Below are 72,089 nucleotides of genomic sequence, written 5' to 3'. Positions count from 1 at the left end.
AGAGGGGTGAATCAGTTAATCAAGGTCCAAATGTCCAATTCAAACTTTTCATCAAGTAAAGTGTGCCCATCACACTGTTCATGCATCCAAGGTTAAACATTTCTATTCAGCAAGTTATTGTAAATCAATATGCAAGCATAACACATGAAAAGATCAACACATAACACAATGATTTACGTGGAAACTCAATTTGAGAAAAACCACCAGTAACATGCTACTCAATTTTCACTCTTCTGAAGTGATGCCCTGTAAAAGGCCTACCCTATTAAAGGCTACAACACACTATTAAATATGACCTGGTTAAAGGATTTAACCACCCTGTTAGAAGTGGGTCTAGTTAGAAGACTTTTGAACATTCACTTGGAATATCACCCTATTAAAGGATTTACAAATAGCTATCAAACCAACCTAAGTCTATAAGATTATCTTATACTCTAACTGATACAATTGCTAGAGAGTAACAATAAGGGATTTTGACCTGATTACAATATACAACTTATCTTGTAGATTTCAAATCACTCTTAAACTCTTCACATTGTCTAGCTTTCAGTCTCTACAATTCTGACAGCTTTCCCTCCTTTCAAGCTTTGTCTCCTTGAGTCTCCATGCTCAATGTGCCAGTGCAATCATCTCTCTCTGACCACTTATCAAATTAGAGTCTCAGTGCTTTGTTCTTCCTTCTCCTAGATGTTTTCTCCTTGACAACCTTTCAATCACTTCACAATTTTGCACTCTAGCAACTCTTGCTTCTTGGTATGTGACTCAAATAAAAGTCTAGAATTTATTTTCCCACTTGATTCTTCCCTCCTTTAATTTCAATTCATATGGATTACATAGGATTCATCGAACCTAACCCACATTTTGTTTCTTCTAGAAACATCTTGAAGAATCCTCTTGAATGGGATAAAAAATGGTTTACATAGAATTCTATGCCACTAGCTCATCATCCTTATCCTCCAAATGGTTCAAAAAATTTAAGGTAACAACTTTGTTAGCTCAGATTTGGTGAATCTTTGACATTTTTAATAATGCAATAGCTCAGCACTATTGAAATTCTAGTGCTTGGCACACACACTATATTACTCAGCATTAACTATGTTTTACTGATGCTCGGCACCTACTATGGATTCACTTAGCTCCCACTAAGTTTTCTATTTTCTTAGCTCCTTCTATATCACTTGGCACTTGAACTTCACTCGATACATGAAGTTTACTTGACACCTACTAGATTTTTCTTCTACTCAGCTCCAATTAAAATTTTTCTCAAGTTAAACTAGCTTGCTTGGCACCCACTAATGAACTTAGTTCAAGCTTTGAAGTCAACCTTGTTACAAATTATACTTCTAATATTTTTAAGTGTGACCAACCTCTATATTTTCAAGTATGTTATCAATACATCATTTAACCATTGTCTTAGTTGATCCTTGCACTTCATTACAATACCATAACTCAACCCTTCCCTTAGGTGCTATTGTTACATTTTGTTGATTAAATCCTCTTCATCAATCAACTAGGTGAAAATACTTGGATCTTATAAGCAATTGTCATTTCTAAAAATAGTAGGTTTGACATCAATGAAAAAAAAATATTGAAAAAATTTTGTTAACAAAAATCTCCCTCTTTCATCTTCAACAATGATCTTTTCAATCAGATTTCCAACAATCTCCATCTTTGGCTTTGATGGCAAACCAAATTGATTAACCATTAGAACAAACTATTTAACCATGTTATCAAAATGCTTAACTAGGTTAGAACAGTAAGTCAAATGCCAAAAAGAAAATTGGATCACACAATTTCTTCCTCTCTTGATCTACTATCCTAATTGCTTTACTTCTACTTATCCCTCTTAGCTGTTGTATCATTTTTTTTTTGTCCTTCTTACATTCTCTCCCTCTGTATGCTTTGCTTATCTATTTCTATTCTCTTTTTTTATTAGCTTCTTCATCTTCTCCCTCAATTGTTGATCAGTTTCTACATTTTCTCCCTCAATATTCATTCTTTTTCATTCTTTATCTTCTCCCTTTATCCAATTGAATATTGTTAATCAGTTTCTTGCTACTTCTCCCTCTTTGACAACAATACCAAAGACATATTATCTCAGCATCTTAACATGCAAGGGTAGAATTTGTAGGCTCTTTCAATTTCTCCCACTATTACCTTGCTTGTGATTGATTTTGTAGCTTTTGCACTTTGATTACTTCAGGCATCAATCCTAAAGTAAGTATCCTCTACATCAATGTGTAATATTTCAACAATCAATTCCTTTGATGTAGTGCATTCTTTCTTTTTCTTCAAGTAGCCTTGGCTAGGGGTATCACCCCTAACATACCTCCGAGATACTCAAAAGAATCTTTAGGTAAAGCTTTTGTAAAGATGTTAACAATCTGTTCTTTTGAGCTAACATATTCCATCTTCACTTGTTTTTATTCCACCAATTCTCTTACACAGTGATACTTGATTGCAACATGCTTAGTTTTGGCATGCATTATAGGGTTATTTGATATGTTGATAGCACTTGTATTATCACAATGAAATATCATAGGCTTATTCACTTCTTCCTTCATACCTTGCAATAGATGCTTGATCCATACAATATTGGTGCAATTGATAGTAGTTGCAACATATTCAACTTTTTTTGTTGATTGTGAGGTACAATTTTTCTTTTTTTTGTTCTAGGTAACCAATCCTTTCCCTAAGAAAACTGCTCCTCCACTAGTGCTTTTTCTATTATCAACATTACCTCCCCAATTTGCATTAGTGTAGGCTCTTAGCTCAAACTTTTTACTCCTCTTGTAGTACAAACCAAAGTTATCAGTTCCTTTTAAGTACCTCATTATTCTCTTTATTGCAATTAGATGATTTTCTCTTGGATTTGGAAAAAATATTGCTACTATTCCAACAACTAATACAATGGTTCATCTACTATGTACAACATATTGCAACTTTCCAATCATTGATCTATACAATGTCTAATTCACTTCAGCTGATTTATCATTCTTTGATAGCTTATGTCCTATAACCATTGGTGTGTTGACTAGTTTTGAGTCTTCTAATCAAAAAAATTTTGAGTATCTCCTTGACATATTTTTATTGGGTCACAAATATGCCATGCTTTAGTTTATGTACTTGTAATCCAACAAATAATTTGATTTCTCCAAACATTGACATTTCAAACTCATGTTTCATTTGATTAGCAAAATCTTTGCATAGATTATCCTTTCCTCCAAATATTATATCACCAACAAAGATTTTAGATATCAAAATGTCTTTACCTTTTTCTACCTTGATATATGAGTTGTTGTTGTCATATGTTCTCATCCAATCTTCACAAGATATTTTTGTAGTCTCTCATACCATGCTCTAGGTATTTGCTTCAAACCATAGAGTGCTTTATGCAATTTACAAACCATATCCATGTTATTGTCATCAACAAACCCCTCAAGTTGTTCTATGTAGACTTCTTCTTCCAGTATACCATTTAGAAAAACAAACTTTACATCCATTTGGTAGAGTTTGGAACCTTTGTAAAAAGCATATGGAAATAATGTTCTTACTCCTTCCATTCTCCCTACAAGGAAAAATGTTTCCCCATAGTCTAGTCCTTCTTCTTGTGCATAGCTTTTGCAAACTAGTCTAGCCTTGTTTCTTGTTATCTCACCATTCTCATCAAGTTTATTCCTAACAACCCATTTGGTACCAACTACATTCTTATCAACTGGTTTAGGAACTAGGGTCCATGTTTTGTTTTTCTCAATCTGGTCTATCTCTTCTTCCATAGCTTTATACCAATCATCATCTTGTAGTGCATCTTTCACTATTTTGGGCTCAACCTTGCTTAGAAAACATGATTAATTCCTTTTCATTGGTTTGGCATCCTTGTCACCAATGATTTGATCTGTATGGTGATGTCTCCTTATATGCCTGGCTAGTCTTGGTTTCATCCTTCTTTGCATGTTATATCCTTCAGCTTCAGAGTCATTTTGTTCTTCTCCATCTGGCACTTCATCATTTCTTTCATGTATACTATATTTAAAGTTAGAATGTGCATTTTCTTCATTCTACAACTTGGCTTCTGAATGCAGCTTAGCATTCACTAGTTGTGACTCGGCTGATACTAAAATTTGTTGTTGATTCCCAACTTTATTGGGAACATTATCTTCAACATTCATTCCTTCATAGAAGTATACAAAAGATCTATAATCCTTCGATTTTCTAGATTCATCAACTTGGACTTTTGCATGCACATCAAAATTTACATTTGCACTTTCCACTATCTTGTTAGTGTTAGTGTTCAAACACTTATATGCTTTGCTTCTAATAGAGTATCCAAGGAATATTCCTTCCTCACTCTTTATATCAAACTTACCATTTCTATTATCTTTAAGAATATATCATTTTCAACCAAATATTTTGAAATGTTTTACATTAGGTGAGTGACCATACCATAGTTCAAAAGGTGTTTCACTTGTTTCTTTCTTGACTTTGACTCTATTCAGGGTGTAAACAACAATACTTATAACTTCTCTCTAGTACTTTAGAGCAATATTTTTCTCCATCATCAAGGTTCTAGCAAAGTCTATCACTAATCTATTTCTTCTTTCAAAAATGCCATTTTTTGGGGGAGTTCTTGCTGTTGATGTTTTCCTTTAGTTACCTTTTTCATTGTAGAATATCTCAAATTCTTTTGATGTAAACTCTCCTCCTTTGTCTAATCTTAGGCACTTCAAACTCTTTCCTATTTCCTTCTCAACTCTATCCAAATACCACTTAAATATTTGAAATACATTAGATTTTTTCTTTAAAAATATGGCATTCATCATCCTAGAATAGTCATCCACAAATAACATTATGTATCTATCTCCTAGGTAGCTTTGTACTTCTATTGGACCACATAAGTCTGTATGGACTAGTTCTGGTGCTTCTTTGGAAGTGTATGTTTTTCTTTTGAAACTAGATTTAGTCATCTTCTAGTTGACATTGTTTGCACATTGTGTTTTTAGGTTTCTTCAGTTTTGGAAACCCTCTTACTTTCTTCTTTTTATTGATGTTAATCAGATTGTCAAAGTTAACATGACACAACCTTTTATGCCATAACCACACATCATCAAATCTAACAACAAGATAGGCTACATGTTCTATATCTAGGTAAAAAAAAATTCTCCTACTTTGTTTACCTTTTCCTATCAGATTTCCAGCAGTGTCATAGATTTTAGCAATTTTGTTTCCAAATTCTACTTTGCAATCTACATTACCTAATTGTGATACACTCAACAAATTATAGTTCAATCCTTCAACATAGTATGCATTGTCACATGAAATTCTCTCTGCAGGTTTAATGGAACCTTTCCCTTTGATTTGACATGGATCATCATTACCAAATGTAACACTATTTCTATCATACTAAGTAAAGGTAATAAACTTACTTTTATCTCTTGTAATGTGATGTGAGAACTCATTGTCTATGATCTACTTGTCATTCTTGTTCACACAAGTTACCAATGTTGTTGCTTCATCTTCATTTGATTCATCCTTCATGGCCACATAGACTACTTTATCATCTTTCTCATCAAAATTGTCTTTAACAATGTAGCATCTTTTGCATTTGTCCTTATAATCTTTGCTAGATCATCTTGTCTCTTGTTCTTGTACTTGTTATCTTTGTAGTTCTTCTTATATGTACACCTTGCAACAATATGACCTACTTCATTACAATTAAAGCAAATGATAGGCAATTTACCTTTGAATTTTCCTTTGCCTCTATGGAATCATCTAGCTAGTAGTGCTTCCAACTATTCCACATCTTCTTCATCTATGCTACTATCACTAGATGCATGTTTTTCTTTTCTACTCTTCTTCTTTGATTTCACCTCCTCATTGTCTTTTAATGTTAGCTTGGCCTTGAAAGTAGATTCAAGGTTTTTAGGTTTGTAGTTATCAAGATTGGACAACTCAAATGTACTAAGTCTTCCCATTATATCTTCAAAGGTTAGTGTGTTTCCTTGTACACACCTTAGCTCTTGGATGGCTGAAGTTTTAATAGCATAGATAGGGAGCAGGGTTCTCAAGTATTTGCTATTGAAAATATCTTCTTCCAGTTGACCACCTAGACTTCTTATTGTACTTACCACTTTTTTCATTCTAGAACCATATTGAGCAGCATTTTCACTTTCCTCCATTTTCATGTCATCAAACTTTCCTCTAAGGGTTTCTCTTTTTACTCTCTAAAATTTTTGATCTCCTCCATAGATATCTTTCAAGACTTTCCACATCTTGAATGTAGTGTTATATCCTTTTATGTCATCAAATTCAGCATAACTGAGTGCAAAGGAAATCTCTAGCATTGTCTGATTGTTCTCCTTCCTTTTGCTCAAATCTTTTATAGTAAGGGTTCTAGCTAGGTCTACATGTTCTGGTTCAATTGAGATTTTTGTATAATCACCTATTGATCCAAAGTGTAATTTCATCAAACTCTACCATGCAACAAAGTTATCTTTGTTGAGCCTAGGAACCTCTATCTTGGACATTTTGATCTTATTTCTTCTAGTACTTTAAAAATAAATCAATAGATGGCTCTAACACCAATTGTTAGAAATGCTTTAGAATAACTAAGAGGTGGGTGAATCAGTTATTCAAGGTCCAAATGTCCAATTCAAACTTTTCATCAAGTAAAGTGTGCCCATCACACTATTCATTTATCCAAGGTTAAACATTCCTATTCAACGAGTTATTGTAAATCAACATGCAAGCATAACACATGAAAAGATCAACACATAACACATTGATTTACATGAAAATCCAGTTTGGAAAAAACCACTAGTAACATGCTACTCAATTCTCACTCTTCTAAAGTGGTTCCCTGTGAAAGGCCTACCTTGTTAAAGGCTACAACATGCTATTAAATGTGACCTAGTTAAAGGATCTAACCACCCTATTAGAAGTGGGCCTAGTTAGAGGACTTTAGAACATTCACTTGGAATGTCACCCTGTTAAAGTATTTACAAATGGCTATCAAACCAACCTAAGTCCACAGGATTTTCTTTTACCCTAACTGATGCAATTGCTAGAGAGTAACAATAAGGGATTTTGACCTAATTATAGTATACTGTATGTATGAAATGTGGGCCTCTGAACCTCACAAACACTTCAGCATGGTCAAGTATGTAGATTCATCTTCGAATGAACATCAGATTATTCGCCCAAGATTAGTCCTACAAGGTGACCTGTAGCCTCCTATCTAAAGGGATTTTCCTATTTAATATCCTTATATTAGAGGTATAGGCAACTAGACCCTCTAAGAATGAAGGATTTGAGAATGCAATTAAGCTATATGAAGATGAAAATTAATCTAGAATGAAATGTGCATTTAGTCTAAAAGAATATAAAAGAAACTATACTAGATGTATGCATTTTAAGAACTAAATGAAGTCAATCTAAGAATGTGAATGCATGAAATACATGAGCAAGTTGAGTATGAATTTTAACAGCACTTCGATATCAACTTGATTCAACCCATGTTCTTTTTGAAATGAGAAATGTAGAGCTTCTTAAATAGAATCCAAGAATTGATCAATGGTCAAGATTGATTTGGATGGATGGTCAAGATTAGAAATGAGATTCAATTAGAATAGAAAGTTTCCTTATCAAAAGGAAGTTAACTAATTTCTTTTGAGTGGAATAAGGAGTTAATTGATTTAATTCTTTTTATGATTTTAGTCAACTGAGAGTTTCTATTTCTAAACTAAAGAGACAATATAGGAGAAGATATTTGATTTAAGAAAATTAAATATGACCTCGTAATTGAGTATTCTAAATTGAATAATTAAATTCAACAATTAGAATGGGGATATTTAATTAAATCAAATATATTTAATTCCTTTGTACATTAGCTAAAGAAGTAATTTAATTTAATTAAAGTATAAATACTTATAACTAAATTTAATTTAATCAATAGGTTTAATGTAGCTAATTTGAGCCAATACTTAGGAATTAAATAATAAGTATGATGAACATAGATTAGGTTTTTCTGCATTTGACAATTAAGTCAAGTAGCAAATATTAGAACAAGAATTTGCCTAATGAAATAGGACTTTAGCAATTATCAAGATAGACCAGAATTGGTATCATGACAATGAGCCAATTTTGGGGTATTACATTTTGCCCCTCTTTGAATGAATGTGCTAGAAGCACATTCAATTCAAAGAAAATCAGAAAGAATGATGCAAGGATCAAGAAATGAGATTGGTTCTAAAATTGATGATATGACGAGTGATTGATAAGATTTTAAGGACTATCTCTAGAATAGAGCTTAATCCCAAGGAATCCAAGTAGAATACCTAGATACCTAAAATTGATAAGCATTTAAAAGGTTTCTTCAGAACAAAGTTTGACCTTTAAGGATCTAGATAGAACACCTAGATACTCGAGATTGAAAGAATTTAAAAGGTCATCTCCAGAATGAAGCTTAACCTTTAAGGATCCAAATAGAACACCTAGATACTTGAGAGTGATAAGCATTTAAAAGATTATCTCCTAAATGGAGCTTAACCTTTAAGGATCCAAATAGGACGTTTGGATACCTAAGATCAATAGCATTTAAAAGATTGTCTCTAGAATGGAGCTAAATCTTTAAGGATCCAAACAGAACATCTACATACCTGAGAGCAATAGCATTTAAAAGATTGTCTCCAGAACAGAGCTTAATCTTTAAGGATCTAGATAGAACACCTAGATACCTAAAATTGATAAGCATTTTAAAGGTTTCCTTCAGAACAAAGTTTAACCTTTAAAGATCCAAACAAAATGTCTAGATACCTGAGATTGATAGCATTTAAAAGATCATCTCTAGAACAGAGCTTAACCTTTAAGGATCCAGATAGAACACCTAGATACTTGAAATTGAAAGCATTTAAAGGATCATCTCTAGAATGAAGCTTAATCTTTAAGGATCCAGATAGAACACCTAGATACTTGAGATTGAAAGCATTTAAAAAATCATCTCCAGAATGGAGCTTAACCTTTAAGGATCTAGATAGAACACCTAGATACTTGAGATTGAAAGCAGATAGAGAGATAGAATTATAAGTCATAGAACCATCCCCAAAACAAGGCTTGATCCTTAGGAATCGGGGTTTAGATTGTCCTGATACCTATAATCAAATGATGAAAAGATGAAAAAGATGACAAAGATGCCAGAAAGGGGGGAACAAGATGCCCCTAGTGGTAAGATGCCCTGAATGATGAGGACATAAGATGGGAACAAGATGCGCCAAGATTGATTTGAATTTCAAGTTCAATGATGTAATCATCTTGCCCCCTTGGGAGCGAAATCGAAAGATGACACACCAGAAATATGATGTAAGGAAAATGATGAAAGGTACAGAAGAAATCCAAGGTTTAGCAGAATATAGAAGAGATTAGAATGATCTTAAGAAAATTAGAATTCAATCCAAAGTGATTTCAAGGTCCAAAAGACCAAGTTTGACCAAGGATTTGACCAAAATTGAGCATAGTTGACTTGAGTTGACTATATCCAAAATGAGTTTTGAAAACTTGAAGAATATAGAGTTGAAAGGATTCCAAGAATCACAAAATATCAAAAAGATTTGGGCTACACAAGCGTTCAATTGCGTCGGTCTCCAAAATTTTAAAATGCATTTTTGAGGCACTTAGGTGTGTCAGATTTTGAATTCGATCCCAAAAATAGATTCAAAATGATCAAATTAGCCAGGGGGTATTTTTACACAAATCGGAGCACTTTAGAAAACTAGGTCAATAGCTATATAAGGGCCCAAGGGGTTATTTTCAATTCATTTTTTCTTTTTGTCCTTTAGTGAATTGAGCTCTAAGAGAGACATGGTAGTGAACATGAGATATCATCATTTTGAGCACTCCAAACGACATAGTTGACTAGCAGACTATGGACCATCAGTGAGTCATTGATTTCCCACCTTTGTACTTCCATTTTAAAATAGTTTGAGCTCATTTATTGCATGTTTTAGCACATTTTAAGAGTTGGTCAATCAGTCTTCGCATGAGAATATCCTTTCTCATAGGTGGATTTTCTCTCCTCGCACGAAGAAATAGGGTGCATTGTTTCTTCGCGCATGTTGGTGAGGTTCCTCACGCGAGAGATACCCACCTCTTGCATGAAGAAAGAGATTCTTTGCATGCACTTTGTTTCTAGCACGAGCACTTCATTTCTCGTGCGAGAAGGAGATTCTTCATGCGGAAGAGGGAAAGTTTGTATGAGATCTAGAGATCTTCGCATGAGATTTGGAGATCTTCGTGCGAGAACCCGTGATAGTAGAGGTTAAAATTTTTGATTTTGTACATAAAATTTGCATTTTTATTAGCTTTGTTTTGTCATTTCGTTCTGGTACTGATCATTTGCTTGTCGTTGTTTTTTGTGTGTGTGCAGGAGGTCTTGAACGATGTTGCATTCAGATCACATTATCCACCATATGGAGAGTTGCTACAGAGTCTTGATGATGTAGATCAGGTACATATTGCTCAATTGGGCTTGTCCTTGCTATGCTAGATCCCAGTTGTGATGGTGAATTATGGTTTACTCACAGCTTTGGTTGAGCATTTCCATTCGGAGATGAACACCTTCCATCTACTGATGGGGGAGATGACGACCACCCTAGAGGACATCTCGAGGATATTGTGGATCCCTTTCCATAGAGCCTGAGTGGTTTATGATATAGTGCCCCAAGCAGGTACAGAGGCACTTTCTATTGTGTTTGAGAGGGAGCTACAGAGAGGTCAAGCCATTAGTTGGGATGAGCTGATGCACACATAAGGATAGATGCACAGATTTGCATCTATGCTAGCAATCTTCCTAAGTTTCTTTCTGATGCCTGATAGAGGACAACATGGGCTAGAGTGTGGAGGGGGAGTTATGCTATGCCAGATGGTAGAGGTGCCTAAGATTTTTTGGTGGGGTCAGTGTATGCTAGCCCACTTATTCCATGAGATGCATGAGATAGTCTTCCATGAGAAGAAGACTATGGCCGTTAGTGTTTATGTGTTATAGATCTAGGCATGGGAGAATCTTCCCATATGTGGGCCCATTCATGAGGATGTCCGAGAGCCGATGGAGCCATATATCTATAGATATCAGTGGCACATTACCTAGGTTTTCCTAGGTAAGACAGAGCACTGGAAGACACGTCTTGATGACTTGGTCTCAATTGTATGGTGGCCCTAGTGAGAGATGGAGGATTGGGATGATGCTTAAAGAGAGCTACCCTAGATGTTCAACTTGTGGCCACTATTGGGCAGGACTATGTAGATCATAGAACAGTTTGCAATTTCATGGTTGTGGCAGCAGTATGATCGACCACAGGATATTTCTCAGGAGTATTGTTCCTATGCTAGACTAGTGAGGGATGTAGGGTGGGGGTGGCCTCTACGTATGGATCTAGCCCAATACATGATAGATGTGTGTAGCCTAGCTATAGTTCAGTGGGACTACCTTTTGAAGGTAGCAGATGTAGGGATGACGCCTGCCTATCAAGCTCATTTGATTAGCTAACCATTCTTGAGATTCACAGATCCATTGGGGATGGCAGGTCAGGCACAAAGATAGGTGCCTCAGTAGTAGCAGGCACAACCATAGCCACAGGTGCAACCACAGGAGAAACCATAGGTCTAGCACTAGGTACAGTAGATAAAAATTCCTCCACATCAAATGGGATCAGACACAGGTGTTGGGGGTAGTGGGACAGGACATGGTCGACACTAGAGGCAGAGGACAGAGCACCAAGCCCTATAGAAGGAGGCTCCACAATAGCAAGCATCACCACAATAGTAGGCACCACCACAGTGGCAGGCACCTGAGATGCTTGATGAGGATATGCCAGATCAGCCTACAGCTAGGGTGCAGGACACAGTACGATGCTATTAAGAGCAGATTCATTAGGCCTCTCGGGAGTTGGGAGATCTGTAGATACAGGTAGCTGTCCAAGACTCACAGCTGGTTGAGTGGCAGTAGGAGATAGATCGATGGAGGGATTTGAGTGGTAGTACAGTCAACTCGGGTAGCTTACTACTTTTCTGCGTATTTGATAGTGATACCTTTTTGGGACATTAGGGTTCTAATTCTAACTACGCATGGATTTTCCCTTTTTCTTTCTAGATGGACTTATTAATCCTCCAATCTAATAATAATTCCTATGATATCATCTTTAATGTTTGAAATTCTATATATATATATTCAATATTACATAGAGACATGTCTATTCATAATATAATAATTATATTAAGAATTATAATTATATCAATTATATAATAATATTATATATTAGTTATATAAGTTTAATAACATATATTATATTGATCATTATTAATAGTATTACTTGTTATAAATATTATTTATTCATTTAATATTATATATCATAGTACATATATAGGTATATATTATATGTGTATGATTATATATATATATATATGTAATAATTTATATATTTAATTAATATTAATCATTTTAATTATTTATGATTACTTAATATAGATATAATTTTCATATAATTAATTATTTATAGAATGACAATTAAATATATAATTATACATATAGTTAATAATATTCATATATATAATTAATATTTATAATTATATTATATAATGATTTATATTTGTAACTTCAAATAATTATAATTTATTCTATTAAATTATCAATTACTAATATTATACTTTTTTATGTATAACTAATTTATATACTAAAATGGGGATATCACAGCCATCCTCTCTCAAATTTTCTTGTCCTCAAGCAAATCATTCATATGCAAGCTTTTTCATGGACATAAAACATTCTTGCATTTAAAATACCAAAAAGATTTATGAAATATACATTGAATGAAAACATGAAGCATACATGATGTAGACAGATCATGAAAACATGAAGTAGACACGATGCAGACAGATGAAGACACGAAGCAAACACGATGCAAACACATAAGACACACATTATGCATTTCCTTAATTGTGAACCTACAACCAAAAGAAATCATTAGTACACATTATATATAAATCAATCCCTTGATAGGGTGTTTATAGTCTCAATCCATTTATTAACTCATCATTTTCTAAATATGGGAGGAGGAACCATAGTAGGGTGCCCTATTACCCAACTAGTGGGCCTCACCATTCTCCCTCATTATCGTTACCTTCCTCCAATCATCATTTCCAAGAAGGCACCTTTGTATGATGTACCCTGAGATGTCCCACCATCGAGGCCTTACCCGATACCCGTAGGCTTTATCCGGTACCTCATGTGATGTCCCCCAGTCCATTCCACCATAGGCCTTATCTTGACTTGGAGAATCATGATCTTAAGGTGATTCTATCAACTATTTTCCAATAAGAAGTATTTTAAAGCATAATCTTTGAAATATCAGATACTTATCATTCAATTATAGGAGGAGAAACCATAATGGGGTGCCCTATTACCCAATCAGTGGGCCTCACAATTCTCCCTCATTATTGTTATCTCTCTTCGACCATCATCTCCAAGATAGTGTCATTGTATTATGTACCCTGAGATATCCCATCACTGATGCCTTACCCGGTACCTGTAGGCTTTATTCAGTACCTCGCGTGATGTCACCCAACCCATTCCACCGTAGGCCTTACCTTATCTTGGAAGATGATGACCTTTTAACAACATTCTTTGGTTATTGTCAACCTAAAAATCAATGTCATTTCCTTGTAATTATTTGATTAGAACCATTGATAGTAAGTATTTAAACTATCACAATAAAAAAATGTGTCAATAATAACAATTATTTCATAATATATGAAGAAAATATATAATTTACCTCATCACCTTTATGTGTTGAGTGGCCATTTAAAAGCATAGAGTAACCTTTATATCCATTTTCCATATTAAAGTCTCTTAACTTAGTTGAGCCAATGGAACTCCCCTTCTAACATTGTTGTTAAAAATTCAATCTCTATTAATTGTATTAACTTCATAACCTCTTATAGTCAACAAATCCTTTTATGAAATATTGGACTCCGACTTGATTTACACCCAAGTATTCACAAAGCTTCCACAGGGACTTATACAAAGCTTTTTCAATATATGAAACATATAATAAAATTATATATTTATAACCTCCTTTAATTAATAAGAAAATTAGCATCTAGAATATTTACATGTTCATATATATGAATAAAAACTATAAAAAACTCTTGAACATTTTATAAGAGCGAAAAAGAAAATTCATACCTTTATCAAGGCCTTATTATAGGTCTTTCTCATCAATACTACCTTTGACCTATATTATTCATGTATGGACAAGAAATCTATTTATCCTTTAATTAACCCTTTCAAAACTAAATCTCTCTTTTATATATTTTTAAAACATATTATTTTCTATTCATTATGAAAATATAATAATCAATTTTCATAATCCATATTACTTTAGAAAACATAATCATAATAAAATAGATAAGTAATTCTTACCTCCTCATTACTTTTAATTAACATACATTACCTTTATAGCAATCAATGCCTTTTGATCATTCTCAATTTGAATGGATCTCCTTCCTTCTTTTTATATGCTTGCAACAATTCACACACCTTGTCTCAGCTTACATTCATTCGTGTGGGTAATGGCACGGATCAATAGCTCATATGGAGTGGTCAAATCGTTGGTGAAATTATACCAACTTCCTTGTACCTCTCTACGTTTAACTTTAGATCAGGAAGAACTTGTTTTAGATTTTCAAATACTTCTTCCAAGCTTCACAATTTTTGTCGCATCTGTATTGAACATTTTCTTACGCCCGAATGAGATGTCTTCTTCTATGAGACGTAAATGTGGAATGTCTAAGTATTGTCAAAGATACCACTTGCTAATTGAAATCATAGATATGCTTTTTACATTTCTTATTTCTATCTTTTGAAGCTTCATCTCTAGAATCCCAAGAGTATCTGACAACCTCAATTCTCCAAGAACCTCAAATTCCACAATAACAAGCTCCTAAGTTTAATGAGTTGCCTGATTGACTTAGAGAAGGAATCCTTGTCAAACATAATAGAACTACCATGTGTTGTTCCTGAAATGACTAGATTTTCCAATTGCCTTAACATTTCCAATGAACATAGAAAGACTCTCAATTTTATTTCATCCAACACAAGCTCTTTAAGCTAGAAAGGGGCATGTCGATCACTCCACCATAAGCTTTGAAAATTCCTACCAAAAATGTTTAAACACATCAAACTTTGGAGTTGAACCCTAGGATAACTCGTCAATGGTGAGGATACACTAGTCATGACTTCTCGTACAATGCATTCAAGACTATCAAATTAGGGGCATGACAAATTTAGTTTTTTTTGACTTGGATGTTGGTACCGGTTAAGTACCTATCTCATCCCAGGTGGAAGAATAGAAAAATCATACCAAATGTTCAAAAGAGCAGTGTGAGATAATGCCAGGTGTCATGATTGTGTAAGTGGTGTTTGGATTCCCAAATGATCTCCAACATTCTGTGATTGTAGTGAAGTTGAGCAGGATGGGTAGTCGAATTGGATCATATGCAAACTCTTGATTTATTGCATCCACCTAGTTTCCTGCCCCATTACCATCCAAAGTTTACTGATATAATTTATGGGACCATTTACATTGGGTTCAGGGAGAATGAACAAGGAAATATATGTTCTCATCTCTGAAAATAGGAATCATGGGACATTCACTTCAAGCCCCGGAAACCATATTAAGAGAAAAGTTGATTCATGCAAACATTCACAATGATCATCCAACAGCTTCTATTTTCACAGGATCTATCACGAAGCACCCACAACATTCATAGATAAATTCTATAATACCAATTTTATATAGTGAATGCCACACAAGATACAATGTGTTTTATAATCTTCTATCTGATATGTTTCCTTTCATGAATGATGATTTTATCATTGCTATTGTTCCACAGGCTGGCAGGATTTCTGCTCTAATACCACTTGTAATGTCCGCTTTTTGGGACATTAGGGTTCTAATTCCGACTACACATGGATTTTCCCTTTTTCTTTCTAGATGGACTTATTAATCCTCCAATCTGATAATAATTCCTATGATATCATCTTTAATGTTTGAAATTCTATATATATATTCGGTATTACATAGAGACATGTCTATTCATAATATAATAATTATATTAAGAATTATAATTATATCAATTATATAATAATATTATATATTAGTTATATAAGTTTAATAACATATATTATATTGATCATTATTAATAGTATTACTTGTTATAAATATTATTTATTCATTAATATTATATATCATAGTACATATATAGGTATATATTATTTATATTCAATAGTATATTATTTAAATATCTAAAATATATGTACATATATTATATGTGTATGATAATATATATATGTAATTTATATTAATCATTTTAATTATTTATGATTACTTAATATAGATATAATTTCCATATACTATAGTACATAAAATAACTAATATATGTATATATATTAATTATTTATAGAATGACAATTAAATATCTAATTATACATATAGTTAATAATATTCATATATATAATTAATATTTATAATTATAATATATAATGATTTATATTTGTAACTTCAAATAATTATAATTTATTCTATATAAATTATCGATTACTAATATTATACTTTTTTATGTATAACTAATTTATATACTAAAATGGGGATATCACACATTAGGCCTCCCAGGAGTTGGGAGATATGCAGATACAGGTAGCTGTCCAAGACTCACAGCTGGTTGAGTGGTAGCGGGAGATAGATCGATGGAGGGAGCACACTGAGACTACTGAGTAGAGGTCAGTGATGCTGCAGGATGAGGTGTGATTATAGTCAGCTCGGGTAGCTTACTACTTTTCTACGTATTTGACAGTGATACCTGACGAGGCTTTCCAAGTTCCACGCTTTTCAAAGTATGCACAAGAGTCAGGAGGTGCACGACCTCCTGCTAGACCTGATATGCCACCACCTCCTCCTCCATCTGTGGCTCCTACTCTTGCTCCTCTTGGAGATGAGAGCACAAGGAAAAGTTAGATTTTGTGCATCTGGCTCTTGATTTTTATCTCTGGCTATGTATTGATTAGTGTGCCAACACCATTTTGTATCATCTTGATCAATAGCACTTGAGTAGTGCCCATTTTTGTACTGGCCCATTTTTTGATAGATATATGTATGAGATCTTTGAGCCAAGTATTGGTGTGCACATGTCATTGTCTATGTCTGTTTCACTTTGATATACATGAGATGTCAATATGATGATTATGAGATGTATGTTATACTTTGAAATGAATGCGAATGTATTTTGATGTGATGTGATGTGATTATGAGCATGTAGAGTACATATTATGAGTATATGGATGAAATGCATATGGAAATAGACTGACAGCTCATGTAGTATTGCATGTTCTTGCCTAAGAGTGATAGGTAGTCCATTGAGGAGCACAAATCGATAAATCAAATGCTTGTGCATGTGTGGAGAAACTTGATATGTTTGAAGATGCCCCCAATCCTTCATCACACAGGGAAGAAATGGAATCACAACTGAATTATGTGCTTATGATGTGAAGTATGTATTGCAATACTATATTAAATGCAACCCTAGGTCTGGTTACCAAGCCTCAAAAATTTATCATCACTGGATATATAACAAAGCTCGTATGTTATACAATTCTCACTGACATTGCAATCATGGGAATATGAATAGAACATACTTTATAGGTTTTTTAGGATTAAATGTAAGCATTCAAGGCACAAGAAGCTAGAATGACCAAAACATTTGTGCCTTTTAATATAGCAAGTTAACATAAGCATCAAAGCATAAATGCTAGGATGACTAGAATGTTGCTTGTATGACAGACACACCAAACACATGAGAGATCCATCTTATGCTAAGTATTTAGTATTTATTCTGTTTGCAAGGACCCTTGCATTTGTAACCTGAGACAGAAGTGTGCTAGGTATACTCGCAGTGACCCATACATTCACTTAGCAGGATGAGTATCAGTATTTACTGTAGCATGAAGAGTTCACTCCAACAAACAAGGAGAAGAACCAATGTTATTGATGTATCTGTATAAAAGGAGTCGAGTTACACACGACCATCCAATATGAGATGGAGGCTCTTATAGTGGACACCCCTTTTATAGGAATAGATCAACTTATTGGAACTAAACCATAGACAGAAAGCAAAGAAAAGATCATGCCCCTAGTCATTACTTCTCTGGTGAAAGACGACATCATCGAGTTGCTCGAGGAGATATGATACAGCAAAAAAAAGAAAACTAAGAAAATACTCAACATATCCAAACAAGTATATCATTTTTTGAGTTCAATATTTTTGGGATTGATGTCAAGTATCAGTGTCCAGAACATGTTTGAAAGAAATCTCTTCAATAGGGTGACAAAACTAGGCAGATGCAGTCAGAATGACTGGTGACTGAGGTCAAAGAGGAAATCTTCATGATGAAGAACCTAAAGAGGACTAAGCAATAGTAGATAGACACAGCTAGAATGACTAGTGACTGACGCAAGAGAGATCTTCCATAAAGGAATCTAGAGACGTGACCCAAGCAATAGTAGGTAGACACAACTGAAACAAGTAGTGACTATTGTGAAAGAGATTCTATGAGGAGAATCCTAAAAATGAGGTATAGTGGTGACAGTAGGCAGACATAGTGAGGACCATTGGTGACTATCATAAAGGAGATTCTATGAAGAGAATCTTGAAAAGAGTGACACTGATAACAATAGGCAAATGTAGTGAGGACCACTGGTGACTGTTGCGAAGGAGATTCTATGAGGAGAATCTCAAAAGTAGTGACACTAAAGGGGAATGCCCTCAAGCTGTGATAAGACTAAATCCATGGATACATGAGCGGAAAGTAGGAAAAGTAGGAAAGTGAAAGCATGAAAGCGATTGTACAGAATAGCCAAAAAATGCACTGCAAGATGAAGCATTAGGAACAAGAGGTGCTTGTTTACCAAGTTTTCACCTTCTTGGCAGGATTTTAATTTTTTTGCTACCATGATGCCTATTTTTAGGTTTTCACCAATGGTACTTTTCTTGTTTTTCAATTGTTTTAGTATTTATATTCTTTTTGATTTATTTTTTTCATTTTTTGGAATTTCATTTTGTATTTTTTTAATTTTTAACTTTTTTTGGTGTTATCAAGGCGCCTATTGCTAGGTTTTCACTAGGGTAACAATTTTTTTCATGACTTTTTGCAATTTTTAGATTTTTTTTAAAGATTACTAGCTCTTAAGAAGGATTACCTTGATTTTGTTCCAGTGTCTAGCAAGGTGTAGGATGAGATGTAGTAGCAAGTTGGTGGATAAGTGGAGATGGATAGGCAAGGAGTATGAAGCGGTGAATGTTACCCTCAAGGAAAGTCTTTACAAGATTACCCAAGCTAGGGAAAAGGATATGACAATATAAGCTCATCGTGTAATGAAGGGTATCATGTAAGTAATCCAAGAAAATGACCATGTTGAGAGATTTCTAAGAACTAAGTTTTCTTCTTTCTTTCATTGATCAAGACCAAAGGGTTAACTGAATAGGATAGAAAATTTTGTTATGGAGGTTATGAGTGAATGACTTCAGGAATGAGGACATTTGAAGGATAAGCAAGATCATGATAGGATGTCATGGATGGAAGAATTACGCATGACACCTATTTACCAAGTTTTCATCATGGTACTTGTCTAAGGTGCCACAAGAAGTGGTTTTCACCATAGGATGGATGTATTTTTCTTTACTTTTGCTACCAAGGTGCCACAAGAAGTTATTTTCAGCAAGGTACTTTTTCATTTTTCATTTTTTTCCTTTTTTTAAATTTTTTCTTGGATTTTTAGAGTTTTTGGAAAGAATTCAAGCCTTTCTCAAGTTATATAGCATGCCTATAAGAAAGATAAGTTATGATAAGCCAAGGCCATAGCAAGGTACACTCAAAGATGCTAATAAGGTAATGGAAGGGAAATGATAAGAAAATGAGAGGTAGATGGAGGATAAGGTTGTTGGTTTTGGAAGACTGAAACAAGCAAGGATGGCAAGCAAGCATAAGATTTAGAGGATCTCATGAGGGTAGATGAGATATTAGGAAAGATCAACATTGACACACACCTTGAAGGGTAGTGGAATGATGGAGGAAATATGGATGAAATAGATTGAGGCTTAGATATATGAGGAGGTAGCAAAGCCATTTTGGAGAGGGGTGGAGTAGAAGGTTTTGAGACCTTTTTAGGAAGATGTTTGGAAGGAGATGGAGTGGAAACCTTTGGAAGCTTGAATGTCAACTTTGATTTGTTTTCAATATTCAAGTCCTTCAAAAGAGAATTGGGAATCCATATAGCTTTTGATTTTTCATTAGATACTTTGGAACAAATATCTTCAATAATAGATTTAAGAACCCACACTTTCCTCAGTTGAGCTCTTTGAATAGTGGACCTTTGCAGTCTCTTTTGCATATTTTCCCTCTTAACATTCACATGTCGATTAGAGGAGACATAGTGAACTTTTGAGGATGGATTCATGCACTTGATTTTGATTTGATCATCCAAATTACTTCCAAAGGACTTGGGATTTATGGATGAATGAGGCCAATATGACTAGTTTAGATGGAAAGTTGGATGTGAAGAGTTCAATTATGTGCATCTTTGTTGATCTTGGGGTAGGGTAGGAGGAACGTGTAATCAGAGAAGAGTAGAAGAAGGAGATAGAAGAACATAAGGTCTCAATATGGATGGAAAACTTGAAGGTTTTAGCTTAGATGGGTAGGGACCAAGGATAGATTAAGAATATGTGAACGGACCATGAGTATGGATATCAACATCTTTAGAGTGAGCAATATGACCAAAGCCATCAATAGATTTATGAGTAACTGTTATAGGAGAAATACCTTTGACAAGAGTATTTAAAGCTTGAGAATAGTTTTGAAGTGAATGTAGTGACATAGAACAAGAGAGTGATAGAACACTTTCTTCAAAAGGAAACTTAAGTAGAAGAGGAAAAGTATCCTTCTCTTGGTCTTTAATAGTCTCCTTAGGGATGGTGGAAGGAATATCATGATCTTTCCTAGTAGAGGGGTATGATATGGGAGATGGAGAACTACATGGTTCTTGAGATGGAGGGATGACATCTTGAGGAATATGCGAGGGTTCTTGATCTTGATCTTTAGAATTTTTTAAATCCTCTAGACATGGATCCACTTCTAAGGACAAGGTAGGATGCAAAGTTTGCATGATAGGCTCTTGAAGAGATAGTGAAGTGCTAGTTGGAGTGGGAATAATGGGAGTAACAATGAATGAAGGTTTTGGATCTTTAGTTTGAGTATTATGGGAGAGGCTTGTAGTCAAGTCAAGATTAGCTTGGGTTTCTTTTAGAGGCAACCCTTGAGGGTACACATAGTCAATAGAAAAAGAATTAGGTGCTTTGTTTGGTGGAGGTATGCTGGAAAGCTTAGACACTTTAGAAGGTGATGACATGTTGGCAAAAGTAGAAGTTGCATTTGAACCATTGCTAGACATGGTTTCATGATGTAGATCCTTCTTGAGAGTAGAATCTATAGTAGATGAGAGCTTATACTTTCAAATTCTTCCATTATCAAAGAGATCTTGGATCTTGTTTTCTAGCTCCTTACAATGTGAAGTTTTATGTAAATTATGTCTATGATAGGCACAATAGTTACTCATAAAGGAAACTCTCACCAAAGTGACCTTAGGTAATACAATGAGTTTCTTTTGAAGAAGTTCTTCCAATTTTGATTCATAAGTTCTTCCCAACGAGGTGAATTCATGCTTTGGTTTAGGTTCTTGAGGTTTTTCTTCAAAAATATTTCTAGATTTCTTCGGTGTTTGCAAATTTTTTTGAGATGGCTTGGACTCAACATTATAGGAAGGTAAATAATGTCACAAGGAGAATTTTTTTGATGATGTGTCATCTTCCTACTTCAGTCTTTGAAGTTGAGTGCTCATTGATTGGATTTGTTGCTTCATGTTTGCAATAAGTATCTCTTCTTCCTCACTAGGCATATTGGATTTAAAGCATTTGTTGTTAGCCATTGTGATGTCCTAGGTTTAAGTGAACAACCACACATAAAAGGTTTGATAGGTTTAGACTAAGACCATACCTAAAATGTCATTTCTATGTAGATTTTTGATTTTGAGTACTCAAGCACACCAAACACATCAACAATCCTATCGGAGCTTTCAACTAGGATATACAAAGATCAACTATAAGGTGTCCTCAATATACACAAGGTATGTGAGGCCCATATCTATAGATGAAAGAAAATAATGCCACACAACCGAGATGAGATGGTAACCCAAATCTCTACCTTCACTTCCCAAAGGTATAAAGTTCTTTGGGGCTTAGCCAAGAGTGACAAGATTATACTTCCAAGAGAGGTGTCTTTCGATTCACCTCCTAATATTTATACTCCGCCAGAACATGGGAGTTGAGGTTGTCCCAAGGGGTAATGAAATCCCCAAGAAGGCCTACTAAAAAAATAAAAAAAGTCCACTTATTTCTTGTGCACTCAAGATCACCCAAAGCACAAGAGGAGTGAATATATAAGTGGCCTTGGGGTTTAAAAGACACTTTTTCTCTCCCAATGAATCTTTAATTTTTGTATTCTACTCTTGAAAACATTTATGTTTAGCATGCAAGGTTCTTTCCAACTTATAGCATCGTCAACATAATAAATTGAGAGTTCATCAACAAAAGTAAATCAAGTGTCATCAACAGAAGAAATTGATAGGGAAAAGATTCAATTCCTTTATGCATTCAAGATTGGATGTATTCATTTTAAGCGCCAAAATCCAAATATTTCATTGCAATGGTTCTTTGATCCTTAAGCACTCAAGATTGTGTTGATTAACATACATTCCATGAATGAAAGACATGTAAATTTTAATCCATGACATTGAAGATTGAGTTTTTAGCATATTCATTCAAATGAAAGATTTGTCAATTTATTAAGACATTCAAGATTGAATTTGATTTTTTTAGATTTGAAGGCATTCAAGAGTGTGTTTCGATTTTAAATTTAATTGCAACATTCATTCAAAGAAAAATAATTAATCATTCAAGTTCATTCCTTTCTAATTTAAAATCCTCCCATGTCCTTCATTGTCACTTTCCACATACCTGCAATAAAAAAAGTTTGATTAAAACTTAAGGATTTGCATCATGAATTAATGTTTTGATGAAAAAGCTTTTAAAAAAATATTTAAAATAAATTTATAATCAAAAAAATCTTAAATTTTTACTATGATCTCTTGAAATTGTCCCAAATTGGAAATAAAAATTTCAGATCAAAATGTTGAGATTTATCTCATAAATTAATTCTTTTATGGAAAACCATAAAAGACATTATTTTTATTTTATTTTGAATCTGAAAAATCTAAAATTTTTATTGGGGTATTTTGATATCAATATAAAGTTACAATAAAAAATTTAGATTTTAATTCGATGATTTGCAAGATAAATTTTTTTTTAATGAAAAATAATTAAAGAATTACTAAAACTTCAATTTTAATCGAAAAATTGTAGAATTTTTACTGTGCATGCTAGCCGTTAACCCAAAATTGTGGAAAAAAATGCAGATCAAAAAGTATTGGTTTAATAGCTCAAATAATTCACGGATGACAAAATCATTAAATATATATATAAAATAGAGTTATAATCAAAAAAATATGAAATTTTGCATGTGATTTTTCCTTATTGTCTAGAACTTTTAGTAAAAAATTCAGACAAAAATTCATTAATTTGGTTTACTTTTTATGATTTTTATGAAAAATCATAAAAAGGATTAAAAAAAGAATTTTGATCAATTTTTTATTTTTAAAATTTAGAACATGAGAAATAAAAGAAGATTAAGATGGAGAAGAGTATGAGGTTTCTCAAATGCTCATTTTCTCATGATTATGGGATGTGTTCTCAAAGTGTCTCAAAACCTACAACAATTCAAACCTGTAAGACAAGATATAAACAAAAAAAATTAAAATTAAAAAAATGCAAAATAAGAAGAATGAGGCCAAAAAGTTAATTTCTTGGCCCCATGGTTGGCACCAAAAATGTATGTATGAAATGTGGGCCTCTGAACCTCTCACACACTTCAACATGGTCAAGTATGTGGATTCATCTTGGAATGAACATTAGATTGTTCACCCAAGATTAGTCCTGCAAGGTGACCTGTTGCCTCCTATCTAAAGGGATTTGCCTATTTAATATCCTCAGATTAGAGGTATAGGCAACTAGACCCTCTAAGAATGAAGGATTTGAGAATGCAATTAAGCTATATGAGGATGCAAAGTAATCTAGAATGAAATATGCATTTAGTCTAAGAGCATATAAAAGAAACTATACTAGATATATACATTTTAATAACTAAATGAAGTTGATCTAAGAATGTGAATGCATGAAATACATGAGCAAGGTAAGTATGAATTTTAACAGCACTTTAATATCAACTTGATTCAACCCCTCTTCTTTTTGAAATCAGAAATTTAGACCTTCTTAAATAGAATCCAAGAATTGATCAATGGTCATGATTGATTTGGATGGATGGTCGAGATTAGAAATGAGATTTAGTTAGAATGGAAAGCTTCCTTATCAAAAGGAAGTTAACTAATTTCTTTTGAGTGGAATAAGGAGTTAGCTGATTTAATTCCTTTTATGATTTTAGTCAACTAAGAGTTTCCATTTCTGAAATGAAGAGAGAATATTGGAGAAGACATTTGATTTAAGGAAATTAAATATGACCTCATAATTGAGTATTCTAAATTGAATAATTAAGTTCAACAATTAGAATGAGGATATTTAATTAAATCAAATATATTTAATTCCTTTATACATTAGCTAAAGAAGTAATTTAATTTAATTAAAATATAAATACTTATAACTAAATTAAATTTAATCAATAGGTTTAATGTAGCTAATTTGAGTCAATACTTAGGAATTAAATAATAAGTATGATGAACATAGATTAGGGTTTTCTGCATTTGACAATTAAGTCAAGTAGTAAATATCAAAACAAAAATTTGCCTAATGAAATAGGACTTTAGCAATTATCAGGATAGACCAGAATTGGTATCATGGCAATGAGCCAATTTTGGGGTATTACATATACAACTTATCTTGCAAATTTTAGATCACTCTTTAGCTCTTCACATTGTCTAGCTTTCAATCCCTACAAATCTGACAACTTACCCTCCTTTCAAGCTTTGTCTCCTTGAGTCTCCATGCTCAATGTATCAATGCACTCATCTCTCTTTGACCACTTATTGAAGTAGAGTCTCATTTCTCTTTTCTTCCTTCTCCTAGATGTCTTCTCCTTAACACCCTTTCAAGCACTTCACAATTTGGCACTCCAGCAACTCTTGCTTCTTAGTTTGTGACTTCTTAAATAGAAATCTAGAATTGCTTTTCCCACTTGATTCTTCCCTCCTTTAATTTCAATTCATATGGATTAGGTAGGATTCATTGAATCTAAACCACATTTTTTTTCTTCTAGAAACATCTTGAAGAATCCTCTTAAATTTGCTCAAAAATGGTTTACATAGAATTCTATGCCACTAGCTCATCATCCTTATCCTCCAAATTGTTCAAAAAATTCAAGGTAACAACTCTGCCGACTCAAATTTGGTGAATCTTTGACATTTCTAATAATGTAGTAGTGCGACACTATTGAAATTCTTGTGCTCGACACACACACTATGTTACTCAGTATCAACTACATTTTACTAATGCTTAGCAACTACTATGGATTCACTTGGTTCCCACTAAGTTTTATGTTTGCTTAGCTCCTTCTATATCACTTGGCACTTGAACTGCACTCGGCACCTAAAGTTTACTCAGCACCTACTAGATTTTTTTTTTGGTCAGCTCCAACTAAAAATTTTCTCACCTTAAACTAGCTTGCTTGGCACCCACTAATAAACTTAGTTCAAGCTTTTCTGTCAACTTTGTTACAACTTATACTTCTAACATTTCTAAGTGTGACCAACATCTATATCTTCAAGTATGTTATCAATACATCATTTAACCATTGTCTTACCCAATCCTTGTACTTCATTACAAAATCATAACTCAACCTTTCCCTTAGGTGTTATTGTTACATCTTATTGATTAAATCCTCTTCATCAATCAACTAAGTGATAGTACTTGGATCTTATAAGAAATTGTCATTCCTACAAATAGCAGGTTTGACATTAATGAAAAAATAATGATTGAAAACATTCTATTAACAACAATCTCCCTCTTTGACCTTCACCAATGATCTATTCAATCAGATTTCTAACAATACATTAAAAAATAAATATAACTTAGTTCACCTTTCACTTTTCAAAAGTAATGGTTATTGTATTTAATATCTTGAGTAGAAAAATGAACTTTGTACCATTCAAAAAATTTATTTGCACTCTCTATCCTATTCCCTATATGTACATACAATGGGCATATATATAAAATATAAAATTATATATGCTACTAGTATTAAACATGCACATTAAATGCATATACTTACCTACAAGTTCATGTTGTCGAAGCAAATAGTTTATACATGCCCCCACTCCATCATGCTCCCCTTTTCTATGTCTACTTTCAAAGAAATTTCATAAAAACCTAACATTGGTTCAAGCATGTTGCATTGCTAACCAATTAAATGATTTTGTAGATTCAAATTGTCCTATGAACATTAAACATGATAAGTATCTACAATTATCTCTGTACATGTATTAAATCAAAATAGGCATGTACAAATAAATATAAGTTAAAATAAAGTTAAATAAATGTGTAAGTTTGTTTATACTCACCTGCACATCCATCAGACCAAATCTATTGCTCTGAAACATTTATTCCACAATTTCTGAGATCTTTAGAGAACATTGCAAAACAATGAGCCACATAACTCCTATCATGAACTCTATCATCACTAATATAGAAATGAACCTCTTTGATGATAATGCATTCATTTTCATCCAACCTTTCTATCTGATAAACCTCAAATTGTGCATGTTATAGGTCACTTGCACAAATATTGCAACTTGTTCAGAATGATAGTATTTCCCTTGAAGCTTTGTTTGAGGTGCAAATGTATAATTTTTAGAAAAATCTGCAACTAAAAAATATACAACCAGGTGGAAAACAATTTTTGGAATCACAAAACTATTTAGCTTGCCATTGTGCACCATGACAATGTTGGATATGTGGATATATCAATGGATAGAATTTGGTCATAAACTCATCATAATTAAATTCACTCTCCTTCAATACAATTTTTTTTTATTCATCTCCTATCTTATTTTGGTATGTCTCATATTCATATCTCATCCATGAAACTAGTGTGGATTCATTAATATTCTCAATTTGTATTTTAGAAAATTCGCATAAATCTCCACAATCTTCATGTTGATTTTTGATGCATTGCACTTTGAACTCATCTAAATCTTCTAATTTATCACATAAGTGTATGTGCAGATCATGGTGTGCTGAAAAGTGATGATTTGAAAAATATGTAGTTCTAAAATGCCTGAAAGCATTTCAAAATATATTCTAACTTTTTTTCCCACCCACCCTAATACTAAATGAAAACAATTAATATCTTTATAAGTTCTACTATATCTTTGATACCAACCCTACATGGTCAACTTTAAAAACATCCTAAAAATGTGTTTTTGGCTTGTTTTTATATGATTTTTACTTCAAACATGTAGCTAATGACTTTTTTTTTCACCAAAATTTGATGAAATGAAAAGGGTTTCTTAAGAATGTTCTTATCTTTCTATAATTTAAGGTTTGTCAAATTATGAGTTTAGTAAGTAATTATTACTTATTTTCTAATGAAATTATGTATAAAGTGTTGACTAGCACAGTACTTGAAAAACAACTATAATTTTCAAATTGTACAACATTTTTGAAATCCAAAAGATGCATCACATTCTATGTTTCTTCCACTATAAAGAAAAAAAGGAAAAATTAAATTTTGTAGAATTTTGAATTAGTTAAAGTGGTTAGACATGAGAGTTTTTTTATTCCAAAAATAATAAAGTCAAACATTAATTATTAATTATTTACTTAGAATAAAAATACCTAAAAATGTGTGACATCTAGGCATGAGTCTACTGCTTAATATCTAGAATATTATAAAAAAATATTATCATTTGATTTTGATTAAGGTGGTCAGACATATGTCAACTTTTTATTTTTGTTTAATATTGCATTAAAAATCAAAATTTTGACCAATCAATTTTATTTTTTTTATAGATAAGTCCTAGTAGTTTAGAAACTAGATTCAACTTTCTAGAGATTATTTTCTCTTGACTTTTTGATATAAAGTTAATAACAAGTAGAGAATTGCACATCAAGTCGACATAACTCTGATTTTGTAATTTTTTATTATCACTTAAGAGCATAGTTTGGTTGACCATGATCTTGTACATACCCATAATATGGACTTCACAAATTGTGTTGTACTACTAGGGATGACCAAATTAGGATCAAGTACTACCATAAATTTTTTTACATGATTGCAAGTGTAGACCAAATTCGACATGATTTCAACAAGAAGTTTCACGCATCTTATTTATGCTTACAAAGGAAGGATGCAAACTCTCAAAAATTCTCTAGCATATTTAGATATTTGAAAATTCTTGCTTGAATTCTTGAAATAATTCACTTTGACTTATATCTATGAAATGTTATGAATGTTCAATTTTGTCCCCTATCTCTTGATCTTTAATTTGTATAGTATCATGTCTATTGGAAGAAACATGAGAATGTGTGGTCCAAAATTCAATAACTTGTCTTTTCACATCTTCAGACATTTTGTCTCTTCGAGGAACTCTACAAATATTCACCTAGTTATTCTCAATGTTATCATCTAGCATATTTCTCCTCTTGATGTATCTCTAAATAGTTCTTCTAGATATATGTAGTACATTAGAAATTGCACATACCTATTTTCTATGTGTCAATTTTACACTAGATATAGTAGTCATCAATGCTCTACGTGCATTACTCAAATCACCTTCTTGAGTTGTGTTGTCAATTCTATTATAAGCATTTTGCAAGTTTTCAACTATTGTTTTATTAATATTATGCACATAGTTTTTCTTACTATCAACACCCAACAACTCTAAAACAGGTCTGATATCTTTTCTCCTAAATAACTTGACAAATAATTGTGCCTATCCAAATATACTTTTATCTTCAGAATATTCATTCCACATGTTCTGAAAATGCTTTCTAATAGTGTTATCATTTATCATATGTTTGGATGGAATTTGGTTAAAAAGTAGTTCCTCATCCAAATCCATCAAATTTGTTATGCCTTCTAATTTGTTTCTATCAGTAGAACTTCCAATTTCTTCCTCTTCATTACTTTCATTCTCTTCATGAATCTCATCCTGATCAAGAATTTTAGTAGGTTAGTTTTGGTTACGTTTTGTATGACCTTTCATTTTGTCATCTCTTTTCCTATCATATTTCCTTGATCTTTTCCTTTTACTGCCCATTGAATACTTTAATCTATAGAAACAAAAATTAAATTTAGATTTTAAACACTAAATACTAGCTAATGCTTCAATTTAGAATACATAAAAATAAAAATAAGTAGACAAGAAATAACACCTTAAAAATATTTGATCCTTTGCGATTCTAAGGGTTTTCACGAAATAGTTGTTGAAAATGGCTTCAAAAATCATTGTCTTCCGAAAATGCTCTTCTACTTTTCATTGTTTTCTATATTTATTAAAATAAAGAAAACACAAATCTTATTTTTTACACGAAATAGTTTGAAAACTAACTTATTTTATACATGAAACTATCAAACTAACTGCTTGCAGTTTGTTAGGCCGATAGCAATTTTGGCTAGAAACCTTTCGGTCAGAATGGTTATGGCCAAAATAGTTTCGGCCATAACCACCTATGTGGCATCCTAGGTGGTAGCCACATAAGAAAAAATAAGAACTTCTACAAACATCTCACTTTGAAGATCAATTTCACCTACTAAATTGAAGTATTTTTTTAAACTAAAAATATACTTTTGTAGGTCTCGAAGTCAAGATTATGATCATATAATTTTTTTTTATATTTTGATTATGGATAATATTTTATAATTTGAAAATATTACAAGTAGGTATTTTAGGATTCAGGAAGATGTCTATTCAAAAATAGGAAAAAAATAGTAAATCATGTTCAAAAGTTATTATTTTTTAATGTTGCAGTAGAGGAGAAAGTCTTTTTCAAGAATATTAATTTGTTTTAAAAAATATGTAGATTTGATTTTTTTAAAAATGATGGGAAAAAAAAAAACTATCAATTTCTGATAACTTTGACTTTGACCAGTTATAACTTGAAAAATATGAGCCAAATTTCATTTTTTATTTGTTGGTGCACTAGGTATTCATGTCATGAACTCTAACATATTCCAAAATTAGACCAAAATATGAACATTTGCATATATTTGTTTGATGGGAAAAAAAAACTCTATATTTTCAACATTTAAAAAAATAAAAAATAGACTTTATAAATTCAAAAATAAATAAAATTTTCACTAATATTTTTATTTTTTAAATTATAGACATAATTTTACACATTTCATTAGTTTACATCATCTTCAAATTCTAAGCACAAATGCTACTTTTATGTTATTAAAGTTGAAGACTTTAAATTTTGATATCATTTCTCTATAAAAGGTGACACAGGTTTGTGCCTTTACCCATTTGTAATGCTTTGTAGTATTACGTTGTAGATAGATCTTATTAATATTATCTGAGATTGAGGTTGTGGGATCTTTCTACCTAGATCAGCCCATTATGAATGCATCGTATTAGATTTTTGAGCATTTCCAACATGGTATAATGTTGTTATTTGGTTGTTTGTTCCATATCTCAATGCACATGATCTATTAAGAGCAGCAAGGTAGTTTCCGACATGTTTGGTTGGTGCAACAACTAGTTCATTTTGATATTGTTGTGATTAGTAATCATACTATAGGAAAGTAAATGAAGTTCCTAAATTAGGGATATAAAATGGCCATGCAAATGAAGGTAGAGTATGTTGGTGAATACCATTGGATCGAATTGAGGATGACTAAGCCATTGAAACATTGGCAACTCAAGCATCAAGTAGTTGCATTCAAGATATTGAAGGAATGTAAATTTTTTTAAAAAAAACTAAAGCCGAGATTATTCATTTAGGTTTAGCTTATTTGATATTTTACTATTCATTCAAGTTAAGTTTATTTGATATTTGACTATTCATTTAGGTTTAGTTGACCATGGTGTGATTTGGAGCCGATTTATTGATAGTGCTTACTTTTTCCTATTAGATTTTTGGAGAGATGCAAAATTATTTTTTGTGGAATTTCATCTTTTATAATACCACCCAAAATTATAGTTGATCATCTAAAGTATGCCAAAGGCCAACATAGTGGTAACCTATTCCTCATTCAAAATCTAGTTTTTATTTTGGATCATCTATAAGTATAAGATTTTGTTTGTTGGGGTCTAGTATAAAGGTGGCAAGATTTCAATGACATTGTATCCAATTTAATAAAAAAAAAAAAAATTGTATTCACATAGGATGTCTAAATGTCTTTCTATGAATTATTTTGTTTATTTCACTAGCCTTAAATAAAACAAGTATATTTCAAATTGTCACAATGGTTAGAAGTTAACTGCACATCTTACTTATTGATTAACAAAATAAAGGCATATTACAATTTTTGTTTAGGTATTTGCACCAAACAAGACATAATGTTAGAGAAGAGATGAACTATAAAATTAATGTAAATTTAACATAAAATTTGTTCCAATGCTTCCTCTATGACTTGTGAGTATTGACATTTTCTAGAAATTTGTCTGTACCATATATCTATATTATGATTGAAATATTTTAAGATCAAATTAATCTATATAATCATATCACAAAGATATTATTTATTTTTTAGTCTAATATTTATATCACCAAGAAAAGCATTACATCTAAAGAAGGAGCATACTATCCAATACAAAACCACTTCAAAAAAAAAAACCCATCCTACTAGCTTAATGAAATAGATAACCTATCCCATTGCCAATAGAGATAAGCCTTTTGAAAACTTCTAATGGGAACAAGTTCTCATTCAAGATATAAAATGCCTCAAACTTTCTCATGTCGAACTCCTCCACCACACATTTCTGAAACACCTTCCAAGATTTTTTATCAACTTTTTCTTACCTTCATCTTCCATACAAAATAAACTTAGAATCCCACCACCCGATAATCTTGTATCAATCAGTTCCACTACAATAGATATAGTCTCATAAATATATCCTACCAACATTCTACAAATCATGCCATTAATAGGCACTAGGTGAACAAACACTTGGACAATAGGACAAAAAAGATCAAAAGTTAGTTTCCTTGATGCACATGCCTAGCTGACCAATAATCCACCCCTAACAGATCAATAATGGTAAATTTCTCTTGTTCATTAGCCTACTTAAAAAGTCTCACAATTTTCTCCTCTAGATCCTGTGCCAAGTATACATCATGTATACATTTGTACCTTATTCCTAAAATTTCCATTAGATAAGTGCAAAAGAAAGAGCACAATTCATTTAAAAAGGAATCAAACCAACTATCACTGGCTCTTAAGCCAAAATGAAGAGTGCAATTCCTTTAAAAATGAAGCAAATCAACTGTCATTGGCTCTCAAGCCAAGATTCAACAAGGTATTTGATCAAACTTTTAATCAAGACTTTGAAACCTTCTAGAAAAGTAGTGGACTAAAACTGCAAAAGGACTAATTTCATGAGAAACACTCCTTTCAGCATATGATGTGACTTCTTCTACATTAACCTATACGTTTTCTTGAAAAGGCCTGCATATCTTCTACAATAATATCGAGAAAGGATATTAGCAAGAGATCTATACACAATATAAAAAAAATCAACTCCCTAATTTGCCAGTTTATCAGTTGCTTTATTCCCTTCTCGATCTCATGTCTACAACCATGTGAGATCTATACATAATCAATAATTTTATATAATTCTACTTGTTGTTGCATTAATTTTTTAAAAACTCTGACTATCATCACTATTTTGACATTCGCTGTCATTGATGGTCTAAGAAATCTATCAAAAAATATATATAGGTAGTCAATAGTTTGACAAATGCTATCGTCAAGAGTATGACAAATCCATCATAATATATCTCCAAGTAATCAATCTTTTGATGCCTCCTACCATTGATTTTGTCAACTACTCATCAAACCATCTATCATAATTGTAAATAGTTCAATATTTTGAACTAGTTGTCTAACACCACCATGGGACAATGATTGCAATAATTTGTACAACTTTTTCGTTGATATATTGACATTCATCTTGGTCATCAAACTCTCTCATAAGAGTCAATAGTTTAACATTCTAAACTAGCTGTCTAATGTCACCATGGGATAATGATGACAATAATTTTTTATGGTTTTTTCATCAATATATTTACACTCATCTTGGCCATTGAAAATTTGATTGAAGTTTAGTGATGGTTGTTTTCAACATTTTGTAGTCACATTTTTAATGGAAAAGCATCGAAAAATAGGTCCAAATTTACTAGTGCCTTCTACCTTATCCACCAGGGCCTAGTGAGTAAAATTTTCATCTAGCACCTAGTTAAGAGTCTACCTCTCCTACTCAACCCCTAGCCTCTATCACCCCTCAGACCTCCCTAGACCCTAGCCCTAGCTCTACTCTTAAGAGGCCTAAGAAAGGTCATGCCACTGAGCTCAAAATTAACCCTAAGGTTAAAGTTAGCATTATTGAGTCAGACTCAGATTTCAAGAAGGGCAAGTAATGTCCTAAGAGAACTAGTAAGTGTCTCCAAATAGAGGAATTCAAGACCCCCCTAAAGTACAAACCTAGCTTTGACTCCTCTAATAGTGAGGAGAAACCTACTAAAAAGAAAAGACACCACTAGGACATCAAACCTAGCCTCAGCTCTATCAGCCCTTACCATGTCTCCGATACCCTAGAAGCTACCTCATCTCATAGTGGGGGGGAAGACATCACTTCTCCTAGGAATCCTAACCCTAACATTAGTGGAAAGAAAGGAAAACATAGTCACACCAAGATGCTATTAGAGAGGGTTGAGATGGCTATGTGGGACCTGGCAGATAACCATACCACTATATGCCATAGATTCAAAACCCTGGTGGAGTTCTCCACCAAGGTTATGCACTCCAAAGCCACAACCCTCTACATCCTAGAAGCTAACAAATAGGAATAGGACCTAGGAAAGACTACTTTGAAAACCTGATCCATTTATGGGTTCTTGGTGGAGGATTGGCTAAAAACCATCTTGGACAAACCAATGGAAGTGGAGGAGGAGAATACGGTGGGAAAACCCTCTAAGGAGAAGAAGAATGGTAACCAAGAGAAGGAAGAGGGCATCTACCCTGGCTTCTATTGTGTTCTATTTATGTTTTTATGATTATTTCTTTGAACTTTACACCCCACAAGATTTTTTGGACTATGTCAAGATTAAGTGGACCAATACCAACGATGTTTTTAAATGTTGGTAGTTTATTATTCAGTTTCTTATGCATAGTAGTTTAAGGACTATTTTTAATGAAAATATGGCTCTTAAATTTTCATGGTTTTGATGTTTAAATTTGGTATAGGATAGTTTTGGGAGGTAACCTCTAGCTAGTTCTCAACCTTATTTGTACTCTGAGGTCAAACCCCACAACCCTACACCCCCCCCCCCCCCCCCCCCCCCACCCCCTCGTCCTTTTGGCTGCTATCAACTACTTCAAAAACTTTTGTAGACTATTTTAATTTGATTCGATATTAATTTTTTTAATAAGTATCAACATTCTTTAGTTTTTATTTTCTACCATTCCCTTCGTTTATTGTGATTATCGATAAATTATATTTTATTTTATAATATTTTTTGATGAATGTTCCTTTTTTATTGATTGAAAATATTAAAGTACAAATTAATAAAAATAGGCTATGGAATACAAGATCACTTCTTGGGAGTCACACATACATTGGTGAGAGTATTAAACATAATTATTAATCATAAAATATAACATGGGTACACCCAAGAGAAAATTTCTTGAGGTCAAGGGGGAATGATCCTTATCATATCTGATACCCCATAAATAAACAAGGCCAGGGGTTAGGTCTAGAAGGGACCTCCCATCTTCATTCTTTTATTTTTCATTTTCTTCTCCTTCCCCCCTCTTAAGAGGAAAAATCACCAACTCTACCAAAGGAATACACTTAGAGGAATATGTAGTAAGTCAAGTAGAATATTTGTGACTGGTATGCTAGTTAGAACCACTAAGACAAGGAGAGGCAATAGATCAACCCAAGATAGAGTCACAATGTGGTGATGAATCTAAGTACTGATATTACAAATTATGTCCCTCATTAGAAGAGTAGTTAGGGTACCATTTTTGTAGGAGATCTCTCACTAATGAGTAGAGGGATATGACTACATCAATGACCACATGGTAGAGTGCATTTGGTAGAAGAAGAATTCAATGTCACTTGATGAATTATGTATAAGGGTTATTTCCACAACACTTTAATAACTCTAGCATGATGTACTTTGAGGTCAACGCCCCTTTTGGATTCTTTTTATTACATCAAAAATAATTTAATAACTCCTTCAAGTGGTCCACCTGAAGAGATATGTGAAAATGAACATTATCAAAATATGAGCTTTAAGCCATATCTAATAGAAACATTGATATAAATAAAATTATGAGAAAAAAATGACAATATTTGTATACAACCAAAGTGTCAATAAGATTTATGTTCTTAAAGTATGTCATGTATGGGAAGATGTAAAGGGTATTCTATGTGAATCAATCAAGATGGTTGTAGGCCAAGAGAAACAATTATTCATGAAAGGACAAAAATATAGTTAATCCAAAGCCAATATTGTTGGGCCTTCTAAAATATGACAAAATATGTACGAGTATTTTTAGTTTTCCACAAAAAGGAATATGTTGTTAGGAACCTCCAAGTTCTTTATTTTGGAACTTAAAGGAAACTCGAAGAACTTGACACATCCATCTCATACATTCACTAAGTAAATTGAAAATACCATGTAAAACATGTATATCTAAAACATTTAAACAAGTAAACATTCACACATGTATGACACTAGATATGATTACCCAAAAAAACCCCTAATGAGAAGGTAAAACTGGGGTGGGAATGACACCCATAAATCTTCACTACTATAGTAATAAAGTATATCCAATGAAGGTTACAATGTTTGATCATGAGATATGATCTACCCTATGAAAGGTCTGCCTTGTTAAAGGCTTACAAAGACTATTAGGTCTCACCCTACTAAAGGATTTCAACACCTTGTTAGAAGTGTGCCTTGTTAAAGGAATTTAACTCATAATTAAGTAAACACCTTGTTATAGGATTTCAATATAGCCTATTAGGACTACTCTATTAAGATATTTAACTAATTCACCTATTAGAATGTCTCAATATTGATCCTACGATTAGTGCTTGGTTTCTTGATGATAGATCACCTCCAAACTCATGTATTGTTAATCCTTCTTGATCAAATGTTTCTTTGTTGTATGTTATACCCTTTCTTTGTTCTCTTTTAACTAATTCTACAATGCAATTTCACTTTACAATTCCTTAGCCACCATGAATACTCTATTTGCGCATGCAAACTTCTCTTTTTGATCCTTCCATATACATATGAAGTTTAGGGTTTTTCCTCCTTAAGAAGATCTAAGTGACTTAGGGTTAGGTAATAATCAACGGCTATGATTCATCCATTTTTCCACTTAAACCTTCCCTTTACCTAATTGGTTATATTTAATTCATAGGGATTCCAACTTAATATTTATCCTCATCTTCAAAATATCGTAATTCAATCTTAAAGTAAACTAAAAATGGTTTACATAGTAGCTTGTGCCATTATAAACAACTATGACAAAATTATCTTACTCAGCATCTAAAGTCTCTAATCCTTAGCATATATTGATTTCTATATTGTGACTAGGCATTTGAATGAATTAGTATGCACAAATTACTTGGCTCTTGTATAACTTAGCATACACTATCTACTTGGCACATGAGTGGCTCAACACTCACTATGAACTCAAGATGTTCTATCTTATACATGTTGTGCTCGGCATGTACTACTTTTTTGGCATGAACTAAGTAAATGACTTAAGTGTATAGACACTCACTTGTCAAAACCAATTTGAGATCACCAGCTAGAAGTAGCTACAATCTCATCATAAATACAATAAAATCCCTAACCCTAGTATTTTTTATACAATATTTTTTTGCTTAAAAAATTAGGGCTAGAATAAGTCAAAAAATAGAAAAAAATATAACACCTGATAATTTTTACAATATTGAATTCATTTTTGGCTTTTGGGATGCTACCCCCTGACCCCACCTAGGGCACTACCCTGGGAATATTGGGCTCCTCCTCACACTCTTATTAGGCTCCTCATCACAACATCATTTGGGTTTAACATTGGTATCCCTTCATCCTAATTGGGTTTACCTCACTTGAGTTATATTAAGAGTTATGATTGGAAGCCCCTATTTCTCTTGTACTATGTGGCTTATGGTGAATATTTTTAACTAATGAATTGATCTCATATAGTTTACACTATCAATTTTTTTCCCTCCATTTTCCCCCTAAATAGGTACTTTATCATGAATTTACTTATAATTCCACTCTCTACATTGTCATTTCATTTAGAAATCCTATCTCCATGTAATCATATATTTTTTAATCTACAAGGATAATTTATTAACCACAATTATTTTCAAGTTTATCATTTCTATGCATTGAGTATTCAACATCCTTACTTCCTAATATGAGGACCCAATCCTTCTTTAGGTATCCAAATATTATGCTTTAAGTATTTTCCTCAACCCACTCCCCATATCCTTTCCTCCTTATAGAGAACATACATGCAACATTACTCACACTATCAAACCCAAAAGTTATAAGGTAAATGGTGAAACCAATCTATAAATGTTGAAAATCTTTCACCTTACTACCCTTTCTATATTTTCATCTAGCATTAGGCATGCCACTTTAATAATTCCTTTCCCATTTTCATTCACCTATTGTATGAATGTGTAAACTATAAAGAAAATATCAAAGATAAAAAATACTAAGGATATGCTAGTAAAATATTAGGAGAAAAATTAGTACATATCTTTAGAAAGATAGGAGAAACCTTGATATAAAATAAATGAATTGAGTATTCTATTTTAGGGTTATCCTCTCACATTATACTATAATTAGATGCAAATATTCACTCTTTTCATAATGATACAATATAACTGATCACTATAATATAATGCTAGTTAAAGATAAGAATGAATTTGATTTAGTATGAAAGGGTAAAATGTATAGTTCTAATTAGGATAGACAAGCCTAATGTTAAAGTAATAAATTTTAATGAAAGGTGAGAAACTTGAGACTTGTTCCTCACCTAGAGGAAGCACTTTTTGGTTCACAATTTAAAATAGGGAAGAACATATGAGGAGTGAATATTTGATAATCCAAGGCATGGAAATGACTACCACACTAAGAGGAGGACTTGATGAGTTCCTCAGAAAAATGTTTTGTACATTGTAAAGTATAAAGGCAAATGTCTTCACTACTACTAAATATGTTCAATTTCGTGGGCTGTGACTATCCATGTTTTTTTATTAGGCTTCATAACTTGAGATCATTTGTAGTACGATAGCTAACATTGATATAGGGAACATAGATGTTAATGATTTGTTACGAATCATAGTAGGATAACTAACATTGATATAGGCCCATAATGCTTCCTCAACGGTTTTTTCTAGGCTAGTATATGCAAAATGTTTCTTGCTGGCAATTTAGTCACCTAATCTTATCATGGCCATAACAAAGCATTACAATGTAGTGGAGAGTTGAAAAAAAGATAAAAATAATGGGATGCATTATTAGACATTATACCTAACATCAAAGAGGAATTTTTCCATATTATACAAGTCAATGAATATGCAAATCTTTCCATCAAGAGGGTTATATGTTGGTAATATTTAAACTTGGGATTGAGCATAAGATTAATTAGATATGCTTAGTAGAGTATTTTGGATACCCTATGTGAAATAGTTGGAAACTTAGATTCTATAGCACATAAAAAAAATTAGGAGGACATGAACTAGAATATATTGCCCAATCATATTGTTATTATCAACCTTGATAAATAGTTAAAAGGGTCAAGACCAACCCCAAATTGTATATGAGATCGTACATAGTTTACCTATTGGATGACCATGTAGACTATTTGGCCCTAACAAAGATATGAACACTTCAAGATCTTATAAAATATGTATAAAAAGTGTGCCCATGGTTAGCTAGGAAAGAGGACTTTACATAATTTAGCCATGATTTTATGATTTTTAATGACACCTTTGTCTTTTCCACCATTCTCTTTATAGAGGTATATTACTCCAAATAATTTGGGAGGGAGGTAATAACTAAAATAAATAAATTTTGACATTACTCCATCTAGTTCTAAACTTTGACCAACATCAAGGTAGTTAATTGTACCTTCCAACCTAAGAAAGTTCCTAGGTACATCTTAGATATGCTCATAGTAATAGAACTATACAAGATAATTGCAAATGTTGAAAAATTGATTGTGAATTAACAAAAGCCATATTTTTTATTTCCATTGGGATGGGAATCCACTTGGCCCATGATGTTAAGGAAAACAATTAGTATCCCTAGAGTGAGATGAGTATCTATTAAATAACTTACCAATTATTCTAGAAAAAATTGATTTAATTATAATATTCAATAAGGCAACAAGTGCTCATTTTGAAGACAAATCCAATATTTAGGATCACTAAGAGAATTGTATTTATTATATAAAGTTTTTTATAAGAGACTAATACAAAACGAGACTATATCTAACACTATATGTATATCTAACACTATATGCCCTAGGACTCAATGTTTCAAAAAGACTTAGGGAGAAGGATTTTAAAGATTCTTTTTTATCCTTGTAAAAAATAGACATGGTTTTTGATATTCAAATTTTGAACGTAGAGATAACAACACACATATTAGATGGCATTGAGCATGGGGCTAGGAAACTCATTCATTTTACAAAACACTAGGTACATAAGCCCTTTTCTTGGAGTTTGTCCCTATGTAGCCCAAGTAGGAATAATCTATATGAAAGTAGATACTAAAAAGTGGAAAGAAGTTCATGTTCTTATTTTCAAGAAAACTTATTTTATTCCTATGCCTATGGAGGTTACAAGCCATGTGATGGGTGTGAAAAATCAATATCCCCCTTACATTTTGAAATAATAAAAAGATAACAATAAGAGAAAAATGGAAGTTGTTTTCACTACCACACTACTCACTACTCTAACACCACCTACACAACCTTATATTGTATATTTCCTTTAATTGAAGGCCTATGTGTTGTTTCCTTCAATGTAACTAATTCAACCATAGATGTTCCCTCCTCCTTTGGATAAATGGTAAAACCTTTCAATATCAAGTCAAAGAATCATAAGGTACAACCTCCTCTTAGCCCCTCATGCAAATTACTTTCCTTTATGACTGTATTTATGGAAGCATTAGAAGAGGAGGAGAAAGAGCTATATTCCAATGTTGGCCCTTAGATAGTAATAATGAATAGGACTACAATGGCTACAACTCAAAGAATAAATCTTGGTTATCCTTCTTTGGAGGACATTTTTGAGCCCCCACAAACAAGAGTGAGTTAAACTAAGATGAAAATAGAGAGAAAATGTAGTATACCAACAATGTCATTATGAAACTTCAAGGAAAACCTTTTGGTACAAATATAAAAGAAGAAAATGAATGAATATACACAACCAAAGTGAGCATAATGGAAATTAATGAAGAAATCTAGAGAAATTGGAAAAATTAGGGAAAATATTAATGTTTATTTGAAAAAAATAGTAGACCTAACTAGAATTCATGAAGCTTTCCTCTTCTACCGAGGTGAATGTTGTAGTTGATAATTTTTTCCAATCCTTCTTAGGTATCTTACCACACATAGAATCAATTATTTTATAATTAGGGGTACCTGTGTAATTTTAGGCTAAGGAATATTGAGCAATACAAAAAAGAAAAGAGATTGTCTACAAGAGACATGTGGAGATAAGAACTATACTATATTCCTACAAGTTACATTTTCTTAAAAATTTCTAAAGTCTTTGAACAATATATCCCCTTTGCACATATATCGTACATGCATAGAACTCCACTAGACCACATTGGAACCCTATCTAATAGTTTAGATACATGTCTATGCATCCACAATTTTCATACATTTCTACCGAAGAATTTCCAAGTGAAATATCTATATAATTTCCATTCCATGTTATGATTTAATGGTTACTCATTGCCTATTCCAAAGATCTAATTTTTGCATAGGTCAAGGGTGCACTAATATTCTTTTCAAAAAAAAATCAACTCAGAAAATTATTTAAACTTTTATATTATGAAAGAATGTGATGATGTGGGAACAATTTGAATGTGAATGATGGATAGAAATAATGAACAATAAGTAAGACAATATAAGTGGGCTTCACAAAGTAAATACATTAGATGGAGATAATATGATAATTTTTTTTCTAAGATCTTGAAATATTGTAGATAATCATGTATATAGATGGAAGGTGAAACTATATTCTTTTCTTTATATTTGATTGTGTTCATAGTTCTAAATTGATTTTTATTTTCTAGGATCTTGAAATGTTCTAGATAATCATGTATATAGATCAAAATTGAAACTTTATTCTTTTCTATATTGGGATTGTGTTCATATTTATACATCTAGAGCACAACTATAACCTCACTGTACACCCAAAAACTTAATATTTTATGATCTTTATGTTTTAGTTACTATTTTTTTAGAAAGTATTGACTACTAAATAATTATATCATTGATTAAAGTAGTAGGTATTTTCTATCAAGATAACATTTAAAATTACCTCAAAATAGATATAAAACCTTAGGCATACACATAAAACTTAGGATGGTTTCTAGACCATTCACATTCAGTAGGACATGTGTGATTAAATGTGAATTTTTCCTCTCTTACCATTAGAATTTTAGTAAAATTTCAAATTATCTTCCTTCTAATTAATAATATTAATTTTTATGTAATTTAATGTCCACAAGCTAGTATTATAGAGGAAAGTTGTGTGAAATTCAAAGATTATGTATAATGCACTTTGGACCAAAGTATAAAGTGGAGTGGATGGAAAAAAAAGTTTGATTCTAATTTTACATTTTAATAATGAAGATCATAGTAATAATATGATCTCCTAACCAAGTACAAAATTGAATTAAAGAACTAGACATTACTCATTTTGATTAGACTAATAAATAATAATACATAAATAAGCATAGGAAAGTTAAATATTTAAATATTAAGTCACAAATTAATAGTACATTAAATCAATATTTAATATAAAACTATTCAAATAATAATGATAAAAGATGCATACTATTTAAGATTACAAAGATAACACATGTAAAATAATAGCATCAATATAGTGCAACAAATGAGAAATTAAAAAGTTTATTTATAACTGAATGAGGTAGCTTCAAGAATAATATGGAATGTTGAGGATCATTTATGGCATGACATGGAGATAAAAGAAAATAAATTGAAATATGGATCATTTGGATCACAGATTTGAGCGAGAATTGGAATTCAAAATCCTAAAAAATTCCTAATCCACTATTGGGGTCTACAAAATAGGAATTGGAATTCCCATATAAAATCCCATTTTTTGAAAATGAGGATTACAACTAAATCAAAATTTAATTGGGGTTGACATCTAAATACCCATTTGGGAGCACCTAATTTTGCACATACTTTTAAAATTTAATTGAGTTGTAACCGAGAGAGTGAGGCATTTCAAGAAATGATACCCTTTACATCTACTTCGAGCACCCTTTGAATGTATTTTGTAAAAATTAGTAGGTGCCACTTGAAGAAATTAGAAAGATTATTGTAGAAATTTGTACGAATATATATTTTAAAAATTGGGGGAAATTTTTTTACTATTGTTGCACCTACTCATATGTTTGGATTAAACAAAATAACTAGTACCACATATCTAATTTATTTCATTTTTCTTTTAACATTTTCTTGTATTTTTTATTTTGCAATGAGCATCGACATTTTTGGCATGTGTAGGATTTTAGTTTACTATCACAATTGCAATAGATTTGTGATAGTCATGCTACAAAAGTGATAGCTATACATCATAAAAGGCCCTCACTAGGGTGACTAGTATGTGAGAATTGTGTTGTGGTCAAGATGGATATCCATCAAAACAAGTCATCACAATTGCAACAGGAAGCTAAAATACATTAACAAAAATTTTAGTTGTGCAATGTGGTTTATCAATTCTTTTTTGGAGTAGCAAAGAGTAGTACCATCAATAAAATTCCCCATTAACATTCTATTAATAAATTCATTCATTCATTCCCCATTAAAATTACTCGTTAAAAATAAAATTCATTTATTCCATTAATAAATTTCTCATTATCATCATACCATTGATTTGATAAACTTGTGAACACCACTCTGAATCGAGAATGCACATGAACATGCATTCTATATGCATGGACAATAGGTGGAGATTAAAAATACTCAATGTTTACATTTATTTAAAAATGCAAACCTGTTGAGTTTTTTTCAGCTCCACCTGATATCGTATGGATACAAATTGAGATTGCATATTGAACTATGTTGGCTTTTTGCATTTCTTGAAACCAAGATATTTACATAGTTAGTTGTCATCCAATAATAGGTTAATGTTGAGCTTCACTTGGTTTTGAGAATAGTTTTTAATATTTTCTACTAATTAGTGCCAACCACATGAAGGTGGAAACTCATTTTCCCCTCAGCATCTAAATTCCCCATTAACATATGAAATTCATTCATTCATTAATAAAATTCATTCATTCCATTAATAAATTCCTTGTTAAAATCATATCATTGATTTGAGAAACTTGTGAATACCACTCTAATTTGAGAATGCATGTGCAATTTCATTCTATATGCGTGGACAGTAGGCAGAGTTGAAAAAACCCACCATGTTTACATTTATTTAATAGGTCTATGCAAACCTCTAAAACAAAATGCAAACAAGTTGGATATTTTTAGCTCCACCTGATGTCATATGCATATGAATTGAGATTGCATATTGAACTATCGTGTTCTACTACATTGCCTAATACCAAGAGATTCACACACTTAGTTATCATGCAATCATACGTTAATGTTGAGATTCACTTGGTTTCAAGATTAATTTAATATTCTCTACTAATCAAGGCCAACCATGTGAAGGTGGAAGCTCATTTTGGCCCACCCCCTACTTCCCTTGAAAAAAATAAATTAATAAAAAAAAAACATCTAAATTCCCTATTAACATCTAAAATCTTTAAGAAATGATCAATTTTTAAAGTACAAGAAAAGGTTCTAGACCTAGAAAAGTGGCTAGTGGATGTCATTTTTTTGTCACAATTAGTGTGTCTATGTATGTGTATATGCACATATATACACATATACATATGTATATATATTTATATACATACATACATACATATACATAAATAATAATATATGTATTGCATCTGCATTTTCTTTTCCATTTCTAATAATCTGGTGTTTCAAGGTTGGGAACCACTTCAACATCCTTTTGCATAGTTTAGAGGTAATGTAACTATGGTAGAGGCTTGACAAGGGAATGAACCTCATGATTATGGCATTTACATAGAAGCATATTTTGCTTCTACCAGTAGTGAGAATAGCTGCTACAAATTCATGGGAGCCAAGGAACCCTGAACCTATGCTACATTTTTTGGAGACATGGGAGAAGGTACTACCAGACATAGTACTTCATAACATTTTGGATCATATAGTGATGCCCAAACTAATAGAAGCAATAGATACTTGGGATCCTCACAAGGAGATTTTACCAATAACTATATGATTACATCCTTGGCTTCTATTTTTGGGCCAATGCATGGAGCCTATATATCCGACCATTCGTTATAAGTTGGGGAATGTGCTTCATATCTGGTATGTAAGTGATGCATCTACATATGCAATTTTATCACCATGGAAAATTGTATTTGATCTTGCTTGTTGGGAACAACAGATTATTCATTTTATTGTACATAATTTGATGACAGTTCTACAAGAATTTATAACCTAGCTATTAAGAAACTAGACCAATTTAACTAGATTATGGGTTGTTTCTTTCTAAAAATATCTTCTATGATACGTTTTTATGAAATTTCTTGCAAACTTTTCCCTTTTTTCTTGGTCTGCATTATTTTTTTGTAGGATCTTGATCTAAGTCACTTAGCATGGATTAAGTGAGTATTATTGTTTTATTATTTGGATTTTGGAATATGTACATAGCTGGATCAATTTTTCTATTGTGTTAATATGTATTAAGCACCTTAAAAATGATCTCTTTGTATACATAAAGACTAAAAGTTGTGTAATTTGTCATGTATTGCATCTACATTTTCTTTTCCATTGCTTATAAGAGTGTTTCAGGTTTGGGAACCACTTTAACATCCTTTGCATAGGTTAGAGGAAATGTCATGTGAGAATAACTTTAGGGAAGAGTTGAGTGCAAGGAGTTACTACCCTGAACCTATGCCCTGGGAGCCAAGGGACCCTAAAACTATTTTACATTTTTTGGAGACGTGCGAGAACTTACTACCTGCTTCAGCACTTCATAAAATTTTGGATCATATAGTGATGCCCAAATTAAATTCAATACATGTAAGGTTACATCCTTGGCTTTCATTTTTAGGCCAGCATATGGAGCCTTTATATCCAACCATTCGTTATAAATTGGGGAATGTGCTTCATGCCTAGCATGCAAGTGATGCATCTACATATGTAGTTTTATCACCTTTGAAAATTGTATTTGATCCTACTAGCTAGGAACAATTGATTGTTCATTTTATCATACCTAATCTAATGACAATTCTATAGGAATTTGTAACCAACCCAACTAATTAGAAACTAGATCAATTTAACTAGGTTATGGCTTTGGCATGTGCTAAATTCCCATATAGCATACAGTTGCAATGTTGGAGGCAACAATTTTTCTAAAGTGACAGCAGGTGTTGTACCATTGGCTTTATTTCAAGTCCTAATTTTAATGAAGTAACAAAGTGGTTTTTATGGTGGAAAGGACTATTTCTTCTAAGCTTCTTGCTAATGAGAGCATAGAAGTTGGCTAAATGTAGCCCTTGAAATGATAAATCAAGTTGTAGAGGGTACGACTATGAAACAACCTAGGGCTAGAGAGAATGTAAACTATCATGGGGTGACAAAGTAGTGCCAATTTGAGGAACTTCACCAACAACAAGCAATAGCAACATATGCTCAACAACAACCCTTGACTTCCATGAGCAGTGCGATTCACCTGAATAATTCCATGGGTGCACCTCAGTTGATTTTGAAGTGATTGAAATATATGCACAAGAACATGACATCAAATTTTTCCATAAAGTGGGATGGACACATGATGGTCTTCAGGTTTATGGCTTTGGAACTCTCAAATTATCTATTTAAACTTAGTTAAACAACAAGTTCTTGTATAATCTAAAGATAGATGGGTGATTGAATCATTGGAGTAGCTATTTGAGATGCACTATAATTGAACTGGAGGAAATCATTGACTGACCAAACATATAATGAATAGAAACCTTGAATGCTAAAATTTTGAAATGAAAGCTATCAAGTAGCAAACACCTATGCCAGAGTTACAACACAATGTGAAATTGATTTCAGATATAAGGGGAAAAAATGACATAAATCAATCCCCATTTATTATTATTGTGGAGAGTTACATGCAAAAGAGGATAGAGAGCTCCAAACAAGGGTGGAGAGCTCTGAACATTGGTGGAGAGTTTTGAGCTCTAAGCATTGGTGAATATTGCATTGTTGTGCCCTTGTGATCATTGCATTTCATTGGTGTGCCCTTATGATCTTTGCATTTTATTTTCATGCCCTTGGTGGGGATTAGTGGAGATTTAGGATTTCATTGTCATGCCCTTGTGATCACTACATTTCATTGTCATTCCCTTTGATCTCTACATTTTTTTATTGTGTCATTGTGATGTATGTGCCCTTGCTCTACAATTTTCTTCAAGGGGAGAAGAGGTAATTATGTAAATTTTCTTTTCTTTTCCTTCTAAACATGTATCTCTTTATATTTCCCCTAGCAAGTCATTAGCAAATCTTCTATTTATGTATATGAATGTGTATATATAAATACACACACATGTGTGTGTGTCAATGTATCTATGTATGTATGTATATAAACATAGAGATCTCTACTTTTATACATACATACATACATACATAGACAAATGCATGTGTGTATGTATTTCTATATACATATACATATGTGTGTGTGTGTATATATATATATATATATATTCACACATGCATACATATATACATAGAGATCACAAGGGTATGACAATGAGATGTAGAGATCACAAGGGCACGACAAAAAAATACAAAGATATAGAGATACAGATATGCATACATATATACACATGAATATATAGATACACACATACATCCATACATCAGCATATGCAATTTTATCACCTTGGAAAACTATATTCAATCTTTACTCAATCACTAAGAGATAATATAATATGTAAGTGTAGATTTCTACATACTTAGTTTGGTATGAATTGTTTTGATTGAATTTGTTTGAGGAGCGTGAGTCTACACATGATGATAATGGCTTTGTGTATTGGGTATTTAGAGGAGAAAGACTTATAGAAGATTAGATATTGTTTCTAGCTCAAATGTTGCCAACTTTATGTTCACAACTCAAATGCTCTCCCATGGCCTGATCTAAAACCCTCATTACTACATCCAAAACTAAGAAATACAATATGGTTATGTCCCCAATAGAGAATTGAAATGTAATTTTTTTGGATTCCTCTTAGCACTGTGTCAATAAATTAAAGAAATTATACTACCATGCAAATTAACTTACATTGATTCTGAAGCTTAGGTCTTAAGAATAGTCGAAAGGTAAAATGTTGACAAAGAATATGCTAAAAGAAAGAAAGAGTACATATTTATAATGAACATAGATATTGACAACAATGAAGAAATCTATAATCCTCTTATATATAATCAGAATTGTGTTAGAGTTGACCTCAAAAAATTGAGCAATTGAGTAATCCAAATCTAATTTTTCAATTAGCACACTCTATCCATCATTATCATTTTATCAAACTATATAGTAGTTTCAAAGATTTATCCAAATAATAAATTACACTTATACAAAAAGCTCATAATGTGAGAGATATTCAAACTTGTGGACTATTTGGAATTAATACTACTTTACCAGTAAGATGACACTATAATGGAGCTATAGAGATATACTTTTGGCTTGTGCGTCATTCTTGAAGGCCAATTGATATATCCACTATCAAAAGTAAAATATCACTATTCACTTAGAAGATAAAATCCTGAGATTAGATTTGAATAAAATTATAGTGCTTTTCATAGCATGATTTATAGTAATGTGATTTATCATTATGCTGGTCACTTTCATTCTTATGGTAAAAATCATGCTAAAAGGCTTATTTATATTTAAAATGTTTAAAAATGATTGAGTTTCACATTGGTGTGAGAGGAATCTCAACCATCCCTGGGATTATTGAATAACACCAAGTTTTCCCTTGGTTGTTGCATGGATGGTTGTAATTCTCCACATTGTCTTCTGAGTGGGAAAATATTCTGGGATACTCCAAATAATGGGTAGTGATTGGAGGATAGTAGATAGTCTTTTCATCCCTCATTGAAACTTCTTGGTAGTTTGGAGAATTATATTAATTCTAATAACAAGGTTCTTAGACAATGTTGCAAATTGGCACCTAAATAACTAGAAAAAAAATGTAAGACCTAGTTCATTGAATATATTCATGATCAATATTGAGTTTAAATACTAATGTTGATGAAAAATTGTTAATGGCTTGACTTGATGAAAAATAAATACATGTGACTCAATATTTTTTATTAAACAAAGATATCATCATATATGAAGGGAATATTAATTTAAAGATCTAATGGTTAATGGATTGTGTTTGTATTAAATGATGATAATGACAAGAATTGATTATAGAAAGTAATTGAAGACTTATGGAGAGTAGTTGAAGAATATTAATTTAGTATATTTCTAGTTTCTCTATAAATACTTATTATAAAACCATTAGTAAATATTAAACTCATATATTTTGTGTGTTTAGAATTGCTATTTTTCTTAATGCTTTTTACACCTTGGGTGAAAAAAAGCTAGATTACAGCTGGGCTTATTCCACACAATTCTACATCTCAAATCACATGAAGTTAGATTTCATCTCACATGACCTCAAGAAAAAGTCACAAACTAGGCTTTTATCTAGGTCATCAACCTCAAGAAAGACTATTCCAAAGACCTTGACATAAGGAGAGACTATTATTATGTTGAATAGTAACAATATTGCAGGAGATAAGCCAGAGGGAGATAGATCTACTGATTGTGTGAATAAGTTGCCAAATATAAGTGTCACAATCATATTTTACTATTCCTCAACCATTTTCTCTCGTGAAAGACCAATGAGCTTCAAAGTTGGGAATAATAGTCTAAAGGCTAATAAAAGTTTAAAGACACCTAAAAAGGTTCTTTAGAATAGAATAAAAGCTATAAGAAATAGGAAATTTGAGGTATAAAATGAACACAAAATCTTTTAATTGTTTTTTATTAGCTATTACTGACTATATCATTAATTTAAAATTTTGAATCATTCATTTTGAAATTGTGATAAACATTAACATTCATAAATTATTTGAAAGCTAATGGTGATTTAATTGAATGCTTGTATATAATTCATGAACTTTGAACTTACTTGTATATTCATTAGTAAGTATAAGGCTTTGAAATATAAATCTTTACAATTGAGATTTAAGGATGCACGATTATTCTATGTTAGTAAAAATTCTTTTTATCTTTTGTTAATGATAAGTAACATGTTACTTCAGATCTCTCCTAACAAAGATCCAAAAGTACCCATTACAAAGGACTATTATTTGGAGGATGGAAGGTAATTCTATACCTAGACTTATGAAATTAACATTTTTTTGCATGTAAGGGCCTTTCTCTAGAATAGCGCTAGGTTTGATAATAGTTGGGCTAACCCTACCCTTACTATTCTATGTCCTATCCTCTATAGTGGGCCCCTATTATTCTATGGTTGCATTAATATGTATCAAATACTCTCTTTCTTTAAAATTAAAAGAAATATTTAGGTTTCTCCATTTCAGGAAAATTAGCCTATGACATAATGTTTTGAATCAAAAAATGGTCTCATACAGTACCGAAAATTCATGTAGTGAACAATCATAGTAAAGAGAAGAAGGATAAAGACCACGGGTGCTCAACTATATCAGAGTAATATCTATTTAAAAAATTTGTGATTTTTTTATTATTTATTTTCTACTTGAGTTAAATGTATTTTAGGAGATAAAGAGAATGAAAATCCAAATGTATTGGTTTTGTGGCTAAGTTTATAAGTTCAAAAGATTATTTTATTATTGCAGTAGTAAGATTCATGTTTATAGAATCCCTTCTATGGAATGGTTGATATTATAAAACTATTTTTCTATACGTCAAGTGCAACTCTTCTCCTGGTATTATCAAGCTAAAACTGATCCCTAATATGGGAGAAACAACATTTAGCTTCAAAGGTAGAGAGACAAGAGATGGGGTATCCTAAGTATAATGTACTATGGTCTAACCTCTAGTATAGAAAAATGTGAAATGCTTAGCAATGTAGCCATGTATTAGAACTTGTATTTAATGGTTTCTTTATAATTAGATGTTGTGATATTTATCCTCTATACATTTGGTCTTTTTAACCACCCAAAGTCTCAAATCAAAAGACCAAAACATGGTGATAGTAGCACATTGCCATAAATGACAAATGGAAAGAGGAATACCTTCTCCATAATATTATCCATGTCTATTATGTGAAGCTTATTTTAACATAAATTATCTTTTCTCAACAGTCTCCTTATTTGCTAATTAAACCCTTATTTGAAGGCCATGATTGATTTCTTGTAATTTTCCATATTTAACATCCTCTGCAAAGTGCAAAGATATTCCAACAAGATGCTGTTAGTTAACCTTTTTTGTCAGTTCTATATTTTTTCACTCTATTCTTTTTTGTCAATTTATTGTATTTGGAAGCATTCCAAAATGGTAGGGATGTTTAAGATAAACTATAGATCTTTCTTATGGAGAATATGTTGACCAATGTGTCATTCAAAGCTTACCTCAACATGTCCTCCATTTTTTCCAAATATAACTATAGCTAGGAAGCATTATAGAAAATTAAAATCTCCTAGTCCTAGTCATTGGTAATTGAGTGTGGAGGTGGATGTACTTTTGCAAGACTAGACTCGTAGCCTACCTTCGCCCAAAATTTAGAATAAGTTGCATGATATTGGGAATTCAAAGTTTGAGCTTGTAACTAATGGGATTTTTGAAAAGGTAAAATAATTCTTACCAGATTTTTATCATTAGGCTATTATGAGAAGGTTTTTCTAATCTATGCTAAATATTTTTTCTGATGGCATTCCCCAATGTTTCCTCACAATATCAACATCGAAGTAGGAAAGCTCTTAATGTCCCAATTAAAATTGGTCACAATATTTATACAAACCCAAGAATGGTTCTTTTCCTATCAAAGATAAAACAATTTTTGCAGGCTCTAATGAATTAGAAACTACTAAAGGTTCTAATACTTGTAAATTGAATGTGACTGCTCTATTTGACCTAGGATATTACTTAAATCAAGATGACTTAAATATGACCTTTGAGACCGTGATATTGAAATTTATGAAGGCTCTAGATTTAGTGGTGGCATATTGCAGGGGTCAAGAGGGTCAAGAGGGCCAAGCTTAACCTTTACAAGATTTAGCTGACTAGATGTTGGCTTAGCTAGATCATGATATCCCAAAACATGATAGAAAGGGGTAAGTGGACCCAACCATGACTATTGTGTAACACCATCTATTTGAGAAGAAGTTGCACCAACACCATCCATAGATGTAATGCCCCGCCAAGGGATCCAAAGAATTAATCTAAAGTTTCACTAAGTTTGCCAAACAATTTTTTTTTAACATGAAAGATAAACCATCCACATGATAGCAGAAGCAATAGCAATAATTCAAATAAAATTAAACATGACATACATAACGGGTTATATTCTTTAAGGATCCCTTAACATTGAATTCACATCTAAATTAACTAATACTAATGATCCATCTAACACTACATCCACATGAAATAATAATGAAAAAGTCCAATGTTCTTAATTACATTTCCGATTACTCAATCATCCTCTATACATGCCACAGGGTATGAAAGGCTTGAAAGAATAAACATCCATGTAAATAAAGTACATCATTATCCAATATTAATGCAATTAAAGTAAATGAAATCACATGTCATACATGATACATCATCATAAAACATCCATCATAAAGGACAACCATATATCACAAACATAAATAACTAAGTTCATGGTTCCTCCCAACCATAAATAGCATCATTAGACCATCGTGGGCACTAGCCATCCCTTCGTGCATAACATTTCAAATCACTGAAGAGATCATCGGTATTAACATAGTAGGAATGTCACACCTAAATCATACTACATCACATGCATAAAGTAATCTAACATGCTACAACATGTACATATGAAATCTAATCATGTAAAGCAAAGCATAAGGTAACATCATCTAACATATGTAAATCATCAATCTAAGAAACATACCAGTAAATACATCCATCATAAGGTATATTATCTATCATAATGATCCAAGAATAGAATGAAGATAAATACCAACCAAGAATGCTCCAATCATAGTGTCTCGAATGGATCTCAAATGATAAGAGTGAAAAAACACTACCACCCGACCACGTGGAACCTAAGTGGTCCACTCCCATTGTGCTGAGGAGATAATCTCAAGTCCCAAACAAGCTATCAAAATCACCTAGGATGAAAATACTCTCTAAGTCCAGGAATCCTAAAAGTATACTAACTTAAGGTTCCAATCACAAAATCGACATCTAATTTCCAGAGGCACACAATGACATGTAGGAAACCTACTCTGTAAGCGGGCAAATGTCATTGCATATATCATGTAGAAGTTACCCTGGCAGTTAGCTTACAACTCCACGAGTCCCTACTAATCCTCATGCGGCCATTAGTATCCTCTCATACCGACAAGGCATACTATGGAATGCAAGGTCGCAACCAAGCGTTCTCTCTACTCCCATCCTAATCTGTACTAGCACTCGAGGCATGGGCGAGAACAAAAAAATTATCTTTTTAGATTCATTTAATCCTCATTTAGTGTAAATGTTATCACTTATTAAAACAACTTACAATGAGTTACCCTGGCAGCCACTTAGGGCCCTGGCCTCCATTGCAAGCCACTTCTCAACACTACAAGTAGATAATCTACCCTAAGCTCATGGAATCATAAATCACCCTAGTCCTATACAAGCGACTGAAAAGTAATACCAAAAGATAATCCACAATAAGAATCATCAAATATCCATAATAAAAGCATCAAATCTCCATGAGCATCTAAAAAGCGTCCATAGAAAATCATGACCACAATAGTTCTTTATTGGCAACTAAAGGTATCACTGATAATCAAAAGTATCCATTGGTTCTCAATAACTAAAATATATCTCAAAATCATACTAATCGAAGACTCCAAAATGGTTGAGTCAAACATGTCACAACATGACATCATCAAAAAATAAATCAACATTTCAGTCCCCTAATGGCGACTAGAAAGTAATCCAAGGATAACTGATCGATGACTCAAAAATAGTTAAGTCAAGTGTCTTAGATACATATAACTCAGCTTCACTCAAGAAGACTGATGAGCAATAAATACAAACATCTCGTAGAGCATTCCATCACATAACCATGATTGGGTTTATAAAGATCGAGACCAAATAACATCAATGGGTGAGTGCAAGAAGTTGGGTCTCACTTTTGGCCAAAAAGTGGAAGTGTTTTTCCTGTTTTTGAAATATTTTGTCAATTGATGCCAAAATTTGAGCCATTTAGAGATTAAATATAAAAAACTTTAGAAAGAAAAATTGTAGTGCTTGGAATCTTCTTTTTGAATATGTAATTTATTTGTATACCCATATGATAGATTATTTTTTTGGTATGGATCTTTAAAAACCACTTTTTCAAAATGCTTGTTTTAGGACCATACCACGCTTGTGTACGGACACCATAATTTGACACAAATGAATGAATTATTGCGAATCCTTTCAAATGGAGTTACTTGACACACTAAAGATTGATGAGAATATTTTTCTTGAATTTTTTAATTATTTTTTTTTTAATTAATTTTTAATTGGCTATAAAGAAAAATTTTAAAACCTCTTGTGTATGGACACCATAATTTGATCAAAATTTCACTTTTTTCAATTTTTTTTTTTTTTTTTTTAACTTCAAAAGAATTGAATGTAGATTGATGAAATATAAATTAATTTAAGAAAAAATATAAAATAAAAAAGTTATTAAAGTCTTAGTGAACATTGCTATTTTACATTTAGGTACCATCTTTGATTAAAAAATAATAATAAAATAGTAAATAAAATCATAACTCTATAAAATTTATATTTCTAAAATTAGGACAATGAGAGCTCTAATGAATTTTTGTTTCGTAAAAAAAATTGATCGGGAAGACCCTCTAAAAATTATGGCAAGGCATGAATTTGTCAGTTCAATGCCTTAGCCAAATCTTGAGAGGCCAAGGCATAGGCTTGGTCTCACCAAGCCTATCCCAAACCAAATTCTGAGGCAGGAAAAAAAATCCTGCCTCATGTTGTAAGAAACGGGCACCTGTTATTTGAATTTCAAAAAATGGGTACCCATTTTGAAAAGCTAAAAGCGACATGTGAAATCCACCAAAAACTTAAAAAAATAAATTTTTAAGAAATGGGTACCCATTTTTTACTTTTAAAAAATGGGTGCCCATTTCTTAAAAATTCACATTTTTAATTTTTTGAGAAACGGGTACCCATTTTTTGAAAATAAAAAATAGGTACCCGATTTTTAAAAATAACGGGTGCCCATTTTTTAAATTTAGGGTCGGGCACCCGAGCCGAAAATGGGTGCCCATTTTAAAAAATCGGGTACTCATTTCTAAGAGGTCTCATTTCGCGAATTTGACTTTCGCAAAATTGCGACCCAACTTTGTGCATTCACCCCAACATGCCATCACAATCGCATAACTCCCAAGCCTTTGGTAACAACCTAAGGTTGGTCAACACTAGTCAACCCAAAAACTCAAAAAAAGAAGCATAAAGAAAACACAATTCAAACACATGTTTTGGTTTACTAAAATCACATAGTTGAATTAAGTGTAGAGGTTTTCTGTTTCTGTTTGCAAGTATACTTTAAGTGTCTAAGTTTAATCATTTGACCTACAGGTCAACCCATTTGTTTCCCCAATAGCATTATTCTTTCCATTATTTAAAATAATATTCTAAGAATAACTTAAGGATAAATATTTACTCATTAAACCTTCTTTGACCCTTAAATTATTCACTTCATCTTGCTAAAATCAATGTTACTAATTGAATAACTCTTCCTTAATGTTACTTCAACTTCTCAACATAATCAAAGGATCATTATTCGTTATATTATAAGAGAGCCAGTTACCAATCTTTGAATAAGAAGATTATGATCAATTAACATAGGTAGACAATCCATGACTTTTTAACATTCTAATAGTTCTCAATTAAATATTACTAAGTCTCACCATTAAAATATCTAAGGTCATTTTTCAAGTTATTAAAATAAGACTTATCAACTTAGATGCAAATACTTCACAACTTCGTTAGAGGAATCTATATTAGCATATCAATTAAAACTTTATTACATATCGTAATTATTAATTAAATTTAATTAAATCTAATTAATTAATTTAATTAATAATTACATAACCATACCAACAACCCAATAAACATCAGTTGATTAATAAATAACTATAATTTGTACGTTAAAAGTCAACCGTAATCCCGTACACAAATATTCATATTCATAATTCAATAATAATAACTTGTTAATATTTAATAACAAGCTATATTGGGAATCTTATTAATAAATCTATAATGACCACCTTCATCACTCTTTTTAATGAATACTAATATTTCTTAACAAATCCATATTATTGATAATCATTTAGGCCATTATACTATTATTTATTAATAATTAGCTAGATCCAACAAACATTAATAAATAACAAACTCATCAAAACTATAGATAATCAATCTTAGAGAAAACCTTACAAAAACTTCATTAGTTAATATTTAACTAACTCTTAACACCATTAAGGCATGTCAATAGTTTATTTAATAATACATAACATATTAACAATAACATAATAATTCAAATCGTAGCAATGTTATAACAATGTCTCCTTGTCAATTAAATCTTAATCCATTATCATTAAAGTCTCTTAAAATAAATCTTTATAATAATCATCATTAAGTGTCTTGACATAATATAAATTACCATCTCTTAATTATTTAATATTAATTAAATAAAATTAATATTAAAAGTCAACCATTAGACTCCATTTTTTAATTGTTTTAATAATATTTTATTGATATAAACATTATTTGAAAAAGACCCCTATCAAATTCCAATAATCAATTAGCAGTTCTAATGAACCCAATATTATCAAAACAATGATTGCATAACTCAAAACTTTGATTTATAATTTATTCCAATGATTAACCTTAATTAAACTAAGTTTAATTAAGTTAATTATTAATATCTCTCCACTTTTAATAATAATTGACAAGCTATTATTAATACTTTTAAATCATTTTTCTTTTCCAATCAATCCATTTACAATTTCAAAAGCCCCAAAATAATTGATGGCTTAAATATTTAAACTCATTCTAATAAAATTCTAACTATATCACTTATTTGAAATTTAATTGACTTGATTAATTACTTAAATAAAATTTTATTAATATTATATACACACATAATAAATAATAATAATTTTATTTTATAAAAAATCAATTCACAAAACATAACACATTATACTCTGCGATAAAAATAAATCGCAGACTGCCGCGACTGCAGTGCCATCCCATATGGGAGGCCTGTCGCGGCACTGCCACGACAGTGGCCGCCAAGCAGTCACAAAGGACTGCCGGCACATCCACTGTCATGGACAGTGATCGCCGGGGTGGGGGTGGGATGTGACTCCCGCCCCTCCCCAAAACATTTTAAATTATTATTATTTTTTAATGTTTTTCATTAAACGCTTTCTCATGCACAATTTGGATTTTTAATAAACAATCTCTTCACTGCGTTATAACATATGACTTTTCAATTAAATATATATATATATACATATGTATGTATATATATATGTGTGTGTGTGTGTGTATGTGTGTGTGTATATGTATGGAGATCTGAAAATATATAAACATGTATGTTCCCATAAAGAACATATACACAATTTTTAAAAGGCTTCCAAAATTTAATAATTTTCCTATAAAATATTTGTTCTCTAAATTTATCCAATAATTCTTATAATAGGTTTGACTATAAATTTGAAACCATTTTCAAATTTATTTTTAAATTCGATTCTAATTCAAACCCAAACCTGATTTAGATCTAATTTCTTTCTTAAATTGAAGCTAGGGTTTTCTATTGTTTTCTTCGCATTCAAATAAAAATTAACATATATATCTAGATTCTAATCTCAAAATTCAAGATTCGTTCATGGGGTATATTCAAACACACATAATAGACACGATGAAGATAGGAAGAGAAAGAGTGCAAATAGAATATGTGAAAATCATGAGTGCACCTGGACACTAATGCTAATTTTCCATCCCTTAGAAGTCCATAGAAAATTTCTTCCTTCTCCAACATTCGCAATTCCTCCAAGATCCAAGCCAACTGAAAACCTCCAAGTGACTAGAAGTGCTTAAAGAAGCATAGGAGCATGTAGAAACATATGAGCATGTAGAAGCATATGAGCTTCTCAAATGCATGTAAGCCTTGAAGCTTGTCCAAACACACTAGGAAAGCCTCTATTTAAAGGCCTCTAAGATACATCTAGAATGTACCTAGAAAGAACTAGAAGATAAGCATGACAACTAAGAATGAGTCTTCTCCAACCTTCTAGATGAGTCATAAGGTTGTAGACACCATGTGCTCAAATAATATGCTAACTCCTAAGTGTAGGCAACTTGTGCATTCTTAGAGTGCAAACTCTTGTGTTGTCTACATGACAACTCTCGAAAATTTGCAAACTCTTATGTGAGAAAACATTAAAATAATGCACATTAATTAATGTAATATTTACTTTATTCATTCATTTATTTATTTATTAAATTTTAAATCTCATGCACTAACTTTAATATCTCCACTTGTTTAACCTTAATATATTTTTATTTTAAATCACATGCACACATCATGCAATTTAGAATCTTTAATAATATTAATATATTTTCCAATTTTTTAATTTCATTTTTGTAATTTAATTGCTAAAATATTTATCAATTTAAATAAATATTATCACATTCCAACTTTAAAATTATAATTTTTATTTACAAATTTAATTATTTAATTAAATTAATTTTCTAATTAATTAAATAAAATAAATATTAAAATGTCATATTAATTTTCCATTTAATTAAACTATTAATTAAATCTTTTAATTAGGCTTATTAATAGAAAATACATCAAAGACTCATAAAATAAAATACGAAAACCCATCATAGAAAAACACATATAAAATCAAACCAAAAGGGTTAATGCCACAAATTATGTCATCCGACATATTCAGAGGGTACTCAACTCAGATACTTATCCTAATTTCCAATTAGGACAAATGACTTAAAGGATTGGGATTTGGACTTGAGAATTTATCTCTCCTCTCTTACCATTGAGATAATGTGATAGGGTACGCTCATCCTGACAATTTAGGGAAGTCAATACCCGGTACCTGCAACCTGCATAAAAACTATGCATGTACAAGCACAATATATGCTAAACTAAATAGGCAATGGCAGGAAGTGATGCCTCATGTAGATCCCGACTAGCAGGTGACTACAACTCCCTTCCTTAACCACATCAGACATGCCATACATAAAGAAAACAAACACACACACCATACACATGCAAGTATGGGGTAAGTATCCATAAGAAAACACATATAATAAACCATCTAACCAATCATCATCAATAATTGAAATCATAATATATACATGAAATGTAAAGTCTAAGTGTTCTTATCACATATCAACTAAATCCATAACACAATATCTAAAAGTCTCAAAACAATGCTGCTAACCATCAACATAAAACCAGCTCTAAAAGATTTCGACAATGATAACAAAAATGTGAACTAGGGGCAGGCACTACAATAGATTCAAGTGGTGTTGCTCCATTCAAGTTGGGAAGGGTATTAACAAGCCTAATTACTATTCCATACTTAGAAAATGTTTGATAGAAATCATTCCTAGGAGTAGAACTCTAAATCTTGAATATTTTCCACATGCCATCAATTTCCAAATGTACCATTTCCATGTACTTTGTATAATCTATTTCTTGAAACCCAACTAACACAAACAACATCTCGCATGCAACGAACATTTGTAAGGTTAGTGGACTTGTTTGGCACAACTATTGTACAAAATATAATATCTTCATATGGATTTCTCTTGAGTTGTCAAGTTGAGAAAACTTCATGATAGCAAGAATAAGCCCAATAAGATAGGTATTCTCTTGGAAAGTTGCATTGTCTTTCATGATCTGATTAAGAATTTGTACCACAAAAGTTATAAAAAAGGGTGTTAGCCACCTCAAGCATATCCATTAAAGGTGTTAACCCATGCTGACTAAAAAAATTATTTTATGATCTAGACACCCTAAAACATTGCAGAATGTTTCTGGCATGTTGACACAAATATATCCTCTAATTATTCTAGTTTCAACAAGCTAATCAATTTTCATACTTCTATAGCCTGTATAGGGAAAATGTATGTGTGCTCTCATTTTTTCGCAAAGCCAAGTCCACCTATTCCATTGTCATCCTCTTTAACAACATCCATCATAAAAAAAAAAAAGCATTTTCATTTTTCATTTTACCTTTGCCATCTATTTTCTTCTAAGCCATCCTTTCTCTCATTTTTTCTACTAGATCATTTTTTCCCATATTTAGATAAATTTAAACTACTCAAATTCATCTGGGAAGCAGATGTAGCATATGAGCTAAATGTTTCTACAATTTTTTATTCTTGATGACTATCTAGAGTTTCCTCAAATAAGTCATCCAAGGAGCTATCTATAGCTCTATCACAAAACCTACCTAGTATCAAAGATGATGTTGCATTTTAAGCCTCCTTTGGAAACTTTGATTCTATAACATTTTGCTCATAACTGTCAACATTAATACCATTTTCTATAGCTTTATAATAATGTGATGAAAAAATATTTCTCTGTAGAAAGAACTTTTGCATTCATCTCCAAATTTCTATTGGATGTTGGAAAGTCTTTCTTTTTGAAAATATCCATTTCATCTAGAGTCTTGGCATTTGATAAAGTTGTGCCAATAATTCTGCAACACATTTTGGTTTTTCTTCGGAAGAAAACCCATGTTGATAAAATTTTGAATTAATTAATAATTTATCAGGAATAGCCAATGATGCCTCTTGTGCTAAGGCTTGGTGACTCTCCCTATCAATAATGCCATAGGTAACTCTTCTTTATAGTTCATGATATATTTTGTTATAAATTAAATGTAAAATAGGTTGCAATGTCCTCTATTCTATGGTTCTTTTTATTATATTAGATGGTGATATGTTGTTGTTAAGAATTCTCAGGGTCAATATGAAGTAGAGAAAACTAAGAAGGGAGATTGCTAACTAAATAAGGTTGTTGATTTTCTGAAGATAAAAATTACCAAATGGTAATTAGTACAAGAAAGTTTAGGCTTCATGCTCAAGTGTATGGTGATCACAATATACATCATTATTTTCTCTTTAACACAAGATTTCACAATTCATGAACAAGAGTCCATGCTCAGACAAATATCATCATCAAATCTCAAATATGTTTCATCCTCCAATATATGATGTGCTCTATGTTGGTTTCCATGCTCACCAGAAGGTAGACAATATATATTTGTATTCTGATGATGCATCTGCTACCTCCAAATTAAAGAATATTTAATACGTCTACTACCACCTCTAATAGTTTGATTGTGATGATATATCACAGTGCTACTTATCCATTTTCTTTGCATATTATTCATCTTCCACTTTCAAATGTTCTTCATCTCCAACATCACATGTATTTGATGTGTTTTCACTTCTCCAAATGGTGGTGATATGGGAAAGTCAAATCCATTCTGCCTCCCTTAATGACACCTAGTCTTTATACTCTTCCATTCTATAGGATATAGTCTCATATTGTTGAGTTCATATGAATCAAAAATTTATATATTACAAACACATTTATTGCACAATCATTTCTTTAATAATGAACACATTTTCAGAGGTGTTGTAAACTATATAGTGAAAACTCAGATGAAGATTTGGATAAGAAAATCTTTCTAGATGTCAGAACTTTCTTATTTCAATATCATTAATTGCACTCTTCTAGTTTATTTTTAGACAAGAAGGATAATGTGTGCAAAGATGACTCAAAAATATGAGAACACCATTCATTCTTCACAAACTTCTCCATTCTCATATATCTATTAGATATCAGTGTGATAGCTTGAACATTTTTACCAGTATCCATCTACTTCACATACTACCAGTCCTAATGAAAATGCCTTATATTTTTTGTTCATTCTTTTCTTATCAGGTCTTTATATTCTTCCATTTGATATATGCATGTAATTCCATTAAAAAAATTCTCAATGTGAAGAATATTTAATGTTTTACATGAAATGTATAGTAGTCCTAATGATTAGAAAATGATATATGAATTTGTGGTATTCCTATTTGTATGTAGCTTATATTTGTCTTTGAATCTTAAGGTTCAACTGACTAAGATGACACAATCAAGCTACTTAGTTCTAATGTGATCCATTAAATACATAATCATATGCTCTTTGACAAATTCCTTAACATGCTTTGGCATTTTATTTTTGTCATTAGTGACAAAGTTCAACAATCTCTTGAATGCCCCCAAAAATAAATCTTACTCCTCAAATGGATGTTCTAAATTTTGTCAAAAAAATAGGGGTCCATCACATTCATCATTTACTAATATAGATCAGTTGTAAAATTCTTAGTAGAATTAGCTAGAATTTAACATCAGTTCATCACTCTTTGACCACTTGTAGAATTCAATTGCTTTTTTAAAGTTGCATTCTTGCATAATATTATTTTTTATGGTTTCTTGTACTCAATCTTCATGATGACCAAAATATATTTGTAAGATGACAACTAGGTTAGGAGATAATGATTTTTTAGAGGATGGTGATAATCTTGAGCTAGGAATGTTTGTAGAAATGTTAGTGGAGAGGCACAAACCAAATAGTTGTGACTCTTTTTTCTCAGTTCATAAGGGTGATTTCACGAGAAATCTCATGAAAGCTCAGGCTATTTTATATCATGTGGAACAGTGTTGCTTGCAGGGATGACGTAAGATTATCTGTGAGTCTGATTCCCAGGTGGCGGTGAACTTGCTTTCTTCGCAGGAGCTTGACAAAGTTAGTTGGTAGCTGGCCATTGTTGTTAATCAGATTATTCTCTTCTCTACCTCTTTTCAATTCATTAGGTTCACGTATATTCCTCGTGAATGGAACAGAGCTTCTTATTGTTTAGCCAAATGGGCTTCTAGTCATCATCTGGGTTGAAATATTATGGATAGGAGACAACTTTCCTTTCAGATGGTGCAAGAATTTGATGATCTTGTTGCTCAGTATCGAGCTCCTTGTTGAGCTCTCCTTGTTGTATTCCTTTCTGTCTTAATAAATTTTTACCCCTCATTTTCCAAACAGTTGTGACTCTATAGAAAGTTACACAGTTTTAAACACAAAATCTCTTCACATAAAAAAATCATTAACATCTATTTGTAATTTGGGAATTTTTCTTCACGCTATTTATATTTTGTTAAGGAATCATATGCACCAGCGGGAAATAGTTTTGCCTTTATTTTCTAGTATTCGTGACTCCATTAACCCACCACAAAAAACACAAGAACATTAGACTTTTATTATTAAATACTAGTTGGTACTAATAGGTCATTCAAAACCCTTACGTGGGAGGCTCCTGTCTTCTACTCTTGGGTGATGCTTGGCAGCAAAATTATTGCACAAAAGTGCTCATTCTGGATGCATGCTCAGATATCTTCCTATGTAGTAATAATCACATATCATTATTAACAAATGTCGTCCATTACGGTCTTATCTATCTGCGATGCCTTTGTATCGATCCTTACATCTTCACACTTGCATAGACTAAATTCTTCCCATTTCATACTCTTGGACTTGTAATAGCTAATCTTTGCAATGAACATATAAATTATCATGCCACGGTGATTCACTTCCACATACTGGGCTCTATTCATTCCTTCTACGGTTTTAGAGGATATAGTTACCCAGTTCTCCACCATCGTGGGTGAGAGACAACTTGTTCTATACCAAGCTCTTCAACACAAACATTTTTGGGCTTATGTAAGCGGTTCATGGCATGAGAATAATTTTTCTCGATTCTTTAAATGCTTCACAGTTTACAACACTGACTGTATTCACCGCCATCTGAATCTATACATAATTGAATTGATTTTAATGGCTTCTTATTATGGGTGGGTTCAAAATTATGAATATATTATTTTTAAATGTTAGTTAAATAAAACATTGCTCTTTTTATAAGGGTTTTTTCAATATTGATGAGACTCGATTACAGATGCCCAGATTATATCTGTCGTTCTTATACAATCATTTTCTATTTGTGTGTTTTATTTGTTTCAAATACACTCGCCAAGTATGATCTGCAACTTTTCTTTCTTCCTTCTAATTTATTGTTTCCTTCTACCATTGAATGGATACTTGCATTTATACATTCTTGACAAATCATTTTCATTGCAGCCACAGTCTACAATTTGATTGAGGCAATTAATGGTACTTAGTGACTCTGTTTTGGCATTTCTAACAATCTCTACAATAGGGATATACTCAAACCTTCATCAATAATATTCACTTGGCTTCCCTATCTACTTAGCTACATATATATTGGGTATTGTGGTGGTAATGCTGAAGATAGTAATTATCAAGTGAAGACATCAGAAGGCATGTTCATTAAACTTCCTATGTTTTACTTCTTTCTTGTGAACCTTGTCATTAATTCTTCTTTGACGCCTATGTTGGATTTCTTCTCACTCCCATGATGATTTCCATAAATGCTTTGACTTGTTCATAGTTATGATGCGATATTTCTATTATGACAAATTTGAAAGTCACAATCCTTTATATTCCTTTATATTGTCGTAAATATGATGAAGTGGTTGTAAAAAAAAAAAATATCGTAGTTACTAATTATTAATTTCCTATCGCAAGCAATTATTAAACTGCTGAAAACAAATTTCTAACTAATATCAAAAAATAACACAACTGTAACTTCACTTATAAAATACGGAAAAGAAAGCGCAACACAATGAATACAATATTTTTAGACAAATTGTCCCTACACAAACCAATAAAGGAAAACCAGTTCTACAAATGAGGAATTATATTAAACTTTAGGAAATCAAGAGATACAAAATTTCTTACCTCTCACTAGCAGAACTCTGACAACCTCCTAATTTCTCCTCTTGATATTCCCCACTACTATTCTCATGTTAACACTATGCCCTTTCTAACACTGCAAGACTATTTGCTAACACTACAAACTAACAAACTCATTTGCTAGCACTACAGATATTTCTCCAAACTTTCTTGTTCTCCAAATGCCCCCTGACCTCCTTTTATACTACTCCTATTGGAAAACCAACAGTCGAGATTGATTCTCAATTCACGGTCAAGATTGAAAAAACTTAACAACCCTAACCGAGTCAGTTTCTAGTTGTTTCCAAAAGTGGTCAATTAATTGACAAATATTTGTCTCTAATCTAACCAATTAGTTAGCAAAACAATTTCTTGCTAAATAATAGCATATGGATGAACAGTTGTCCAAAGCTAACTAAACTAACACTCCCTCTTAGCGAGGAATCTATTTTGCATGACACCTAACTTATCTCTAGAGAAGATAAATTTTTCCTTCCCCAATGCCTTAGTCAGAATGTCTGCTACCTGCTCCTCTGTAGGTATGTACTATAGCTGAACAACTCCCCATTGTACACAATCTCTGATGAAGTGATATCAAATATCTATATGTTTAGACTTATCATGAAACACTGGATTCTCAAACAACTTGATTCAACTTTGAATATCACAATGTATTACAGTAGTCTCAACCTTCTTACCAAACAAAGCTACTAACAACTTTCGAAGCCATATAGCTTCACATATCGACATGCTAGCTACTATGTATTCTACTTTTGCTAAACTCAGACCCACAAACTTTTGCTTCCTGTTGAACCAAGAAACAACTCCTTATCCCAAGCTGAAACAACACCCTGAAGTGTTCCTTATGTCAATTGTACTTCCTGTCCAATTTGTGTCAGTATAGTCTATCAACTCGATACCTTCACCTCAAACATATCTGATCCCATACTTAACTGTACCACACAAGTAACATAATACATGCTTGGTTGTTGTCCAATGCACTATCTGTGTTTCAACCATGAACTAACTAAGAGAGTTAACTGCAAATGCTATATCTAGCCTAGTGTTGACCAAATACATAACCAAACCAATCAACTATCTATATAAAGTGGGATCTACATCCTTGTCCCAGGATGTGTCTACCTTCCTCCAATTTGTGATCATGGGTGTAGACATGGCTTTGCAATCCTCCATCCTGAATTTGTTCAAAATTTTCATGTAGTATTTCCCTTGACCAAGAAAAATCTCCTCATCTATCTACCACACTTCCATGCCTAGAAAGCAGTGCATAAGTCTCAAATCCTTCATCTTGAACTCTTTTGCAAGGTTCCTCTTATAGTCCACTATGAGCCCTAGTGAACCTATAAGAAACAACTCATCCACATAAAGATCAAGAATGATAATTTCACCCCTAACCACCAAGTAGTACAGGTTAGCATCCGTTTCACTCTTCACAAAGCCCATTTTCTACAAGTATGTATCAATGTGCTCATACCATGCTATAGGAGCCTACTTGAGTCTGTAAAATGCTTTCTTTAATTTGCACAAGTGGGTCTCTTTGTTATGTACTACAAAGCCATCTGGTTGTTCTATTTATACCTCCTCCTTCAACTCACCATTAAGGAATGCTTTCTTGACATCCATTTGATGGATCTACCATCCCATCTATGTTGTAAGTGAGATTACAGCTTGTAGAGAAGTATACCTGGAAACTGGAGCAAATGTCTCCTCATAGTCTATTCCCTCCTAAGAGAATCCCTTTGCCATGAACCTCGCCTTGTATTTCTTGATGCTACCATCTGCACCGTGTTTTATCTTATAGATTCAACATGATTCAACTACTACCCTATCTATTGGTCTAGGCACTACCTCCCACACATCATTCTACATTATTGAGAAATATTCCTTAACCATAGCATCTCACAATACTTGACATTCTATAGCTTCTTGATAGCTAGAAGGCTCACTATCTACCAATTGACTAACTAATGCCACATAGTCATTGAACTTGGTTGGTTGTCTCTGTTGTCTAGTACTCTTCCTAAGAGCTCCCACAAACTCGTGAGTATCCCTTTGTGTATCTAAAACCTCATGGTTCCCACTGCCAACTATAGAGGATGAAATGTCAACCTCTAAGTCCTCTAGATGCATTTCTTGTTGCTCCATACTTTGTGACTCTTCACTACCTAGATCTACACTAGTACTAGTAACTATACTTGACCTTTGCTACCCTTGACTTGGTCTTGGAGCTTCTATTGGATGCTCACTTTGATCATCTACTGGAAAATCTCTAGATTTCCTAAATGACTTGTCCTCTATGAACTTGAGATCATGTACGACAATAATTATTTTAGTCCCTGGAATAAAAATCCTATATGCCTTTGAGGTCTCACTATAACCAACAAAGTAGCCCCTTTCTATAGTCTGATCTAACTTTGTACATGTATCTCCAAGAATATGACAATATGCCAAACCCTTGAATATCCTAAAGTGACCAACATCTTGCTTCATCCCTATGAAAGCCTCCTCTAGTTTCATCTTCCCTAGAACCTTGTGTGGAACTCTATTCTAGATGTAGACTGTTGTATTACATGTCTCTTCCCATAAGTAATGGGGCATGTCCTAGTCATGTAGCATAGCTCTTGCTACCTCCAATATAGAATGGTTCTTCCTCTCAGCAACTCCATTGTGTTGTAAATTGTAAGGAATAGTCTATTCTCTCTTGATTCTTTCTTTGGTACAAAAATCTTGGAAGACATTTCCTTTATACTCGCCTCCATTGTCTGATTGAAGAACCTTTATCTTCCTTTCTGTCAAATTCTCCACAAGAGCCTTGAACTCTTGGAATCGACTGAAAACTTCATCCTTAGTCTTAAAGAAGTATATCTAGGTCTTTCTAGAGAAATCATCAATAAAAGTAACATAGTACTCATATCCTCTAAGAGATTTTGTCCACATTGGTCCACAAACATCTGAATGTACTAGATCAGGAACACCCTCAAATCTAGTGTCACTCCTTGGAAAAGATGCTTTCGTGAACTTCCCCCACACACATCCTTTGCATACATTATCATGCTCTATGCTCACCTCTGGAACACCTATCACCATCTCACAAAGAAATCTAAGTGCTCCATGATGAATATGGCCCATCCTCCTATGCTATAGCTCTCCAAGATCTATAGGATTACTGCTGCTCATGAGTGCTTTAGGAGTATCAAACTACAATCTATAAAGGTGACCACTCCTAACTCCAATAGTTATGGGTGATTTCCTATCCTTGTGCTTAATCAACACATGTGTCCCTCTAAAGAGTACATTATACCCCCTATCCTAAAGAACAAAAGTATAAATCAAATTCATACCTAACCTTGGCACATACAACACATCATGAAGTGGAATTATCTTTCCATTCTCCCTCTAAAACTGAATAGTCCCTTTCCCAACTAGGTTGAGCTTGGACAAGTTCCCCATAGAAATCTAGATGTTGGTGTTCTCCTCCTTGCAACTAAAAAAGTACTCTCTAACTCCTATCATATGAAACAATGCCCACTATCTATTTACCAAACACATTGTGAGGTTGAGCTAACCATACAAGCTATGAGTGCAAACTCATCATCCATTCTACTAGAGAATTCTTCTGCACTTGCTGAAGCTACCACTTGCTTCTTACCCTTCTTCCTCTCTTGGAAATCACTAACATAGTGGAAAAACTCATGACATCCAAAGCACTTGACCTTAGAAAGGTCCTTCTTCTTCTTCTCACTTTGTGAATTTGATCCTTTGTTAGATCCCTTCTTTGCTTTCCCTTTACTCGCTAGGGCAATGTTCTCTTGTTCCACCTCATTTTTCTAACTCTTGTTGGCCCCATTGACAAGACTTAGTCTAAACTTCTCCTAAGTGAAATCAGTTCATAATCGATCACAACTCTGTAAAGTATCTCATCCACTAACAAATTGAACAAAGACACTCCATTTTTTAGTAAACTCATTTAGGACTATTCTCACTAGCTCATCATCACTAGGGCTATCTCCAATAGCTTCTAACTCATTTTTGACAAGTCTGAGCCTAGTGAGGTAACTTGTGACATCTTCTCCCTGGTTCATCTAGGTATTCTTTAATTTTTCTCTAAGAATAAACTTCATATTGGTTGTAGCATTCTAGTACAGATTCAAAATGGCATCCCGCATCTTCTTCATTGTATTTAGCTCTACGATATGTGGAACAATATGATCCTTGACACCATCAAGGATAATCTTCCTTGTCGTGGTATCATCCTTCTTATATGCTGCAAGTTGTTTTGCATCCATTGGTATAGGTACATCACTGGTAGCATAATTCTTGATACCATTCTCTTCCAACAATAAAGAAATTTTGGCCTTCCAGATAACAAAATTTGAGGAACCATCCAATCTATCTTGATCTCTCAAACTAGCTGAAGCCATCTCAAGGGATTAAATCAATAATAAATCTAAAGAGATCAAAATTTCTTTCCTAGGGAAAAACTCTTCTACCCTTACCAATGCTCTAATGCCATGTAAAAAAAAAACAACTATTGCAGTCACTAATTATTAATCTCTTACCATAAAAGATTATTAAATTGCTGAAAATAAATTCCTAGCTAGTATCGAAAAATAACACAACTACAGCTTCACTTATAAAATACGAAAAGAAAAGTGCAACACAATGAACACAATATTTTCAGACAAATTGTCCCTAGAAAAACCCCTAAGGGAAAACCAGTTCTACAGATGAGTAATTATATTAAACTTTAGCAAATCAAGAGATACAAAATTCTTTGCCTCTAACTAGTAGAAATCTGACAACCTCCTAATTCCTCCCACTGCTATTCCCATGCTAACACTGTGCCCTTGCTAACACTACAAGATTGTTTGCTAACACTGCAAACTTACAAACTCATTTGCTAGCACTGCAAATGTTTCCTCAAATTTTCTTGTTCTTCAAATGCCCCCTTGACCTACTTTTATACTAGTCCTATTGGGAAACCAATGGTCAAGATTAAAAGAACTTAACAAACCTAACCAAGTTAGTTTCTAGTTGTTTCCAAAAGTGATCAATTAATTAACAAACATTTGTCTCTAATCCAACCAATTAGTTAGCAAAACAATTACTTGCTAAATAATAGCATATGGATGAACAGTTGTCCAAAGCTAACTAAACTAATAGTGCTGAACTAGATACATGTCACCCAAGTCTTTGCCTCTAGTGATATCACTAACTATCATATCTCAATCCTTCTTCATCACATATATTATGTGGAACTCTGTTAAAACTCTTTCATTCTTTTACTACCATAGATGTATATGAAGCTTCACCAAATCATGTTTTTTGTATTGGTTGTTGTATATTTTACTTGGCACATCCTTCAAGTACCAAATCCTTGTGATTAAATGATCCTTTAATAGCTCATTTACTACTCACTACTAATATGCATCAATCTAAATATTCCTCTATTCTGAAAACATTCTTTTTTGCATCTTGGATAATGGTTTGGAAACTCTTTATGATATGTATGATATCAAACAACTTTGCATAGTGCTTAAAGAGATGGTGACTTCTTCAAAATTAGTTTATGAAAAGTGACAACATATGTGAATTTAAAGGCTTATGAAGTTATGACTCAGAGATAATGAAAAAATCATATCAAAAATTCATAAATATGCAAATTACAACATAACTTCTAGGACAAAAAAATAGTGTGGGTGCTCAAATAGGAGTCCTAATTTTGCAAAAATCTAGGCCGCATTATGGCTATCATTTTATTTTCCTTAGAGATAAGATTTTTGTATCTTTTCATTTCAGCTTTCTTTGTGAAAAGCTGAACACTTTCATAGTAAACACAATTCGCCTAACAATAGGCATTCCTACAAATATTTTTACATCCATGTAATTTATCTACATATTACTCAAGAAAAGCAAATAGGTGCAAAACCATTTATGGCCATAATTTTTGATCTAGGGTAAAAAAAATGAAGTTCATAAATAATTCTTGTCCCTCAGAAACTAGCGATACTCTTGTTAATAGGCATAGACATATGTTATCTTATTCCTTAATAAAGTTTAATAAAAGAATGATATATATTGGGAAATTCTCAAATAAATACCGGGTTAGGTAGATACATATATTGTTTGAGTTTATTTAGATATTTACTTTAGATTATGGTGACTAATCAGGAAAGTACAATACATACTTTATAATTACTAGGGTTTAGGGCATCGCCCCGAAAAAAAAAATTGGTACTATTCGTAGATTTTCCATTTGTAGATTTTTCACTAAAGTTATGGCTAATTTATGGCCGACATGATATAACCCTAAAATGGTTTAATACTTGTATAAAAGGGCTTAGGGTTAGGGATTGTTTCATGTTGTGATGCGAAATTGCTTCTTGCGGTGGTTTTGAGCTATAAGGGATTATAGATTGTAATCAGGTTGTACTCACTGGATTGTAATACTATTGGACTTGCAGTTTGTTGGACATAGCCCAAGGATTGGGTGAACCACATTAAATCTTGGTGCCTTATGTTCATTTCTGTGTGATCTATTATTATCTATTATTGGTTATATTTGCATGTAGTTTTTATTTATGTCTGTGATTTATCCTAACATTTACATGGGAGGGTTGATGGAAAGAAATGACAGCATTCTTCCCTTTCCATGTTATCAATTGTTCTCTTTTTAAATTTTGTTTAACTTTTTAGAAGTACTCCACACTCAGGTAAATATCAGTAGGATACAAGTTACTAGTTCCTCTCAATCAATTCCTATTCTTGTACCCAATAGGACCATGTTCAAAATGGCAATAGGAGCATCATTGTTGTTCCTAGGCACTCCCAAATGTTATTGTGGGAAAAAATCAACAAAAACACCCAGAAAGTGATTTTTTAAATACTAAAACAATTTGAAAAAATTCAAACATTTCCATTTTAATTTTTTTTGACAATCACAACTATATCTCAGAATTAGATATTCTCCATAATAAGTAATTGTGAGATTTCTATGAGGATTCAATAACTTGTTATAAAATTTCCATCTATGATACCTTTATGTGGAGCTACTTTCAATTGGTTGGGTTCCTTGCTTGTGTTCAAACTCTACAAAAGTTCA

The 72,089-nt window shown here is 32.3% G+C and overlaps 1 pseudogene; it reads right to left on the bottom strand.

Moving 5' to 3' along the window:
* Positions 1-51,715: 51,715 nt before the first annotated feature.
* On the bottom strand, positions 51,716-69,273 carry LOC149534634 (MAP3K epsilon protein kinase 1-like; annotated as a pseudogene).
* Between the last annotated feature and the right edge of the window lie 2,816 nt (positions 69,274-72,089).

Source organism: Cupressus sempervirens, chromosome 10 (assembly GCF_028749045.1).
Source record: "Cupressus sempervirens isolate cs-2001-9-10 chromosome 10, ASM2874904v1, whole genome shotgun sequence".
NCBI classification, from domain to species: Eukaryota; Viridiplantae; Streptophyta; class Pinopsida; order Cupressales; family Cupressaceae; genus Cupressus; species Cupressus sempervirens.
The sequence above is the reverse complement of the archived record's forward strand: the minus strand, read 5'-3'. Positions and strand labels throughout refer to the sequence as shown.